At 48.8% G+C, this 62,843-nt stretch overlaps 2 protein-coding genes across 6 annotated transcripts in view; both read left to right on the top strand.

The window, feature by feature from the left end:
- The first annotated feature begins 8,078 nt into the window (after positions 1-8,078).
- Positions 8,079-45,318, top strand: spag1b (sperm associated antigen 1b). Of its 5 annotated transcripts, none has more exons than XM_060920900.1 (15): positions 8,079-8,155; positions 25,287-25,472; positions 29,478-29,637; positions 29,874-29,972; positions 31,225-31,301; positions 32,173-32,285; positions 36,970-37,075; positions 37,167-37,297; positions 37,524-37,630; positions 37,729-37,870; positions 41,170-41,376; positions 42,033-42,132; positions 43,096-43,245; positions 43,400-43,694; positions 43,779-45,318. In XM_060920900.1, the coding sequence occupies exons 2-15, from the start codon at positions 25,330-25,332 to the stop codon at positions 43,806-43,808; spliced, it is 1,860 nt and encodes a 619-aa protein (XP_060776883.1). In that variant the 5' UTR covers positions 8,079-8,155; positions 25,287-25,329; the 3' UTR covers positions 43,809-45,318. The 5 variants fall into 5 exon arrangements, with proteins under 5 accessions (XP_060776883.1, XP_060776880.1, XP_060776882.1 ...); XM_060920897.1 differs by having other exon boundaries at positions 25,283-25,472; XM_060920899.1 differs by lacking the exon at positions 8,079-8,155 and having other exon boundaries at positions 25,216-25,472; positions 43,400-43,491.
- A 7,365-nt stretch (positions 45,319-52,683) lies between these two features.
- malsu1 (mitochondrial assembly of ribosomal large subunit 1) overlaps positions 52,684-62,843 on the top strand; it is a 12,378-nt gene continuing 2,218 nt past the window's right edge. The window contains exons 1-2 of the mRNA XM_060920895.1: positions 52,684-52,969; positions 57,684-57,856. Coding sequence (XP_060776878.1) covers positions 52,747-52,969; positions 57,684-57,856 — 396 coding nt within the window. The 5' untranslated portion in view covers positions 52,684-52,746. The remainder of the gene's footprint in view (positions 52,970-57,683; positions 57,857-62,843) is intronic.

Raw genomic sequence — 62,843 nt, 5'->3', positions numbered from 1 at the left:
TCACTGTATGCACTGCCCTGTCTCACTCTGTGTGTGTGTGTGTGTCACTGCACGCGCTGCCTTGTTTCACTGTGTGTGTGTCACTGTATGCACTGCCCTGTCTCACTGTGTGTGTGTGTGTGTGTGTGTGTCGCTGCACGCGCTGCCCTGTCTCACTCTGTGTGTGTGTGTGTGTGTCGCTGCACGCGCTGCCCTGTCTCACTGTGTGTGTGTGTGTGTGTGTCACTGCACGCGCTGCCCTGTCTCACTGTGTGTGTGTGTGTGTGTGTGTGTGTGTGTCACTGCACGCGCTGCCCTGTCTCACTGTGTGTGTGTCACTGCACGCACTGCCCTGTCTCACTGTGTGTGTGTGTGTGTGTGTGTGTGTCACTTCACGCACTGCCCTGTCTCACTGTGTGTGTGTGTGTGTGTGTGTGTGTGTGTGTGTGTGTGTGTGTGTCACTGCACAGGCTGCCCTGTCTCACTCTGTGTGTGTGTGTGTGTGTGTGTCACTGCACGCGCTGCCCTGTCTCACTGTGTGTGTGTGTGTCACTGCACGCGCTGCCTTGTCTCACTGTGTGTGTGTGTGTGTCACTGCACGCGCTGCCCTGTCTCACTGTGTGTGTGTGTGTGTCACTGCACGCGCTGCCCTGTCTCACTGTGTGTGTGTGTGTCACTGCACGCGCTGCCCTGTCTCACTGTGTGTGTGTGTGTGTGTGTGTGTGTCACTGCACGCGCTGCCCTGTCTCACTGTGTGTGTGTCGCTGCACGCGCTGCCCTGTCTCACTGTGTGTGTGTCACTGCACGCACTGCCCTGTCTCACTGGGTGTGTGTTAAGATTGCGCTGCGTGCTGTTCAGATGCGTTACCAGGAGATCTCCGAGGACAAGAAGAGAGCGAACCACATGAGTTAAATCAATCTGGTTTATTCTCGGCGTGTCCTGACACATAGCTGCGTCAGGGCGTTTATATACACTTCATAGGGAGTATCAGCAGTGGAAAGTTATGGAATGTGTTTTGCACACTCAGTATCAAGGTCACACAGGAGTTATGCACAGTTCAACAAGATGTTTCACACAAAAACATAGACAAAATCAGAATATGAAACGGGAACAGAACATGTGAAAAGTACAAAATGTACAGAGCAGCGCGTATTATCTCTGGCCTAAAGTTAACCCTAAACTGCTACACTACACGACAGTCACCCTTGGGCCGCGCATTTACAAGAGTAGGTTTAGGAGTATTCAGGATTATATTCTTACAATCCCCTCTTTAATACTCTGACGCAAGCCCAGAGTATTATTCACACCCCAGTCTTGGCCGACAACCTTACCTCTGGGTCTGTATTGTCTGTCAGGAAAACCTTAGTTTGAGTATACGAGGGCCACAGGCTGAGCCATGTCATATTAACCTTAGAGTAGTTAGACGGGGCTATTCGGACCGGAAAAGGATCGCTGCTGTCATGGGGTAACAAAGAACACACATAACAAGGTATACTCATATTCATTGATGTTTTTACAGTGAAGTTTATATATTTCCAAAACTCGTTATCCCTTGGGTCCCGGTGTATTGCTTGTGCGGGTAACCCTGCCCCAAGCGTTGAGATCAGCACGATGATGAAGAAAGTCATACTGGTCACTGACTTTGTTCTCTAATGCTCACAGGGTGCAGACGGCGAAAAATATCACAGGCTCCCGTGCTTTTCAGACTCTTCAGCCCAGAACTTTGCAAGACTCACCAACCATCCCCTCTTTGTAGATCAGCCGAAACTGGATTGCTCCAGATGCTGGAAGGGGATCCCTGAAAAGGCCGTCAGCTATTGTCACAGCAACTTTCTGAAACACAAAAGTCTGTTAAGCATCAACAATATAGATTTCTATTACATTGGAGCCTTCTTTATTCTGCTGGCATGGATCCACTGTGGAAAAAGGTCCGTTAGCACAGCCGTGCGAGTTACAGCGAGTACATCGGTGGGCCCACTGTAGGGTGACTCCTCCATGGGAGCGTTTAGTTTACCGAATCTCTTTACTAAAACTCTGTCCCCTACCTCAAAGGGGTGAGTGTGTGCCTCTGGAATGGGAGGCTTTTTGGAATTTACTCTCGCCCAATACTCATCCAGCACCCGCATGAGACCCACCGCGTACTCGCTGAGATGTACTTCAAGATCACCCGTTCCTATAACCTGCATGCCTCTACGCCAAGGGACAGGAAAGGGGCGTCCCATGACGAGCTCGTACGGAGATAAATTGTCGAGAGCGACCTGAGCAGTCATGCGCATATCAGCGAGGACCAACGGTAAAACTTGGACCCAATTTTTCGTGCCTGCGTCTTGCATAGCCTTACGCAACTTACCCTTAATTGTTCTATTCGCGCGCTCCACAATGCCAGAGGACTGTGGATGGTATGGGATATGAAAACGCCAATTGATCTTGAGGTCTTTACATAGCTCCTGCGTTACCTTAGAGGTGAACGGCGTTCCCTTATCAGAGTCAATTCCTACCGGAAGACCGTAACGTGGGATAATTTCCTGTGTAAGTTTGTTCACTGCTGTTCGGGCGTTCTCTTTGCTACACGGGAAAGCCTCAATCCACCGTGAAAATTTGTCAATCATAACCAAAAGGTATTTGAACGGGCCCTGCTTTGGCATGTGAGTGAAGTCGATCTGCCATTCTTGGAAAGGCGTGTCAGGTATGGGAAGGTGCTGATGTACCGCGCCTGGTTTAGATAGATTATTCTGGGCGCACGTTAAACACTTGTCCAGAATGTTGTGTGCGTCTGTGTGCAAATTATTGATGCAGAATGTTCTGTTCATATCCTCCACTACCCCTCTTCGGCCGCGATGAGTGGGACCATGGAACTCGCGGACGAGAAAGGGAGTACAGTGACGAGGTAAACAAAGACGGCCCTGTGCGTCAAGCAAAACGCCACTCTTCTCTGTCGCGCCCTGGGCGTCCCAGAACTGTGTATCTGCCACAGAGGCCGAGGCCTGGATAGAAATGAGATCTATGTCAGGTAAGACAGCGCTAACCATGCGATCAGTAGAAACTAAAGCGCAATTAAAGCCTGGAGGCAGGACACCGGATGCGGCTGCAGCTTTAGCGACTCGATCAGCGAATGAATTGCCCTTTACTTCAAATGAGTCCCCTCTTGTGTGAGCGCGTGTCTTAACAATGGCCAACGTGCACGGAAGGAGACAGGCGGTGATTAAATCAGTAACAAGTGAAGAATGAGAAATGGGCTTACCGTCGGCTGTCGTAAACCCCCGAGACGCCCAAATGCGGCCGAAGTCGTGCGCCACGCCGAAAGCGTAGCGTGAGTCGGTGTAAATAGTAACGTCTGTGTCTTGAGCCAAAATACACGCGCGAGTCAAAGCATAGAGCTCCGCAGCCTGAGCAGAAGAAAAAGGCAAAGAATGAGCTTCAACAATTTCATCAGGGAGGCGACAAACAGAGTAACCACACAGGAACACACCATCCGCAGGGCGGGAACAGGAACCATCTACAAAAAGAGAATCGCCTGTGGAAAGAGGGGTGGAGTGTAAGTCTGGGCGGATGCTAGTCTCAAAAACGATATTAGAAAGACAGTCATGTGAGTCGAACGCAACATCGTCATCCTGTGAGTTAAGAAGACGCTGAAGAGCGTGGGCGACAGAATCAAACGACGAGGAGGGCTTAACAGTGAGATGCTCTGTGGCCAAAAGAATAAACTCATAGCCAGAGCGACGCTGAGCAGACAAATGCTGAGTGCTAAGATTCCGCAGAATGTACACGACGTCATGTGAAGTGTGTAAAATGAGCGGATGCGACAAAACAAGTTTTTCAGCGTCCGTGACCATGAGAGCACACGCAGCAACAGCCCTAAGACAGCCAGGAAGCCCTTGTGCCACAGCGTCAAGAGTTTTAGACAGAAACGCGCAAGGTCGCATGCCCCCCCCGTGCTCCTGAGCCAGCACCCCAGAGGCGGTCCCCTTCTGATTGCACACATACAGGTGAAACGGCAAACGATAGTTCGGCAGCCCGAGAGCAGGGGCGGAGCACAAAGCTTGCTTCAGAGCCTTGAAGGCCGTTAGCATGTCCTCAGTCCAGACCAGGGGCTGAGTCAAAGGATCTGAGTGACTTATAGCTGAACGCAAACACTTGTCATAGATTGAACAGTCAGGGATCCATTGACGACAGTAATTGATGAGGCCCAGAAATGCCATGAGAGCGTGCTTGGTTGCAGGTACCTGAGTGTCCATAATGACTTGAACGCGTTCCGGGCTAAGCCTCCTGGAACCCTGGGAGAGGTCATGTCCCAAGTAGCGAACAGTTGTGAGGCAAAACTGCAACTTCGTGCGGGAGACCTTGAAACCCTTCTGCGCCAGGAGTGTGAGGAGAGACAATGTGGCGGCAGCACAAGCGTCTTGATCCTCCGCCGTTACCAGAAGATCATCCGCGTACTGGAGCACCGTGGAGCCCCGGGGAAGACAGAGATCAGCCAGCGCGTCCCGCAATACGGCAGTGAAGACCGCCGGTGAGTCAATGAAACCCTGTGGCAACCGCGTCCACGTGTATTGTCTTCCCCTGTGTGTGAAAGCAAACAGGGGCTGAGTCTCATGGCCCACAGGAACACTGAAAAAGGCAGAGCACAAATCAATCACAGAGAAATAAGCATGGTCACACGGAATAGAAGACATAAGAGAAGGAACGTCAGGGACCACTGGAGCCACGGGAACGATGAGTTCATTTATTTTACGTAGATCTTGAGTGAGGCGCCATGTGCCATCCGGTTTTGGGACCGGGTTCACTGGGGTGTTATACGGGCTGACACAAGGAACCACGACACCTTGCTGCAAAAGAGATTGTAGAATATTGTCAATACCATCGAGCTTACTAGGAGACAGAGGGTATTGTTTAACATAAACAGGTGTAGAGTGTTTAATAACAGCTTCATACGGAGAGCAGCTCACAGAGCCCACATCGTCCTTATGATCCGCCCACAGGGTGTTAGGAAGAGCAGAGAGAACAGGGGAAAGAGCTTGGGACGTACAAGCAGCGTTCAGAATGTTATGTGGCAGCACAGAACTGGATAGAGCAAAAACATCAGGCGGAGCACCGTCCGGAGTATCAACAATCATGTGTGAGCCGCTAAAGGAGATCGAGAGTCCGAGAAGACTCATGAGGTCGCGACCTAAAAGATTAAAAGGGCACTCTGGCATAAAAATGAAAGAGTGTGAAAAACGCAGTGAAGGGTCCAGAGTGCAGATGACAGGTAAGGGTGGTGTACAACTAGAGTCAAAAGGAACCCCTTCTATCCCCACAGAGCTAACAAACCGTGTAGATAAAGGACCCTCATAATCCCTCCCTACTGAGGACATAGTGGCCCCAGTATCAAGTATAAACGGATACTCCCTTCCTGCCAAACACAGAGGCACAAGAGGGAGCTCCGCATTACGAGGAGAGCTAAAAGAGAGATTTAACATGGCAACGGCTGTGGATTCCGTACCCTGGGGGCAGCCCTATAGCGGGGCGTGATAGCGCTGGTCCTGTCCGTTATTCTGCCGATAGCCCTTAGGTCCGGGATTCTGGCCTTGCAACACATCCCCTAATTCTCCCGTCCTACTCTGCTCATCCCTCCGCCGCGCATAGCATTCCCTCATCCAGTGGCCCTCCTTTCCACAATAGTGGCACCTGCCTGTTTTCTTCCGGTTCCCACCCGACCATGTGTGAGGCCCGGTGCGTGTTTTGTCATTATTATGACGATACGACCCGGGGCCCTGTGGGGCCACAGATAAACATGCTTTATTAGTCTTACAATCTAACAACCCATCACTTTCCATTGTCCTCAACCGTTCACCCGCTTGGCGAAGGACCAAATGAGTCCTATCGCTCAAGTGATGTTTCAAAACGTTCTGAACCTCAGGGCGGCAGTTAGATAAAAAGGTGGACAGGAACATTGGATTGGGTTGAGTCATGTCCAATTCTAACCCACCCAGGTGCTGCCAAACTTCACCAAAACGTTTCCAAAAAGCCGACGTCACTTCTGACTTTTCCTGTTTACAGTTAGTAACCTGCGACAGATCACGGTTCGCTTGTTTCATAGCCAGTAAATACCTAGTTAACTGCTCACGCAGGAGCTGCAAAGCATTCGGTGTGTCCCTCCAAAAAAATGTCGACACGGTGCGCTGACGCGGACGGCCACCTTCCTGAGCCGGAGCTATTTCTTCCTTTATATTCATAGCGACGTCATTTCTAGGTTGCAACACATCGACTATTTCGAGCAAACGCTCCTCATCATATAATCTGTGTCAACTGATGAGGTGTTCAAGTGTGTGAGCTGATCTGAACAGAGCTGCCAGACATACACATACAGAGGGCTTTCAAACCCATACTGCACACCGCACATTTCACTTACTTCAATAGTTAGCCCATCTGGAGTGGATGTGAGATTTACTTCTAATTTGCACATTAAATCATGTGCTAACAAATTTACTGGACATGTATATGAGATGAGGAATGAGTGGGACGTAACTATTCCTCCCTCGCTTTTACATGGGAGGTTGACTGAGAAAGTTTTGGTTTTGGAATAGCCTTTAAAACAGGTCTCGGGGTGTAAACACCCTTTGATTTATCCCATACCTTCTTCATGTCAAACCATTTATCATACCCTGCGCGCATATAAGGGCGGTCCCAATCCGGATCGCCTAAGCTTTCATAAATCATACGGTGCGCTGAAGCAAGAAAGCCTGGATTAAACGTCCCATCACGGGGATACGATGGAATCTGAGGATTTGCCTCCGTCCACCCAGCCAAATTGTCCAGCCACGGCGTAACGTAATAGCCTAAACCACACTTATTCATCCATTCCGCCGGGGTGTCTGTGACCTCAGGTTTAGGATACGAGCCCCCCATCGTACAGTAAAGCAAACGGATCTGAACAGAAACAAACAGCAGATATTTATCTAAATTTCTATAGCACGCTCTTCCTGGACTCGAACCAGGGAAAACAAAGCCCTCCTTAGGGCACTACACAAATTTCTATAGCGCGCTCTTCCTGGACTCGAACCAGGGAAAACAAAGCCCTCCTTAGGGCACTACGGAGCTACTTCCAACCAGGTAGTCAATCAAACATGTCTTACCTGATTGAGAGTATCACGTCGGGGTCACCAAATTGTTAAGATTGCGCTGCGTGCTGTTCAGATGCGTTACCAGGAGATCTCCGAGGACAAGAAGAGAGCGAACCACATGAGTTAAATCAATCTGGTTTATTCTCGGCGTGTCCTGACACATAGCTGCGTCAGGGCGTTTATATACACTTCATAGGGAGTATCAGCAGTGGAAAGTTATGGAATGTGTTTTGCACACTCAGTATCAAGGTCACACAGGAGTTATGCACAGTTCAACAAGATGTTTCACACAAAAACATAGACAAAATCAGAATATGAAACGGGAACAGAACATGTGAAAAGTACAAAATGTACAGAGCAGCGCGTATTATCTCTGGCCTAAAGTTAACCCTAAACTGCTACACTACACGACAGTCACCCTTGGGCCGCGCATTTACAAGAGTAGGTTTAGGAGTATTCAGGATTATATTCTTACAGTGTGTGTGTGTGTGTGTGTGTGTGTGTGTGTGTGTGTCACTGCACGCACTGCCCTGTCTCACTGTGTGTGTGTGTCACTGCACACGCTGCCCTGTCTCACTGTGTGTGTGTGTGTGTGTGTGTGTGTGTGTGTCACTGTATGCACTGCCCTGTCTCACTGTGTGTGTGTGTCACTGCACGCGCTGCCCTGTCTCACTGTGTGTGTGTGTGTGTGTGTGTGTGTCACTGCACACGCTGCCCTGTCTCACTGTGTGTGTGTGTGTCACTGCACGCACTGCCCTGTCTCACTGTGTGTGTGTGTGTGTCACTGCACGCGCTGCCCTGTCTCACTGTGTGTGTGTGTGTGTGTGTGTTATATGAAACAGACGCTGAAACTGATCTGACCCCGCCCACCCGGAACTCCGCCTACTATGTGAGAGTCGGACACCCCGCCCGCGTGAATTGCCATGGAAACGTGCGCGTGCCCCGTGTGTTGGTGTGAGGAAAACCGGAAAAGTGAATGTGAACTTCCTGTTTGTGTTTTGCAGCGGAGTCCGGTTCCGGTGAGCGGTGTGCTGGATCTCTCTCTCTCTCTCTCTCTCTCTCTCTCCCCCCGGTGAGTTCATCAGCCACATTCATCTGTTTTTATTCCTCACACAGCAGCTTCCTGTTCACCCCGAGCTCTCTGTGTGTGTTTTAATCAGAATGCCCAGCGTTCAATACATTTTATCATCATGGGCATATTCACCAAGATTACTGCACTTATTATTATTATTATTATTATTATTATTAATTCGACCAAATAGAAAACACACACAGACGATACAGGCCTCACACAGAAGAAAACACAGTGTCCATTCCGACAGGACAGAACAGTTCTGGTTTCCACAGAGAGGGAGATCATGTGGGTCAGGGTCCACAACAGTGACGTCATTTCCTGTTGCCCTGAGGCTCCTGTTCTAGATCAGCAATAAAAACATAAACAAATCCATTCCACTGCACAAAACGAAAAATAAAATGAAACTAATCATGTGAATAACGGAACAGAGAGTTACGTGGACATTTTCCACATGAACTCCTTCAAAACAGATTGAGACCAATCCGTCGCTATAGTTACAAATTGTTTCATCAGCATCGAATAATAATAAAATTAAACAAGTTCTGAATTACTTACAGTTTACTGCATAATTATAACAAAACAATAAATTATTCTAATCCTCCATTTATTCGAAAATATTTCCATAAAAATTAATATTTCCAAAACATTAAAAAAATTGTTGTAAATTTCAACAAAACCTAAATAACATCAGGCAATCTCTATTTATAACTATATCAAACAAAAATAGGATCATAATAACAATTCAATCGGATAAAAAGCCGATGTGTGTTAAAGAAAACGAGGTGTGAGATATTAGTGTGAGCTCTGAGGAATAATCTCTTAGTTATTGAACTCTTTCAGGATCGATTCCTGTGGAATGTGAATTATGTGACCAATAAACACTGTTAAGACACGACTGAGAGAATGAAGTGCAAAAGGCAAAGAACACGAGAAAATAATCCAGTTTCAACTCCTGTCCTCAAGACAAAACCTCAAACACTGTTGTTCAGGAGGAAAATTTTACCAGTCAAGGAATGTTGTGGAACATATTTCAGTGTGTGAGCAGCAGGGGGCGCTGTGCGCTCTGTGTGTTTCAGTGTGTGAGCAGCAGGGGGCGCTGTGCGCTCTGGGTGTGTTTCAGTGTGTGAGCAGCAGGGGGCGCTGTGCACTCTTTCAGTGTGTGAGCAGCAGGGGGCGCTGTGCGCTCTGTTTCAGTGTGTGAGCAGCGGGGGCGCTGTGCGCTCAGTGTTTCAGTGTGTGAGCAGCAGGGGGTGCTGTGCGCTCTTTCAGTGTGTGAGCAGCAGGGGGCGCTGTGCGCTCTGTTTCAGTGTGTTAGCAGCAGGGGGCGCTGTGTGCTCTGTGTTTCAGTGTGTGAGCAGCAGGGGCGCTGTGCGCTCTGTGTTTCAGTGTGTGAGCCGCAGGGGGCGCTGTGCGCTCTGTGTTTCAGTGTGTGAGCAGCAGGGGGCGCTGTGTGCTCTGTGTTTCAGTGTGTGAGCAGCAGGGGGCGCTGTGCGCTCTGTTTCAGTGTGTGAGCAGCGGGGGCGCTGTGCGCTCAGTGTTTCAGTGTGTGAGCAGCAGGGGGTGCTGTGCGCTCTGTTTCAGTGTGTGAGCAGCAGGGGGCGCTGTGCGCTCTGTTTCAGTGTGTGAGCAGCAGGGGGCGCTGTGTGCTCTGTGTTTCAGTGTGTGAGCAGCAGGGGCGCTGTGCGCTCTGTGTTTCAGTGTGTGAGCAGCAGGGGGCGCTGTGCGCTCTGTGTTTCAGTGTGTGAGCAGCAGGGGGTGCTGTGCGCTCTGTGTTTCAGTGTGTGAGCAGCAGGGGGCGCTGTGTGCTCTGTGTTTGTGTGTGAGCAGCAGGGGGTGCTGTGCGCTCTGTGTTTCAGTGTGTGAGCAGCAGGGGGTGCTGTGCGCTCTGTGTTTCAGTGTTTGAGCAGCAGGGGGCGCTGTGCGCTCTGTGTGTTTGTGTGAGAGCAGCAGGGGGCGCTGTGCGCTGTGTGTGTTTCAGTGTGTGAGCAGCAGGGGGCGCTGTGCTCTCTGTGTGTTTCAGTGTGTGAGCAGCAGGGGGCGCTGTGCGCTCTGTGTGTGTTTCGGTGTGTGAGCAGCAGGGGGCGCTGTGCGCTCTGTGTGTGTTTCCGTGTGTGAGCAGCAGGGGGCGCTGTGTGCTCTGTGTGTGTTTCAGTGTGTGAGCAGCAGGGGGCGCTGTGCGCTCGGTGTGTTTCAGTGTGTGAGCAGCAGGGGGCGCTGTGCGCTCTGTGTGTGTTTCAGTGTGTGAGCAGCAGGGGGCGCTGTGTGCTCTGTGTGTGTTTCAGTGTGTGAGCAGCAGGGGGCGCTGTGCGCTCGGTGTGTTTCAGTGTGTGAGCAGCAGGGGGCGCTGTGCGCTCTGTGTGTTTCAGTGTGTGAGCAGCAGGGGGCGCTGTGCGCTCTTTCAGTGTGTGAGCAGCAGGGGGCGCTGTGCGCTCTTTCAGTGTGTGAGCAGCAGGGGGCGCTGTGCGCTCTTTCAGTGTGTGAGCAGCAGGGGGCGCTGTGCGCTCTTTCAGTGTGTGAGCAGCAGGGGGCGCTGTGCGCTCTTTCAGTGTGTGAGCAGCAGGGGGCGCTGTGCGCTCTTTCAGTGTGTGAGCAGCAGGGGGCGCTGTGCGCTCTGTTTCAGTGTATGAGCAGCAGGGGGCGCTGTGCGCTCTGTGTTTGTGTGTGAGCAGCAGTGGTCGCTGTGCGCTCTGTGTGTTTCAGTGTGTGAGCAGCAGGGGGCGCTGTGCGCTCAGTGTTTCAGTGTGTGAGCAGCAGGGGGCGCTGTGCGCTCTGTGTGTTTCAGTGTGTGAGCAGCAGGGGTTGCTGTGCGCTCTGTGTGTTTCAGTGTGTGAGCAGCAGGGGGCGCTGTGCGCTCTGTGTGTTTCAGTGTGTGAGCAGCAGTGGTCGCTGTGCGCTCTGTGTGTTTCAGTGTGTGAGCAGCAGGGGGCGCTGTGCGCTCTGTGTTTCAGTGTGTGAGCAGCAGGGGGCGCTGTGCGCTCTGTGTGTTTCAGTGTGTGAGCAGTAGGGGTCGCTGTGCGCTCTGTGTTTCAGTGTGTGAGCAGCAGGGGGCGCTGTGCGCTCTGTGTTTCAGTGTGTGAGCAGCAGGGGGCGCTGTGTGTTTCAGTGTGTGAGCAGCAGGGGGCGCTGTGCGCTCTGTGTTTCAGTGTGTGAGCAGCAGGGGGCGCTGTGCGCTCTGTGTGTTTCAGTGTGTGAGCAGCAGGGGGCGCTGCGAGCTCTGTGTTTCAGTGTGTGAGCAGTAGGGGTTGCTGTGCGCTCTGTGTTTCAGTGTGTGAGCAGCAGGGGGCGCTGCGAGCTCTGTGTTTCAGTGTGTGAGCAGTAGGGGTTGCTGTGCGCTCTGTTTCAGTGTGTGAGCAGCAGGGGGCGCTGTGCGCTCTGTGTTTGTGTGTGAGCAGCAGGGGGTGCTGCGAGCTCTGTGTGTTTCAGTGTGTGAGCAGCAGGGGGCGCTGTGCGCTCTGTTTGTGTGTGAGCAGCAGGGGGCGCTGTGCGCTCTGTGTTTCAGTGTGTGAGCAGTAGGGGTTGCTGTGCGCTCTGTGTTTGTGTGTGAGCAGCAGGGGGCGCTGCGCGCTCTGTTTCAGTGTGTGAGCAGTAGGGGTTGCTGTGCGCACTGTGTGTTTCAGTGTGTGAGCAGCAGGGGGCGCTGTGTGCTCTGTGTTTCAGTGTGTGAGCAGTAGGGGTCGCTGTGCGCTCTGTGTGTTTCAGTGTGTGAGCAGCAGGGGGCGCTGTGCGCTCTGTGTGTTTCAGTGTGTGAGCAGCAGGGGGCGCTGTGTGTTTCAGTGTGTGAGCAGTAGGGGTTGCTGTGCGCTCTGTGTTTCAGTGTGTGAGCAGTAGGGGTCGCTGCAGGCTCTGTGTTTTCAGTGTGTGAGCAGCAGGGGGCGCTGTGCGCTCTGTGTGTTTCAGTGTGTGAGCAGTAGGGGTCGCTGTGTGTTTCAGTGTGTGAGCAGTAGGGGTTGCTGTGCGCTCTGTTTCAGTGTGTGAGCAGTAGGGGTTGCTGTGCGCTCTGTGTGTTTCAGTGTGTGAGCAGCAGGGGGCGCTGTGCGCTCTGTGTTTCAGTGTGTGAGCAGCAGGGGGCGCTGTGCGCTCTGTGTTTCAGTGTGTGAGCAGCAGGGGGCGCTGTGTGTTTCAGTGTGTGAGCAGCAGGGGGCGCTGTGCGCTCTGTGTTTCAGTGTGTGAGCAGCAGGGGGCGCTGTGCGCTCTGTGTGTTTCAGTGTGTGAGCAGCAGGGGGCGCTGCGAGCTCTGTGTTTCAGTGTGTGAGCAGTAGGGGTTGCTGTGCGCTCTGTTTCAGTGTGTGAGCAGCAGGGGGCGCTGCGAGCTCTGTGTTTCAGTGTGTGAGCAGTAGGGGTTGCTGTGCGCTCTGTTTCAGTGTGTGAGCAGCAGGGGGCGCTGTGCGCTCTGTGTTTGTGTGTGAGCAGCAGGGGGTGCTGCGAGCTCTGTGTGTTTCAGTGTGTGAGCAGCAGGGGGCGCTGTGCGCTCTGTTTGTGTGTGAGCAGCAGGGGGCGCTGTGCGCTCTGTGTTTCAGTGTGTGAGCAGTAGGGGTTGCTGTGCGCTCTGTGTTTGTGTGTGAGCAGCAGGGGGCGCTGCGCGCTCTGTTTCAGTGTGTGAGCAGTAGGGGTTGCTGTGCGCTCTGTGTGTTTCAGTGTGTGAGCAGCAGGGGGCGCTGTGCGCTCTGTGTGTTTCAGTGTGTGAGCAGCAGGGGGTGCTGTGTGCTCTGTGTTTCAGTGTGTGAGCAGTAGGGGTCGCTGTGCGCTCTGTGTGTTTCAGTGTGTGAGCAGTAGGGGGCGCTGTGCGCTCTGTGTGTTTCAGTGTGTGAGCAGCAGGGGGCGCTGTGTGTTTCAGTGTGTGAGCAGTAGGGGTTGCTGTGCGCTCTGTGTTTCAGTGTGTGAGCAGTAGGGGTCGCTGCACGCTCTGTGTTTTCAGTGTGTGAGCAGCAGGGGGCGCTGTGCGCTCTGTGTGTTTCAGTGTGTGAGCAGTAGGGGTCGCTGTGTGTTTCAGTGTGTGAGCAGTAGGGGTCGCTGTGTGTTTCAGTGTGTGAGCAGTAGGGGTTGCTGTGCGCTCTGTGTGTTTCAGTGTGTGAGCAGCAGGGGGCGCTGTGAGCTCTGTTTCAGTGTGTGAGCAGTAGGGGTTGCTGTGCGCTCTGTGTGTTTCAGTGTGTGAGCAGCAGGGGGCGCTGTGAGCTCTGTTTCAGTGTGTGAGCAGCAGGGGGCGCTGTGCGCTCTGTTTCAGTGTGTGAGCAGCAGGGGGCGCTGTCTGTTTCAGTGTGTGAGCAGCAGGGGTCACTGCGCGCTCTGTGTTTCAGTGTGTGAGCAGCAGGGGGCGCTGTGAGCTCTGTTTCAGTGTGTGAGCAGCAGGGGGCGCTGTGCGCTCTGTTTCAGTGTGTGAGCAGCAGGGGGCGCTGTGTGTTTCAGTGTGTGAGCAGGCAGCAGGGGGCGCTGTGCGCTCTGTGTGTTTCAGTGTGTGAGCAGCAGGGGGCGCTGCGAGCTCTGTGTTTCAGTGTGTGAGCAGTAGGGGTTGCTGTGCGCTCTGTGTGTTTCAGTGTGTGAGCAGCAGGGGGCACTGTGCGCTCTGTGTGTTTCAGTGTATGAGCAGCAGGGGGCTCTGTGCGCTCTGTGTGTTTCAGTGTGTGAGCAGCAGGGGGCGCTGTGCGCTCTGTGTTTCAGTGTGTGAGCAGTAGGGGGCGCTGTGCGCTCTGTGTGTTTCAGTGTGTGAGCAGTAGGGGTTGCTGTGCGCTCTGTGTGTTTCAGTGTGTGAGCACCAGGGGGCTCTGTGCGCTCTGTGTGTTTCAGTGTGTGAGCAGCAGGGGGCGCTGTGTGTTTCAGTGTGTGAGCAGTAGGGGGCGCTGTGCGCTCTGTGTTTCAGTGTGTGAGCAGTAGGGGGCGCTGTGCGCTCTGTGTTTCAGTGTGTGAGCAGTAGGGGTCGCTGTGCGCTCTGTGTGTTTCAGTGTATGAGCACCAGGGGGCTCTGTGCGCTCTGTGTGTTTCAGTGTGTGAGCAGCAGGGGGCGCTGTGTGTTTCAGTGTGTGAGCAGTAGGGGGCGCTGTGCGCTCTGTGTTTCAGTGTGTGAGCAGTAGGGGGCGCTGTGTGTTTCAGTGTGTGAGCAGTAGGGGGCGCTGTGTGTTTCAGTGTGTGAGCAGCAGGGGGCGCTGTGTGCTCTGTGTTTCAGTGTTTGAGCAGCAGGGGGCGCTGCGCGCTCTGTGTTTGTGTGTGAGCAGCAGGGGGCGCTGTGCGCTCTGTTTCAGTGTGTGAGCAGTAGGGGTCGCTGTGCGCTCTGTGTGTTTCAGTGTTTGAGCAGCAGGGGGCGCTGTGCGCGCTGTGATTTTCAGTGTGTGAGCAGTAGGGGGCGCTGTGTGCTCTGTGTTTCAGTGTGTGAGCAGTAGGGGGCGCTGTGTGTTTCAGTGTGTGAGCAGTAGGGGGCGCTGTGTGCTCTGTGTTTCAGTGTTTGAGCAGCAGGGGGCGCTGCGCGCTCTGTTTCAGTGTGTGAGCAGCAGGGGGCGCTGTGCGCTCTGTGTGTTTCAGTGTGTGAGCAGCAGGGGTCACTGCGCGCTCTGTGTTTGTGTGTGAGCAGCAGGGGGCGCTGTGCGCTCTGTTTCAGTGTGTGAGCAGCAGGGGGCGCTGTGCGCGCTGTGATTTTCAGTGTGTGAGCAGTAGGGGGCGCTGTGTGCTCTGTGTTTCAGTGTGTGAGCAGTAGGGGGCGCTGTGTGCTCTGTGTGTTTCAGTGTGTGAGCAGTAGGGGTCGCTGTGTGTTTCAGTGTGTGAGCAGTAGGGGTTGCTGTGCACTCTGTTTCAGTGTGTGAGCAGTAGGGGTTGCTGTGCGCTCTGTGTGTTTCAGTGTGTGAGCAGCAGGGGGCGCTGTGAGCTCTGTTTCAGTGTGTGAGCAGCAGGGGGCGCTGTGCGCTCTGTTTCAGTGTGTGAGCAGCAGGGGGCGCTGTGTGTTTCAGTGTGTGAGCAGCAGGGGTCACTGCGCGCTCTGTGTTTCAGTGTGTGAGCAGCAGGGGGCGCTGTGCGCTCTGTTTCAGTGTGTGAGCAGCAGGGGGCGCTGTGTGTTTCAGTGTGTGAGCAGCAGGGGGCGCTGTGCGCTCTGTGTTTCAGTGTGTGAGCAGCAGGGGCGCTGTGCGCTCTGTGTTTCAGTGTGTGAGCAGCAGGGGGCGCTGCGAGCTCTGTTTCAGTGTGTGAGCAGCAGGGGGCGCTGTGCGCTCTGTTTCAGTGTGTGAGCAGCAGGGGGCGCTGTGTGCTCTGTTTCAGTGTGTGAGCAGCAGGGGGCGCTGTGCGCTCTGTTTCAGTGTGTGAGCAGCAGGGGTCGCTGCGCGCTGTGTTTCAGTGTGTGAGCAGGCAGCAGGGGGCGCTGTGCGCTCTGTGTGTTTCAGTGTGTGAGCAGCAGGGGGCGCTGCGAGCTCTGTGTTTCAGTGTGTGAGCAGTAGGGGTTGCTGTGCGCTCTGTGTGTTTCAGTGTGTGAGCAGCAGGGGGCACTGTGCGCTCTGTGTGTTTCAGTGTATGAGCAGCAGGGGGCTCTGTGCGCTCTGTGTGTTTCAGTGTGTGAGCAGCAGGGGGCGCTGTGCGCTCTGTGTGTTTCAGTGTGTGAGCAGTAGGGGTTGCTGTGCGCTCTGTGTGTTTCAGTGTGTGAGCAGCAGGGGGCACTGTGCGCTCTGTGTGTTTCAGTGTTTGAGCAGCAGGGGGCTCTGTGCGCTCTGTGTGTTTCAGTGTGTGAGCAGCAGGGGGCGCTGTGTGTTTCAGTGTGTGAGCAGTAGGGGGCGCTGTGCGCTCTGTGTGTTTCAGTGTGTGAGCAGTAGGGGGCGCTGTGTGTTTCAGTGTGTGAGCAGCAGGGGGCGCTGTGTGCTCTGTGTTTCAGTGTTTGAGCAGCAGGGGGCGCTGCGCGCTCTGTGTTTGTGTGTGAGCAGCAGGGGGCGCTGTGCGCTCTGTTTCAGTGTGTGAGCAGTAGGGGTCGCTGTGCGCTCTGTGTGTTTCAGTGTTTGAGCAGCAGGGGGCGCTGTGCGCGCTGTGATTTTCAGTGTGTGAGCAGTAGGGGGCGCTGTGTGCTCTGTGTTTCAGTGTGTGAGCAGTAGGGGGCGCTGTGTGTTTCAGTGTGTGAGCAGTAGGGGGCGCTGTGTGCTCTGTGTTTCAGTGTTTGAGCAGCAGGGGGCGCTGCGCGCTCTGTTTCAGTGTGTGAGCAGCAGGGGGCGCTGTGCGCTCTGTGTGTTTCAGTGTGTGAGCAGCAGGGGTCACTGCGCGCTCTGTGTTTGTGTGTGAGCAGCAGGGGGCGCTGTGCGCTCTGTTTCAGTGTGTGAGCAGTAGGGGTCGCTGTGCGCTCTGTGTGTTTCAGTGTTTGAGCAGCAGGGGGCGCTGTGCGCGCTGTGATTTTCAGTGTGTGAGCAGTAGGGGGCGCTGTGTGCTCTGTGTTTCAGTGTGTGAGCAGTAGGGGGCGCTGTGTGCTCTGTGTGTTTCAGTGTGTGAGCAGTAGGGGGCGCTGTGTGCTCTGTGTTTCAGTGTGTGAGCAGCAGGGGGCGCTGTGCGCTCTGTGTGTTTGTGTGAGAGCAGCAGGGGGCGCTGTGCGCTCTGTGTGTGTTTCAGTGTGTGAGCAGCAGGGGGCGCTGTGCCCTCTGTGTGTTTCAGTGTGTGAGCAGCAGGGGGCGCTGTGCGCTCTGTGTGTGTTTCGGTGTGTGAGCAGCAGGGGGCGCTGTGCGCTCTGTGTGTGTTTCCGTGTGTGAGCAGCAGGGGGCGCTGTGTGCTCTGTGTGTGTTTCAGTGTGTGAGCAGCAGGGGGCGCTGTGCGCTCGGTGTGTTTCAGTGTGTGAGCAGCAGGGGGCGCTGTGCGCTCTGTGTGTGTTTCAGTGTGTGAGCAGCAGGGGGCGCTGTGTGCTCTGTGTGTGTTTCAGTGTGTGAGCAGCAGGGGGCGCTGTGCGCTCGGTGTGTTTCAGTGTGTGAGCAGCAGGGGGCGCTGTGCGCTCTGTGTGTTTCAGTGTGTGAGCAGCAGGGGGCGCTGTGCGCTCTTTCAGTGTGTGAGCAGCAGGGGGCGCTGTGCGCTCTTTCAGTGTGTGAGCAGCAGGGGGCGCTGTGCGCTCTTTCAGTGTGTGAGCAGCAGGGGGCGCTGTGCGCTCTTTCAGTGTGTGAGCAGCAGGGGGCGCTGTGCGCTCTTTCAGTGTTTGAGCAGCAGGGGGCGCTGCGCGCTCTGTGTTTGTGTGTGAGCAGCAGGGGGCGCTGTGCGCTCTGTTTCAGTGTGTGAGCAGTAGGGGTCGCTGTGCGCTCTGTGTGTTTCAGTGTTTGAGCAGCAGGGGGCGCTGTGCGCGCTGTGATTTTCAGTGTGTGAGCAGTAGGGGGTGCTGTGTGCTCTGTGTTTCAGTGTGTGAGCAGTAGGGGGCGCTGTGTGTTTCAGTGTGTGAGCAGTAGGGGGCGCTGTGTGCTCTGTGTTTCAGTGTTTGAGCAGCAGGGGGCGCTGCGCGCTCTGTTTCAGTGTGTGAGCAGCAGGGGGCGCTGTGCGCTCTGTGTGTTTCAGTGTGTGAGCAGCAGGGGTCACTGCGCGCTCTGTGTTTGTGTGTGAGCAGCAGGGGGCGCTGTGCGCTCTGTTTCAGTGTGTGAGCAGTAGGGGTCGCTGTGCGCTCTGTGTGTTTCAGTGTTTGAGCAGCAGGGGGCGCTGTGCGCGCTGTGATTTTCAGTGTGTGAGCAGTAGGGGGCGCTGTGTGCTCTGTGTTTCAGTGTGTGAGCAGTAGGGGGCGCTGTGTGCTCTGTGTGTTTCAGTGTGTGAGCAGTAGGGGGCGCTGTGTGCTCTGTGTTTCAGTGTGTGAGCAGCAGGGGGCGCTGTGCGCTCTGTGTGTTTGTGTGAGAGCAGCAGGGGGCGCTGTGCGCTCTGTGTGTGTTTCAGTGTGTGAGCAGCAGGGGGCGCTGTGCCCTCTGTGTGTTTCAGTGTGTGAGCAGCAGGGGGCGCTGTGCGCTCTGTGTGTGTTTCGGTGTGTGAGCAGCAGGGGGCGCTGTGCGCTCTGTGTGTGTTTCCGTGTGTGAGCAGCAGGGGGCGCTGTGTGCTCTGTGTGTGTTTCAGTGTGTGAGCAGCAGGGGGCGCTGTGCGCTCGGTGTGTTTCAGTGTGTGAGCAGCAGGGGGCGCTGTGTGCTCTGTGTGTGTTTCAGTGTGTGAGCAGCAGGGGGCGCTGTGCGCTCGGTGTGTTTCAGTGTGTGAGCAGCAGGGGGCGCTGTGCGCTCTGTGTGTTTCAGTGTGTGAGCAGCAGGGGGCGCTGTGCGCTCTTTCAGTGTGTGAGCAGCAGGGGGCGCTGTGCGCTCTTTCAGTGTGTGAGCAGCAGGGGGCGCTGTGCGCTCTTTCAGTGTGTGAGCAGCAGGGGGCGCTGTGCGCTCTTTCAGTGTGTGAGCAGCAGGGGGCGCTGTGCGCTCTTTCAGTGTGTGAGCAGCAGGGGGCGCTGTGCGCTCTTTCAGTGTGTGAGCAGCAGGGGGCGCTGTGCGCTCTTTCAGTGTGTGAGCAGCAGGGGGCGCTGTGCGCTCTGTTTCAGTGTGTGAGCAGCAGGGGGCGCTGTGCGCTCTGTTTCAGTGTATGAGCAGCAGGGGGCGCTGTGCGCTCTGTGTTTGTGTGTGAGCAGCAGGGGGCGCTGTGCGCTCTGTGTGTTTCAGTGTGTGAGCAGCAGGGGGCGCTGTGCGCTCTGTGTGTTTCAGTGTGTGAGCAGCAGGGGGCGCTGTGCGCTCTGTGTGTTTCAGTGTGTGAGCAGCAGTGGTCGCTGTGCGCTCTGTGTTTCAGTGTGTGAGCAGCAGGGGGCGCTGTGCGCTCTGTGTTTCAGTGTGTGAGCAGCAGGGGGCGCTGTGCGCTCTGTGTGTTTCAGTGTGTGAGCAGTAGGGGTCGCTGTGCGCTCTGTGTTTCAGTGTGTGAGCAGCAGGGGGCGCTGTGCGCTCTGTGTTTCAGTGTGTGAGCAGCAGGGGGCGCTGTGTGTTTCAGTGTGTGAGCAGCAGGGGGTGCTGTGCGCTCTGTGTTTCAGTGTGTGAGCAGCAGGGGGCGCTGTGCGCTCTGTGTGTTTCAGTGTGTGAGCAGCAGGGGGCGCTGCGAGCTCTGTGTTTCAGTGTGTGAGCAGTAGGGGTTGCTGTGCGCTCTGTGTTTCAGTGTGTGAGCAGCAGGGGGCGCTGCGAGCTCTGTGTTTCAGTGTGTGAGCAGTAGGGGTTGCTGTGCGCTCTGTTTCAGTGTGTGAGCAGCAGGGGGCGCTGTGCGCTCTGTGTTTGTGTGTGAGCAGCAGGGGGTGCTGCGAGCTCTGTGTGTTTCAGTGTGTGAGCAGCAGGGGGCGCTGTGCGCTCTGTTTGTGTGTGAGCAGCAGGGGGCGCTGTGCGCTCTGTGTTTCAGTGTGTGAGCAGTAGGGGTTGCTGTGCGCTCTGTGTTTGTGTGTGAGCAGCAGGGGGCGCTGCGCGCTCTGTTTCAGTGTGTGAGCAGTAGGGGTTGCTGTGCGCACTGTGTGTTTCAGTGTGTGAGCAGCAGGGGGCGCTGTGTGCTCTGTGTTTCAGTGTGTGAGCAGTAGGGGTCGCTGTGCGCTCTGTGTGTTTCAGTGTGTGAGCAGCAGGGGGCGCTGTGCGCTCTGTGTGTTTCAGTGTGTGAGCAGCAGGGGGCGCTGTGTGTTTCAGTGTGTGAGCAGTAGGGGTTGCTGTGCGCTCTGTGTTTCAGTGTGTGAGCAGTAGGGGTCGCTGCACGCTCTGTGTTTTCAGTGTGTGAGCAGCAGGGGGCGCTGCGCGCTCTGTGTGTTTCAGTGTGTGAGCAGTAGGGGTCGCTGTGTGTTTCAGTGTGTGAGCAGTAGGGGTTGCTGTGCGCTCTGTTTCAGTGTGTGAGCAGTAGGGGTTGCTGTGCGCTCTGTGTGTTTCAGTGTGTGAGCAGCAGGGGGCGCTGTGCGCTCTGTGTTTCAGTGTGTGAGCAGCAGGGGGCGCTGTGCGCTCTGTGTTTCAGTGTGTGAGCAGCAGGGGGCGCTGTGTGTTTCAGTGTGTGAGCAGCAGGGGGCGCTGTGCGCTCTGTGTTTCAGTGTGTGAGCAGCAGGGGGCGCTGTGCGCTCTGTGTGTTTCAGTGTGTGAGCAGCAGGGGGCGCTGCGAGCTCTGTGTTTCAGTGTGTGAGCAGTAGGGGTTGCTGTGTGCTCTGTTTCAGTGTGTGAGCAGCAGGGGGCGCTGCGAGCTCTGTGTTTCAGTGTGTGAGCAGTAGGGGTTGCTGTGCGCTCTGTTTCAGTGTGTGAGCAGCAGGGGGCGCTGTGCGCTCTGTGTTTGTGTGTGAGCAGCAGGGGGTGCTGCGAGCTCTGTGTGTTTCAGTGTGTGAGCAGCAGGGGGCGCTGTGCGCTCTGTTTGTGTGTGAGCAGCAGGGGGCGCTGTGCGCTCTGTGTTTCAGTGTGTGAGCAGTAGGGGTTGCTGTGCGCTCTGTGTTTGTGTGTGAGCAGCAGGGGGCGCTGCGCGCTCTGTTTCAGTGTGTGAGCAGTAGGGGTTGCTGTGCGCTCTGTGTGTTTCAGTGTGTGAGCAGCAGGGGGCGCTGTGCGCTCTGTGTGTTTCAGTGTGTGAGCAGCAGGGGGTGCTGTGTGCTCTGTGTTTCAGTGTGTGAGCAGTAGGGGTCGCTGTGGGCTCTGTGTGTTTCAGTGTGTGAGCAGTAGGGGGCGCTGTGCGCTCTGTGTGTTTCAGTGTGTGAGCAGCAGGGGGCGCTGTGTGTTTCAGTGTGTGAGCAGTAGGGGTTGCTGTGCGCTCTGTGTTTCAGTGTGTGAGCAGTAGGGGTTGCTGCACGCTCTGTGTTTTCAGTGTGTGAGCAGCAGGGGGCGCTGTGCGCTCTGTGTGTTTCAGTGTGTGAGCAGTAGGGGTCGCTGTGTGTTTCAGTGTGTGAGCAGTAGGGGTTGCTGTGCACTCTGTTTCAGTGTGTGAGCAGTAGGGGTTGCTGTGCGCTCTGTGTGTTTCAGTGTGTGAGCAGCAGGGGGCGCTGTGAGCTCTGTTTCAGTGTGTGAGCAGCAGGGGGCGCTGTGCGCTCTGTTTCAGTGTGTGAGCAGCAGGGGGCGCTGTGTGTTTCAGTGTGTGAGCAGCAGGGGTCACTGCGCGCTCTGTGTTTCAGTGTGTGAGCAGCAGGGGGCGCTGTGAGCTTTGTTTCAGTGTGTGAGCAGCAGGGGGCGCTGTGCGCTCTGTTTCAGTGTGTGAGCAGCAGGGGGCGCTGTGTGTTTCAGTGTGTGAGCAGCAGGGGGCGCTGTGCGCTCTGTGTTTCAGTGTGTGAGCAGCAGGGGGCGCTGCGAGCTCTGTTTCAGTGTGTGAGCAGCAGGGGGCGCTGTGCGCTCTGTTTCAGTGTGTGAGCAGCAGGGGGCGCTGTGCGCTCTGTTTCAGTGTGTGAGCAGCAGGGGGCGCTGTGCGCTCTGTGTGTTTCAGTGTGTGAGCAGCAGGGGGCGCTGCGAGCTTTGTGTTTCAGTGTGTGAGCAGTAGGGGTTGCTGTGCGCTCTGTGTGTTTCAGTGTGTGAGCAGCAGGGGGCTCTGTGCGCTCTGTGTGTTTCAGTGTGTGAGCAGCAGGGGGCGCTGTGCGCTCTGTGTTTCAGTGTGTGAGCAGTAGGGGTTGCTGTGCGCTCTGTGTGTTTCAGTGTGTGAGCAGCAGGGGGCACTGTGCGCTCTGTGTGTTTCAGTGTATGAGCAGCAGGGGGCTCTGTGCGCTCTGTGTGTTTCAGTGTGTGAGCAGCAGGGGGCGCTGTGTGTTTCAGTGTGTGAGCAGTAGGGGGCGCTGTGCGCTCTGTGTGTTTCAGTGTGTGAGCAGTAGGGGGCGCTGTGTGTTTCAGTGTGTGAGCAGCAGGGGGCGCTGTGTGCTCTGTGTTTCAGTGTGAGCAGCAGGGGGCGCTGCGCGCTCTGTGTTTGTGTGTGAGCAGCAGGGGGCGCTGTGCGCTCTGTTTCAGTGTGTGAGCAGTAGGGGTCGCTGTGCGCTCTGTGTGTTTCAGTGTTTGAGCAGCAGGGGGCGCTGTGCGCGCTGTGATTTTCAGTGTGTGAGCAGTAGGGGGCGCTGTGTGCTCTGTGTTTCAGTGTGTGAGCAGTAGGGGGCGCTGTGTGTTTCAGTGTGTGAGCAGTAGGGGGCGCTGTGTGTTTCAGTGTGTGAGCAGTAGGGGTTGCTGTGCACTCTGTTTCAGTGTGTGAGCAGTAGGGGTTGCTGTGCGCTCTGTGTGTTTCAGTGTGTGAGCAGCAGGGGGCGCTGTCAGCTCTGTTTCAGTGTGTGAGCAGCAGGGGGCGCTGTGCGCTCTGTTTCAGTGTGTGAGCAGCAGGGGGCGCTGTGTGTTTCAGTGTGTGAGCAGCAGGGGTCACTGCGCGCTCTGTGTTTCAGTGTGTGAGCAGCAGGGGGCGCTGTGAGCTCTGTTTCAGTGTGTGAGCAGCAGGGGGCGCTGTGCGCTCTGTTTCAGTGTGTGAGCAGCAGGGGGCGCTGTGTGTTTCAGTGTGTGAGCAGCAGGGGGCGCTGTGCGCTCTGTGTTTCAGTGTGTGAGCAGCAGGGGCGCTGTGCGCTCTGTGTTTCAGTGTGTGAGCAGCAGGGGGCGCTGCGAGCTCTGTTTCAGTGTGTGAGCAGCAGGGGGCGCTGTGCGCTCTGTTTCAGTGTGTGAGCAGCAGGGGGCGCTGTGTGCTCTGTTTCAGTGTGTGAGCAGCAGGGGGCGCTGTGCGCTCTGTTTCAGTGTGTGAGCAGCAGGGGTCGCTGCGCGCTGTGTTTCAGTGTGTGAGCAGGCAGCAGGGGGCGCTGTGCGCTCTGTGTGTTTCAGTGTGTGAGCAGCAGGGGGCGCTGCGAGCTCTGTGTTTCAGTGTGTGAGCAGTAGGGGTTGCTGTGCGCTCTGTGTGTTTCAGTGTGTGAGCAGCAGGGGGCACTGTGCGCTCTGTGTGTTTCAGTGTATGAGCAGCAGGGGGCTCTGTGCGCTCTGTGTGTTTCAGTGTGTGAGCAGCAGGGGGCGCTGTGCGCTCTGTGTGTTTCAGTGTGTGAGCAGCAGGGGGCGCTGTGCGCTCTGTGTGTTTCAGTGTGTGAGCAGCAGGGGGCGCTGTGCGCTCTGTGTGTTTCAGTGTGTGAGCAGCAGGGGGCGCTGTGGGCTCTGTGTTTCAGTGTGTGAGCAGTAGGGGGCGCTGTGCGCTCTGTGTGTTTCAGTGTGTGAGCAGCAGGGGTTGCTGTGCGCTCTGTGTTTCAGTGTGTGAGCAGCAGGGGGCGCTGTGCGCTCTGTGTGTTTCAGTGTGTGAGCAGCAGGGGGCGCTGTGTGTTTCAGTGTGTGAGCAGTAGGGGGCGCTGTGCGCTCTGTGTGTTTCAGTGTGTGAGCAGCAGGGGTTGCTGTGCGCTCTGTGTGTTTCAGTGTGTGAGCAGCAGGGGGCGCTGTGCGCTCTGTGTGTTTCAGTGTGTGAGCAGCAGGGGGCGCTGTGTGCGCAGGGGGTTTCACTGTTCCAGGCCGTGACTCAGGGTCGGAGCAGCGCTTTAAAATCCCCGAGGTCTGTGATGCACAAAGCGCGCGCTGAACACTGTTGGCCATATTTAAATGAGAGGGTGAATTACACATCACACAAGAGATCTATTCCTGAAATTACTTTAATGGTGTTTGAACTGAATATCATCAGTTTTGAAAAAAAAAAATCATGTATGTGGTAAGAGTAGGAATAGTTTAAGCGTGTTTAATGGTTTGATCTGGCCCAAGCAATGAGGACAAAAGATCCCCGAACCATGCAGCCTATGGAACTGAGATACATTTAACAATCTGGCATCCGTTACACCGACACACACACACACACACACACACACACACACACACACACACACATACTGGGAAAAATCAGTCTACACCACCATGTTTGAATAAAGAGTAGGGGTAACTTTAAACTTGTTGAACAGTTTGCCTTCTAAACGGTGTACGTGGGGCGGCACGGTGGTGTAGTGGTTAGCGCTGTCGCCTCACAGCAAGAAGGTCCTGGATTCGAGCCCCGTGGCCGGCGAGGGCCTTTCTGTGCGGAGTTTGCATGTTCTCCCCGTGTCCGCGTGGGTTTCCTCCGGGTGCTCCGGTTTCCCCCACAGTCCAAAGACATGCAGGTTAGGTTAACTGGTGACTCTAAATTGAGCGTAGGTGTGAATGTGAGTGTGAATGGTTGTCTGTGTCTATGTGTCAGCCCTGTGATGACCTGGCGACTTGTCCAGGGTGAACCCCGCCTTTCACCCGTAGTCAGCTGGGATAGGCTCCAGCTTGCCTGCGACCCTGTAGAAGGATAAAGCGGCTACAGATAATGAGATGAGATGAGACGGTGTACGTGTGTGTGTGTGTGTGTGTGTGTCATATTCCCAGATTCCTGGTTTCTTCAGCTCCACATACTGAAATGACAAAATAAAAAGAATATTCAGGCAGAAATAAGTGATTATTTGTGCAAATGGCACCACAGAAAATTGGTTTATAAATCTCAACAACAACCTCTTTCATCAAAGGCGAGCTGAATCCTCCTGTGAGGCTGCAACTGCGCTGCTTCGAAAATGTAAATTGAACAGCTTGATGAAAGTGCGCTGATGGTTCTCATGAAAAACCCCATGTCTCCTGCACTGCGTTCCTCCCCGAGTCGCGCGCTCATTCACGTTTGTGTTCCTGGTCTCAGAGCCGCACGAAACACACACAGAAGACAGAATCAACGTTTAACATAATTAATGCACTTTTTACGGAGACTTTTTAATGTTATTCTTTATTTTTTTTTATCCAGTTGAATATTTAGCCTACAAATGTATTTTCAGCTCTTAAAAATGGCCAAGGTCCGGACCGCAGGGGCCTCAGAGCTGGCTGCGGCCATGCCCAGGGTGTTTATTCCAGCTGCAGCATGTCTTCACCTTCCTTCCTGTTCTGGAACGGACTGTTCAGCTCAGACTTCGAAACAACCTGCACACATTAAACATGTCCACTTTTGAAATTTAAATGTTTTTTTAGATTTTTCTTAATTTTTATTTTTTGCATTTGTATTTTTGTCCTTGTTAAAAATTAATTTATCTTAACTATTAGTCACTAATCACCAAAGCACATTCCTTGTTTGTGACAACAGACTTGGCAATAAACTCGGTTCTGATTCTGATTCTGATTCTTTCTGATCCGGTATTATGTTCCAGATGTTTGAAAGTGTGATGTCATGTTGAGAGAAAAGTGTGAACGCGACCACACCCCACCTGTTCACTGTGATATTCCTGTTTAGACAGAGAGCTCTGTTCTTCCATATACTGTACACTGAAAAGAGGAATAATGAGTGTGGAGGGTGTGTCCTCTCTACTGATGACATCATCACCAGGTGGATCACGCACCCTACCTGTGGAGCACCTGGACTATGCCTACATCCAGCAGTGTGGAGATTTGAAATACCTTGAAAAGATCCTGCATGTGCTCAGGTACACATTATTTTTATTGATTTCACGACAGTCTTTAATCAGGCGCTCTAGTTCGGCTCCAGTTCGGCTCACGCTGGTGTAAACGGCGGCCTGTAATCAAACTAAATAACATACAAACGCATAAAAAAAGTAAATATGTGAATATATATGAACAAAAAACTATCGACGATGAACACACAGATATCCAAACTCACTGCACAAATGAAGTCCGAGATGCTTCTTGAGTTTTGGGAAAACGCTTCCTTTGTCAAACTCCTCGGAAGTGCAGTCCACACTGTCGCCCCATTTTAGTGAAAAGAACTCTGATACTTAGCAGTTTTAGTCAGGGGTGAGCGGAGAAGATCTTTATTTCGGGTATTATATACGTGTGGAAATTGTGCGAGAAAGTTCAGCAGGAGCAAAGCCGTGTAGACACTTGAAAATTTGTAGGCAAATCTGATATTTGTACCATCTTGTCTGAAATCAGCCACCATCATCCCCATGCCAAAGAAGCCAGCTCCAGAGGACCTTAACAACTACAGACCAGTTGCATTGACACCTGTTGCCATGAAATGCCTGGAGAAACTGGTGCTATGGTACATAAAATCTAGCCTCCCAGCCTCTTTCGATCCCCATCGGTTTGCATACCGGTCAAACAGGTCCACGGAGGATGCTATCTCCATAGCGATGCATGCGGCGCTAAACCATCTGGAACACCTATGTGAGAATGCTCTTTGTGGACTACAGCTCGGCATTCAACACTATCATCCCGGACATCCTCATCAACAAGCTGCTCCACCTGGGCCTCTCCACCCCCATCTGCACCTGGATAAGCGATTTCCTCACCAACCGCTCACAAGATGTCCGGCTGGGCCCCCACCTCTCCTCCACTATCACACTCGGTACAGGTGCACCGCAAGGGTGTGTTCTCAGCCCTTTGCTATACTCCCTGTACACCAGTGACTGTTCCTCAGCTCATCCCTCCAACACCATCATCAAATTTGCAGATGACACCACAGTCGTCGGTCACATAGTAGAGGAAGATGATGAGACGCACTACAGGGCTGAGATCGAGAGACTGACAGCATGGTACCATAACAACAATCTCGAGCTCAACATATCAAAGACCAAAGAGCTGGTCCTGGATTTCAGGAGGAAGTGGCATATGGACCCACCGCCACTATTCATAGAAGGTGCCAGTGTCGAGAGGGTCCACACCTTCAAATTCCTGGGAGTCCAAATCGCCACCGACGTCTCCTGGACAGCTAACACCACCACCATCATCAAAAGGGCACAGCAGCATCTCTACTTCCTGAGACTGCTAAAGAGAAATAACCTAAGGGAGATGCTGCTGGTGACCTTTTATCGCTCTGCTCTAGAGAGCATACTGACGTACTGCATCACAGTGTGGTATGCAAGCTGCACTGTGGCACAGAAAAAAATCACTGCAAAGGGTCATCAGGTCTGCAGAAAAGATCATTGGCTGCTCCCTGCCCACACTTGACAGCATCACCTCATTCCGTTACCTCAGCAGAGCAAAAAACATAATCAAGGACTCCTCTCACCCAGGCCATGAACACTTTCAGTTACCGTACTCCCCTCAGGAAGGCGTTACAGGTCTGCCAGAACCCGCACAACCAGATTCAGAGACAGCTTTTTCCCCACAGCCATCACAACTCTAAACATTCACTTACAGAAATAGGACTTCATCATGCTGAATGATTATCTTGCCTGGTTGCACTGCATTTGCACTTTCCAGTACTGTGATCCTTTTTTTTTTAAAAGAAGGAAAAGAGGGGAAAAGGAGAAAAAAAGAAAAAAAATCTATTTTTATACTGTTTATGTGACCTGTCCTATGATGTGTATGTATCAGTATGAGTTTGGTATGAGTGTATGGCGTGAGTGAGTGTTATGAATGTATACTTCTATGCACCAGAAGAAGTCGCACTTTAAATTTCGTTGTGACAATGTCTTACAATGTTTTACAATGACAAAATAAATGATTCTGATTTCCTGCGAGATTCGAACGATGACCAACTCAGAATGCGACTGATTTCTTGCTGTTGGATTTTGCGACCCTCAGTAATACTGACCGCATGCCTTTGAAGTTTTCCCAAGTAGTCGCGATGAGTTTTTCCACGATCGTCCCAGACAGCTGAGCAGTAATCGAACAGGGGACGGATCACAGCGTGATACAAAGTGATACAAGCCACACGAGGGATAAAGTTACGGGCTTTCTGGAACACGCCCAACCGAGAGGAGGTTTTGGTGGAAATGTGGTCAATATGGTCATTCCAAGAGAGGGTTGGATCAAGCATAACACCAAGATACTTGAACTAATAAACTCTCCTGAAGGTCTTATTGTGTGTCGTAACACAAAAATTGTTCACCCTGGCAAGGCTTTGAGGTGTGCCTATAAACACGGTTTTGGAGTAGTTCAGGAATAAAAACTTGTCATGCCAGTTTATAATATGATCGAGGTCCCTAAATAAGAGAGGGTCAGTTTCTGCAATGAAGCTACTCATGAAAAAAAAAGCAAAGTATCTTCAATGTCACCGTTCTGGACTACAGATGCCAGTTCATTGATCTACACCATGAGAAGTAGCAAGCCAAGTACGGAACCCTGTGGAACGCCAAAGTGAATAAACTGTGGGTCAGAAACAACACCATTAACATTGACACTTTGAGTTCTATTAGTCAGGTAGGCTTTAAACCAGCAGACATCGGAGTCCATAAATCCAAAGGAAGGCAGTTTGTCCAGCGTGATGATGTGGTCGAGGCCGTCAAAGGTCTCGGAAAGGTCTAAAAAGACCATCCCAGTGAATCGACCTTTGTCCATATTGTGGAGCAGTTTGTTCGTGACATCCGTGAGACAGGTGCTGGTCGAATGCAGCAGTCGATCGCCAGATTGATAAATAGAAAGATAGGAGCTTGTTTTCCTGGAGGTGGGAGTAGACCAGAGTTGACACAGGCCTGGAGTAGGCAGTATCGGTTTCTGAACCAGCCTTGTGGATGGGAGTCACAAAAGCATGTTTGCAGTCAGATGGGACGGGACCTTCAGCAAGGGATCGATTAATCAGAACAGGAAGTGGCTTTGCAAGTGCAGGAGCTCCGCCTTCGAGGAGACGAGCAGGGAAGTTTACGAGACCAGTAGGCTTTGATGTCTTGATTTTCTTCAACTCCTTACAGACGTCAAGTCAAAGTCCCTCTCACGCCAGGATCTGGTTCTTCCCAGGCAGTCTCCTGTCCCAGTACTAACCAGCTGTTTGAGGCGTATGGGTGCGGCGCCGATCTCCGTTTCGATAGCCCTCGGCCTCTCGCCTATACAGCTAGGGTTACAGTGGGGGCGGGTCCTCTGGTAACCGTGAGAGTTTGACTCCCCACTCTCATCTGTATTGCAGCGTGCCTTGCCAGATGGTAGTAGGTACCATTTTTATGATGGTCTTTGGTACGACCCGACCACGAGTAGAACTCGCGATCTCCCAGTCGAGAGGCGGACACGCTAACCGCGAGGCCAACTCCTGGTCCTTACAGACGTAATCGTCATTAATTCTGGATAACCTGAAAACGTTCTGAGTTTGAGGTGACGGTGCAGGTGGGGAAAACGAAAGCAGCATATTTTGTCTTATTTTCATAAAGGCTGTTAAAAACTCCTCAGTAAACCCATTCGCGATCTCGCACGGCTCCTCCGTCAACCCAGAGGCAGCTTCCACAGATCCTACACTGAGGGCTTTGAAATCACAGATTTAAGGATTGTCCACAGGTTTGCAGAGTCTTTTTGTTCTCACTGATGACATTCGAGTCATAGTCGTGCTTTGAATCTCTAACGAGGTGCGTTGTTTTGTTTCCTCTGTAGGTTATCTGTTTATGACCGGCTTTTGTATTTTGAGCTCTTTTGTGATGAAAATCATATCTACACATCAGAGCTCTAATATCACGAGTTAGCCGTGGTAGACTGACTGCATGGGCTGCACGCACACCCCTCACTGTTGACTGGTTATTATATTGACTCCACCCACCCTTCAGGTCAGGCACAGAGGGGGCGTATCCACACCTGATAGAGTTCTGCGAGAAGCGCATTGAGACACTGGACCCGAGACATCGCGCTCTGAGGAAGGACATGTGTCCAGCAACCCCGGCCTCCTTCTCTGCAGACGAATGGAAACACATCACTGATGACTTACAGGTAGGACAGGTGCATCGTTACCGTTAAATCCTGACATTTGCTCTGTTACTTTCACAGTTTTACAATTAAATCGTTTCATCCTGATTGTATTGTGGTGGAATTACATGGTCATGATGTCTGTAAAAGACGAAACTGGTGCTCAACCGCATGTGAAATGGGAACGCCAATGTGATGTGTGCATAGTCTGAGAGGTGTGTGTGTGTGTGTGTGTGTGTGTGTGTGTGTGTGGTCCCCAGGCCTGGCAGAGAGAGATCACGGAGAGTGAGCAACAGCTCACACAGTCACCTGTTCTCAACACCGACACACACACACCTGTACACAACCGCACACCCCAGGTACACACACACACCCACACACCCACACACACACCCCGGTAGTGTGAGCCTTTCACTACAGCAGCAGCTTCTCCTTTCATGTTGTCGGCTGTTTGTTGATTTCAGCGCTGATACAGTCTCCTCTGTTCATTATTACCGTTTTCTTCTGAAGATCATCTCAGTTCATCCTGAGGATTTACAGGTGGACATCAGCACTGAGGGAGTCTCAGTGACGTAAACACCGCCACATGCTGTGTGTGTGTGTGTGTGTTATTGACAGGTTGTGTATGGTCATAAAAACCTGAGGCAAATCTTTAAACTGTTGTGTGGTAAATTGCTGTCAGGCGCTTCAGCTGTGCTAACACTGGAGCTAACACTAGGTGTGTAATGATAGATCATGATGTTGTTATATCATCGATGTTGATCGTGACCCATGGTGCTCTGAGCTGAATGTTCTCTGTCAGTGTTTGCAATGTTGCAGTAATGGACGTTTGTCCAGACAAATGGAAACATTCGTCTGGACAAACGAATTGAACATCATGGACGATGCCAGTCACCCTCTGCACACCGTCACCAGCAACCAGAGGAGCCTGTTCAGTGACAGAATGCTCCTTCCCAAGTGCAGGACGAACAGACTCAAAAACTCCTTTGTCCCTCACGCCATCAGACTGTACAACTCCTCTCTGGGGGGGAGGGGTAACAGGAGATCAGAGGACGGGAAGGAGCAGTAGTCTAGACTAACAATAAGCAATACCAGACAATGTGTAATATAAATGTGCAATATCTCTCCTGCTGGACTTTTTTCTTTTTTTTGTTTGTGTAAATACTTAATTTATCTAGAAGTTTTCTCTATTTTCTTTGTTTATCTGTAATGATGCTGCTGGAATTTTAATTTCCCTGAGGGAACCCTCCCAAAGGGATCAATAAAGTTCAATCTAATCTAATCTAATCTAATCTAATCTAAGTAGCACCTGTTAGTGTTGCGACTGAACCGCATGACCTCAGGCTGTACTCTGGTAGCGTGTCCCTGCTCACATGAACACGCGCGTGTGAGTGAATTACTGTTGATCTTCACACAGAATAGTTTTAAGAATAAATGTGAGCCGGACTGTGACCCCGTCCTGATGGGGTTCAGGTTCATTCTGCCCCCAGTGTCTTTGTCCATGGTGATGAAATCTAACTTATGTCGGCCTGACTTTATGCCCTGTGCGTGTGTGTGTGTGTGTGTGTGTGTGTGTGTGTGTGTGTAATATAAATTTTGAATCATCCACAGAGACCAACAATCCCCAAAGCTAAGACAACACACAGTAAACGACGTGCTGTTCCCCGTGCATACAGTGACTGGGACAGGTGTGTGTGTGTGATGAGTATGATGTGATTTGTGTGTGTGTGAGATGCGTATAATGTGTATGGTGGCGTGTGTGTGTGTGATGTGTATTCTGTGTATGGTGATGCGTGTGTTTGTGTGTGTGTGAGAGATGTGTATGGTGTGTGTGTGTGTGTGTGTGTGGTATGATTGTGTGTGTGGGTGTGTGTGTGTGGTATGATGTGTGTGTGTGTGTGTGGTATGATTGTGTGTGTGGGTGTGTGTGTGTGGTATGATGTGTGTGTGTGTGTGTGTGTGTGTGGTATTATGTATGTGTGTGTGTGTGTGTGTGTGTGTGTATGGTGTGTGTGTGTGTGTGTGTGTGTGTGTGTGGTATGATGTATGTATGTGTGTGTGTGTGTGTGTGTGTGTGTGTGTGTGTGGTATGGTGTGTGTGTGTGTGTGGTATGGTGTGTGTGTGTGTGTGTGGTATGATGTGTGTGTGTGTGTGTGTGTGTGTGTGTGTGTGTGTGTGTGTGTGTGTGTGTGTGTGGTATGGTGTGTGTGTGTGTGTGTGTGTGGTATGGTGTGTGTGTGTGTGTGTGTGTGTGTGTGTGTGTGTGTGTGTGTGGTATGGTGTGTGTGTGTGTGTGTGTGTGGTATGATGTGTGTGTGTGTGTGTGTGTGTGTGTGGTATTATGTATGTGTGTGTGTGTGTGGTATGGTGTGTGTGGGTGTGTGTGTGTGGTATGGTGTGTGTGTGTGTGTGTGTGTGTGTGTGTGTGTGTGTGTGTGTGGTATTATGTATGTATGTATGTATGTATGTATGTATGTGTGTGTGTGTGTGTGTGTGTGTGTGTATGGTGTGCGTGTGTGTGTGTGATGTCCTGATGATGTGTTGTTCCTGTGCTGTAGGTTTGATGTTGATGGAGAATGTGCTCAGATCGATGAGGATGTCAGTAAGAATGATGCTCCTGCTGTGATGAACTCCACCCACACACACATCACACAGCACATTGACACCTCAGGTGAGTTCTGTTTCTCACTCTCACACACACACGCACGCACGCACACACACATATATATCAAACACACACACACATCATACGCACCATACACACATGCATATTATACACACAATCACACATATCATACACACACACACCACATTGACACCTGAAGCCCTTTTTACACAGATAATGTGCTGTAAGATCCCTCAGTACTCTGGGTTTAGTGAATTACACTGAACCACATGAAGCCGCATCAGTGTGTGTGTGTGCTTTTACACAGCCTTGCAGCGTGATGTGGCACAACGGAGCTTCAGGGTCTAGGGTGACGTGTGTGTGTGTGTGTGTGTGTGTGTGTGTGTGTGTGCGTGCGCACGCGCGCTGTGTGTGTGTGTGTATATATATATATATAATTCTATCCACATTCACTGGATATGAACAATCGGATGCTCTGATTGGCTACTCTATGACTAGGATATCAGCTCATAGACTCTGAGTAGAGAAAAACAAAATGGTGGAGTGCATCAAGTCACCTATATCACTTTATCAAGTATTTAAAAGAAACAGAAATGGTGAAAAGAATGTAGTCCTCCCCCCAATATCTCCTGTTCCACACCAGCCCAGTTGGTAGCAGTAATGCACCTTTAAGTTAATTTGTCAACCACCAGAAAAACCCTACAGAAGAAAAACAAAATGGCCGATCATGCTACTGAACCAACCAAGTATGAAATAAAAACTTGACTTGAAAACAAAACCCCAAAAATACAAAAGCAGCAACAAAATATGGAATAAAACTATTTGATGGGAAGAACAGATCTTTTTTTGTTTTTCAAGAATTATCACATTTTTCACAAATTGCTCCGGTCATTTCGCCGGTTTGTTTACATTCTAAGTGATTTTGTTGGATGTTTTGTATAAAGTTTTTATTTATCAGATTTGCAAAAATTCAAATAAAAATGCTCTGTTCCTCAAAATCCAGTGAATGTGGAGAGAATAAAACATTTATTCCATTCAGTCTCACCATCCACAGATTATAGACAACTCAGTGCTACGCGATCAGCTCATGTCCGACTCGATTTCTGGAATAACTGTTGAAATATACGGTTGTGTGAAGATATGAAGTTTATCTTCGAGAAGTGAATGTATATATCACGACTGAGTAAAGTGAACGAAGAGAATATTTTCAACATGAGGAGATCAACTTCATCTCTTCACCCCACTGTGTAATGTTCTTTATTATTTGGAGACATCCATAAAAAATATGCAAGTTAATTTAAAGAATTTTAATTTTGACCCGGTTCACCATTTTGACAACGCACGTCCAGTCAGCAGGAAAACACTGGGAGTGACATCATCATAGTGAAATATCGGGAAATATTATACATACAGGACACTTTTTTGATGGAATAAAAACGTGCTCTATTCCCTCCTAGCAGGTTTCATTCATTTGGTTCGATAGCATGCAATATTGTTCGCATATCGCTTATCCTATGTGTATGATGTCACTCTACCCAATGGAGAATGAGTGTTGAATATGGTTTACAATATCGCACGGTTGTCAAGACAACATGATGTCACATGTCGGAGCTGATGTGAATATCCAATGAGAGTTTTCTGCTGTGAATGCGTCGAAGCGTTTCTTTGTTCACCAGTGGCGCCCGCAGTAAACTGTCGCAGTGAATTGAAAATGCAGTAAGATACATGTTACACATAAAACTTCCACACTAGTGAGTGACTGTGGCAATTTGTAAACCCTGTACTTAACTTTTTGTAAAATCTATAATTGTTCCATCAAATGTGTATGTCTAATAATAATAATAATAATAATATTGCCTGGCTTTTTTCCGTGGTCTATCAAATATATTCCATTCAGCGACTCGTCTTCGACTCGTTCAGTATCATGCTCACTGAATGGAATATATCTGATAGACCACAGAAAAAAGCCAGACAATATTATTTATTTAAATGTGTCCCTCAGATCTGTGATGGATTTCGTCTGAAAAATGAGTTTTTCAGTATGAGAAGATAAACTTCATATCTTCAAGCCAAAGTGTCTCATTTCATCTCATTATCTGTAGCTGCTTTATCCTGTTCTACAGGGTCGCAGGCAAGCTGGATCCTATCCCAGCTGACTACGGGTGAAAGGCGGGGTTCACCCTGGACAAGTCGCCAGGTCATCACAGGGCTGACACATATGCCGCTTTTCCACTACAAACGCGGCTGAGCCGTGCCGTGCTGAGTCGTGCTGAGTCGAGCTGAGCGGGGCTGTTGGAGTTGCATTTCGACTACAACCGCGCTGAACTGTGCTGGCTGGAAGTGGGTGGACACATTGGGTGGAGTTAGCGAAAGTGGGTGGACGTCAGGTGATGTCGTTAAGCAGCGCAAACAGTGACATCAGTGATCTTTTAAGCGGTAGTCTCACGACCCGGATAGTAAACAATAAACATGGAGGACATGGTGTCGTTAGTGTTGCTGGTCTTGGTGCTGTGGCTTGTTGTCACCGACAACGCAGACAGATACTGGCAAGAGCGTATAGATGAGGCGAGGCGCATAAGGCTTCAGAAATTCTCATAATTCGTAATTCTCCTTCTTCCGGGTTTACGGTGTTTACAGATCCCAGCGTGCTCGCGGGGCGTGTGTGGGCATGTGAGGACACTCCTCCTCACCAATCAGTGCACAGGGGAGTGTCTGCTCACGCCCCCAGCCTCACTCGGCACGGTTTGGCTCGCTTCAGCCCCACTCCAAAACGGTGCGAGTTTTAGGGGCTAATCAGGGCTGAAGCGAGCTGAGTCGTGCTGGTTTTTGGTAGTTGAAACGCGAGCCGTGTCGGGCTGAAGTGAGCTGAAGCGAGCTGAAAAAGGGTAGTGGAAAAGGGCCATTAGACACAGACAACCGTTCACACTCACATTCACACCTACGCTCAATTTAGAGTCACCAGTTAACCTAACCTGCATGTCTTTGGACTGTGGGGGAAACCGGAGCACCCGGAGGAAACCCACGCGGACACGGGGAGAACATGCAAACTCCGCACAGAAAGGCCCTCGCCGGCCACGGGGCTCGAACCCAGGACCTTCTTGCTGTGAGGCGACAGCACTAACCACTACACCACCGTGCCACCCCAGCCAAAGTGTGTGTGATTTTCTTTTTATTATATCGACACATTCACAAACAAAAAGTCCCCAAATTTATCAAAACAACTCATCGATTTCCTCACGAGTGATACTGAGAGATTTATGTCCCAGTTTTGGTTCTCCATGTCCCAGATGGAGCTCAGATTAAAAATACTAGTGGTGTATTTCACACTAAAGCACTCGTGTCTCTGTAATAAATAAATAAATATATAAATATTTATCTGTAAACACTACACATTGGAAATATGAATACTCGGAGCAAACCAATGCTGTATTCAAAACAGTCACGGCGGGGGAACTGAGTGTTGAGGTGACTTTGTTTGCTGTGCACGTTTATACCCCTCTTCAAACACGAGCAGGGTTACTGTGGGATCAGAGACGCGTTGGAAGAAAAAGTGAAGCAGGAAGTGATCTGAAGCAGAAAGCCATGCGGACCTTCTACAGAGACGTCCGAATTCATGCTGGTTTTGGAAAGAAGAATGCCAAAAATGTCCCACCCCGGTCCCAGCGTTCCGGATTTTTCTCGGACACAGACATCGATGTGCCTCCGTTACTGTCAATCATTCAACGCACCATTCTGTCACACAGTCAGCTGTTTTACACAGAACCACACTGCACTGCAAAAAATGATGTCTTAGCAAGTGAAAATCTCTTGAAACTAGTTGAAATGATCCAGCATTTCCTATTAGAAGAAGACCAGACACCAGTTCTGAGATTATTAAACCGAGTTCTAGATTGCAACTGACTTATTTTTGCTCGTTAAAACATCTGAGAATATCTGTCCATGCAGAAAGATCATTTCACTAGTATTAAGTAATTTTCTCCTCAAATTCAGTTTTCAATTTTTTACATTGTGGGGCGGCATGGTGGTGTAGTGGTTAGCGCTGTCGCCTCACAGCAAGAAGGTCCGGGGTCAAGCCCCGTAGCCGGCGAGGGCCTTTCTGTGTGGAGTTTGCATGTTCTCCCCGTGTCCGCGTGGGTTTCCTCCGGGTGCTCCGGTTTCCCCCACAGTCCAAAGACATGCAGGTTAGGTTAACTGGTGACTCTAAATTGAGCGTAGGTGTGAATGTGAGTGTGAATGGTTGTCTGTGTCTATGTGTCAGCCCTGTGATGACCTGGCGACTTGTCCAGGGTGAACCCCGCCTTTCACCCGTAGTCAGCTGGGATAGGATCCAGCTCGCCTGCGACCCTGTAGAACAGGATAAAGTGGCTAGAGATAATGAGATGAGATGAGAATTTTTTGCATTGTGTACACCACATGCACACCTCAGATGCATTCTCTCTCTCTCACACACACACACACACACACACACACACACTGTACTGATGTCTCAGATAACACACTGTTCTGTTGATTTTGTTGTCATGTTTCAGTGCAGTGTGAATAATGAAATGAGGAAATCACATGTGTGTGTTTCAGCGCTCTGCACCTCGTTACCTCATAAAAGATTCAAGTCCCGAGCTCCCATCATGCACTGCAGTGTGTTCAGGGAATGGGGAGGTGGAAACAGGGCACCATTTCAGATTGGATGTCTGATCATGGCCTGATTTGTTTTATTTATTTTTTACTTCAGCTCTGACACACCAGGAGAAATGTGTGTTAGCCACTCGGGAGAGGGAGAAAGGAAATGAGGCCTTCAGAGTGAAGGATTGGGATGAGGCCGTAGCCTATTACACCAGGTCTGATCTCACACACACACACTGCGCAACCATTGCACGTGTGTTGTTTGTGTGTATATATTTGTATTTGTGTGTGTGTGTGTGTGTGCAGGAGTCTGTGTTTCTTGCCCACAGTAGCTGGGTTTAATAATCGAGCTCAGGCGGAGATTAAACTGCAGCGCTGGACTGATGCACTGAGAGACTGTGACGCTGTGCTGCACATCGAAACACACAACTGTAAAGGTGAGAGTTCTTTACCTCATCTCACCTCATCTCAGCTGATCTGATCTAATCTCATCTCAGCTGATTTCACTTCACCTGAACTCATCTCATCTCACATGATCTCATTTCAGGTCACCTGATCTAACCACACCCCTCACCATACACTGTCAGCATCTCCTGAACCACCATCACTGCTGTTCAGGAGCGTCACCTCAGTCTCTGATTTCACTCTGTGTGTGTTTTGTAGCTCTGCTGCGTCGTGCAACTGTCTACACACACCTGGGGAAGCTACAGGCAGCTCACGATGACCTCATAACTGTTCTTCAGTCTGAACCTCACAACATCACAGCTCAGGTTAGAAAACACACACAGAGCGTCTAGTCATTTCAGCACAGCTGAGCATGCTTTTCACCACTTCATTTACCTGAACAACACTGTGTGTGTGTGAACAGAACCTCCTGCAGGAACTGAATAAGAAAATAAATGCAGAGCTGCAGCATAAACCACGCCCAACAGACCAGCCAATTAGAGGCAAGAAGCTTCTGATACAGGAAGTGGATGAGGAAAAGGAGGAAGAGACAGGTGGTGCAGGAGGTGGTGATGATGTTATCATAACACACTCATCACCAGTGTTGGGGAGTAACGAATTACATGTAACGACGTTACGTAATTTAATTACAAAAAAAGTGTAACTGTAATTCGTTACAGTTACAACAGGAAAATATGTAATTCAGTTACAGTTACTTATGGAAATATTGAGAATTACAATTTTAGTTACATTTGAAAAACAAAAACCTTTGCGACATGAGCAAGGATATTTTTATTGCTTTGCGCATAATTTTGCCGTTTCCCGCCACGGCTCCTTGTCTGTCCTGGGTTTTCCTATCATGTTTGCCAGCAGCAGCGCCACTCTGTTTCTGTGCTTGAGCACTAGAGCAGCAAGAAGCGCGCGGTTCAGTTCAGCTCAAGCAGCAGTCAGGGCCGTAACCACCATTGAGGACACCGAGCTCATGTCCTCGGCATTTTTTTCCCACGGTATTTTTTTTTCACTCAGAAATGTGAAATTAATATATGATGAAAATTGTTCTGACTTTGATCGGTGGAAAATTCTAAATTCAGCTTGCATCCCCCTGTTCTCATTTGTTTGTCTAAAAATAAAGTCCACATAATCATTTTTAAACGAAGCTGAAATATCCGACATTGGAAACATTTCATATCCGGCAGCCTCGCGATAGTCAGCTCAGCACCGCGGGATACACAAGAGCTGAGAAGTGTTCTCATCAAGGTCCGACTCCGCAGCCAGCCAGTTTGTCAATTAGTCGTGGAATCTGAAAATTGGCATAAGATGAAGAAGTCTACTCCACTAAAACAAACCAAACTCAGCTCTGGAAAGTCAGCAAGTGAGAGAAAAAGAAAGAGGGAAGAAGGGGAGTTAATTTTGCCAGTCACTGACAGTTATGTGCCGGAATGCTTATGATCATTAACAGTGCAATTTTAATTAGCATTTCAAGCAACAACAGTCGAAGCCACTTAGCTAGATAGGATTTTGGTTTTCCAGGCGGCACAAACTCTTTTATTCTCTCTCTCGATGTGATTTGGTGCGTTTCAGATCAGAAAAGGCTGGACAGTCGGGACCTGTTGTTTATGAAGTTATTGGTGCTGACGAGACTTGAGCTATTTTGCTAACTTACCAGACTATAGGCTAACGGGAACAAGACACTATTGTTTTGATCATTGGTTGTATTTTCGAACGGAAATGAAAACGGGTAGCAAACTTATTATGTTCACATTTTATTTACAGCATGATGTACCGCCTCTGACTGCTTTCTGTCAATCATGAGCAGCCCAGCCGCGTTCACAGCTCCTCCTCCAATCAGCAGCTGGAGATGAGCCTCCTCTCGGGAAGTCTTGTCCCGCCCCTCTTATTGACTCCCATCCCCAGTGAGGCTCAGTCTCCCAATGGAGCGGTTTAGTCGGTTTTGTCCAATAACCGTCTAGTATTTTGCTATTGAAAAGGGCAGATATTTTTTAAAAAGCAATTGAAGTCCATTCAGGCTCGGCTAGATTGCGTTGTCACTCTCACCCACTCACACTCACTCACTCTTACACACTCACACTCCATCACTCACTCAAACTCTCACTCACTCACTCTCACACACTCACTCACTCACCCACGCACGCACACACATACACACAAAATACTTTTGTGATCGTGCAGTTTTGAAATTGTTAAAATAAACATGTTCACCTATGTACATGTTCATCTTGTTGGGCTTGTGATTTTGACTCGTTTCCAAAATGTATGAAAAGTCACCATATTAGGACATTTTTTTTTTGGCAAATAAGATGTATCGCAATGTTTGACCTCGGTATTTGAAAAATCCTGGTTACGGCCCTGGCAGCAGTCATGTCAGACGCCTTCAAGCATTGGAAATTTAAGAAGCATTTCATCTACATCACTGAAAATGGCTCAAATTTAACTGTCCAATGCAAGCAGTGTTTGCCGGCCATCAAGAAGTTGTCCACGTCGAAGCAGTCTATGTCAAACCTAAGGAAACATTTAGAGGTAAGTGCAACTCACTGGTTTATTTCCGATCAGAAGGCATTCATTTTGAGGTTGTAAGCACATTAACAGCAAGGTAGGCTATGCTGACGAAATATGTTGAACTACCAGCTCTAGAACAACTGACACCCACCTACATACCATCGTTGTTATTAATCCCAGTGGGCAACATAATATAATGATGTACGATTGATTCACTGTCATATATCACAACAACAGTTAAGCACACATGTCGTTTCCCTAGTTAGCTACGTGCTAGGCTACTACCATTCACTTGAATGTGTTTATTGTTTATTGTATTTTTTTGTAATCAACATTCCATTGACTCTTAAATGTTCAATGACTGACTACCCATCGTCAGTCTTAATTCTTGATGGGCTGTATTGTGCCATGTTTCATTTTACAAGCAAAGAGAAAAACAAGAAAAATAAAATGTGATGTAAAAGTCTCACTTTGGTTATTTATTACTAGATTAAAGTAGAACACTTCATTGTCATTGCACATGTATGAAGTAATGAAATGCAGTTTGGCATCTAATCAAGTGCAACACGTGCAGACTGCACATAATGCAGTATTTAGAGACAAAATGCCGTTATTTACAGCTAGTGTAAGTAAAGATGGTTATATGTGCAGAGCATGTACAATGTAGTTATGGCAGTACAATGCACAGGGCAATGAAAAATAGCATGGTATAAATAAATGTGATGAATACAGATGGAATCATTATACAGGTAATCCTATACCACTGTAGATAGGGCTATACAGATGTGAATTGAAGAGGAACACTATATGGATGGTAAGGTGTGGATAGAGGGGAACGAAAGACTGGTCTTTGGGAAGAGTTCAATAAGGTGACCGCTGTGGGAAAGAAGTGGTTTCTGAACCTGCTTGTGTAGTCTGCAAACTGTGAAAACAGTAGAGCCTAGGGGAGGAACAGAAGAGTATGGCCCCTATGACAGGAATCTGAGAATCACATGCACGGTGCAAGCATCTCTTATGGACCTCCTGTGATTGCTTGTCAGCAATTCCCTCTCAGCTTAGTACTGCTTTAAGGTTCACACTGTCGGTTTTCAAAAATTAAATGGTGAACATGGGTCAATATTCATTAAAACCTTAAAGTAATTAAAAAGTAATCCAAAAGTAACTAGTTACATTACTTTTTAAAAGTAATTGAAAAAGTTACACTACAATTACATTTTAAACAAGGTAACTTGTAACTGTAACGAATTACATTTTTAAAGTAACTTACCCAACACTGCTCATCACCCTCGTGGCTAATCACAGACCATCTCATCTGCACTGTGTGTGTGTGTGTGTCTTTTTCTCGCAGGTATTGAAAGTTTGGAAGTGGACAAACAGACTCAGAGGAATGCAGAGAGACAGACAGATCTCTATCTGGAGAGACAGACAGATGGAGTGAGACAGGGTGTGGAAGCTGCAGTAGTGAGGAGTGAGGGAAATGAGCTGTACAAGAATGGACAATACGGAGATGCAGCTGAGAAATACACACACGGCATCACAGCACTTACTCAATCAGGTACACACACACACACAGTGTATTACCCCGAGCCCTGAGACTGTGCCTGTGTCTGAAATCACTCCCTACTCACTATATAGTGAGGACGCCATTTTGTAGTGCTGTCTGAAATGATAGGATTATTTACACCCTATATAGTGCACTCAAAGTATCCCACAATGCATCACGAAAAGTAGTGTACAACTGATGGTCACGAACCAAGCAATATATCCCATCATGCATTGTGGTCGCGGTGAAAGAAATCAAATTAAAAGTCTCAAATGTGATTTAATAAAAGGCAGCGGCGAAGAAGAAAGAAAGGATTCAGCCTTGATTTAAAAGAACTGAAAGCCGCAGGTACTCTGTACTGATTAATGTGGGAAATGCGCTCAGTATAATATGGATTTATCACAGAAACATGCGTGTGTTTATTATTTTGAAAGCCTGATCTGGTACGTTTTAATCGTGCGACAGTAATGACGTAAATACCAGCGTGACGGACTAGTGTCCGAAAGAGTTTTTACATTTTACCAATGAGCTCACTATATAGTCCTCTATACAGTAATTCCCTAGATTGGGAGTAGGGTGTGGTGAATGAGTGAGCGATTTTGGACACAGGGGGTGTGTGTGTGTGTGTGTGTGTGTGTGTGTGTGTGTGTGTGTGTGTGTGACTGCAGGTGTGTACAGTGAGGAGGACGTGTTTTTTCTGTACTGTAACAGAGCTGCATGCTTCCTGAAGATGGGACAGTGTTCTGAGTGTGTGTCAGACTGCAGCCGGTGAGCACTACACCCTGCTCCCTACACCCTGCTGCCTATACCCTAAACACTACACCCTGCTGCCTATACCCTAAACACTACACCCTGCTGCCTATACCCTAAACACTACACCCTGCTGCCTATACCCTAAACACTACACCCTGCTGCCTATACCCTAAACACTACACCCTGCTGCCTATACCCTAAACACTACACCCTGCTGCCTATACCCTAAACACTATACCCTGCTGCCTATACCCTAAACACTATACCCTGCTGCCTATACCCTAAACACTATACCCTGCTGCCTATACCCTAAACACTACACCCTGCTGCCTATACCCTAAACACTACACCCTGCTGCCTATACCCTAAACACTACACCCTGCTGCCTATACCCTAAACACTACACCCTGCTGCCTATACCCTAAACACTACACCCTGCTGCCTATACCCTAAACACTATACCCTGCTGCCTATACCCTAAACACGATACCCTGCTGCCTATACCCTAAACACTATACCCTGCTGCCTATACCCTAAACACTACACCCTGCTGCCTATACCCTAAACACTACACCCTGCTGCCTATACCCTAAACACTACACCCTGCTGCCTATACCCTAAACACTACACCCTGCTGCCTATACCCTAAACACTACACCCTGCTGCCTATACCCTAAACACTACACCCTGCTGCCTATACCCTAAACACTACACCCTGCTGCCTATACCCTAAACACTACACCCTGCTGCCTATACCCTAAACACTACACCCTGCTGCCTATACCCTAAACACTACACCCTGCTGCCTATACCCTAAACACTATACCCTGCTGCCTATACCCTAAACACTATACCCTGCTGCCTATACCCTAAACACTATACCCTGCTGCCTATACCCTAAACACTACACCCTGCTGCCTATACCCGAAACACTATATACTCTACCGAATACCCTGTTTGTGTGTGTGTGTGTGTCAGAGCTCTGCAGCTGAAGCCGTTCAGTGTGAAACCTCTGATGAGGCGAGCGATGGCGTTTGAGACTCTGGAAAAGTTTCAACTCGCTTATGTGGATTACAGAACTGTACAACAAATACACAACACACCCAGTGTACAGCAGCATGTCAACAGGTAACACACAGACACGCATCACTGGAACGCTAATTATGGCATGGTCTAAATGAAGATGTTGCTCCACATAGTTAATGATGTTGATGAGATGTTTAGTGAGGAGCTGTGTGTGTGTGTGTGTGTGTGTGTGTGTGTGTGTGTGTGTGGTGTAAAGGCTCAGTAAGGTGCTGATGGAGCTGGATGGCTTTGATTGGAGAACAAAACTGCCAGAGGTTCCAGTTGTCTCAGTATCAGCTCGACATAACGGTACAGAGACTCTGTCCACATCACAAACCCCACCCATCACACACACTGTGCCCACGGTCAGAACCCTCCCTCAGACAGAGACTCCGCCTACTGTGAAGACTCCACCCACCACACAGTATCCACCTTCAATGGAAATACTGCACACTGAGGCTCTGCCCATCAGTGGTTCATCTCAAACACGCAGATGCATCAACATAGTCGAGGTGTGTGTGTGTGTGTGTGTGTGTGTGTGTGTAAATGTAGTTGTTTAATCAAGTTGAATAGTATACTCATACCTGTGTGTGTAGGTGGAGAGTGATGAAGATGATGAGGAATGAAGATCCTGCTGATGATGATGGTGATGAAGATGATGAATGTGAAGATGATGGTTGTCTGAAAGTCACACTGAGAAAACACTCTGGACTCTTACAGTAATACAGCTGTGTCTGAGGACTTCAATCATCATGAGAACTTTAGGACTGCAGTTGTCATGAACAGTTTATAACTTCAGCAGACTTCCTGTTAAACTAATGAATTTCCTGTAAACACAGTTGTACTTTGTGACTCTATAGGACACAGTGATTGAAGTGAGTTATTGATAATCACGCTGTCTGTTATCATCCAGATGGGGATGGGTTCCCTTTAGAGTCTGGTTCCTCTCGAGGTTTCTTCTCATGATGTCTCAGGGAGTTTTTCCTCGCCACCGTCACCTCAGGCTTCATAATGAGGGATAAATACATTTATTAGAGATAAAATTAGCTCATGTTTAAGCCTTTAAATTTCTATAAAGCTTCTTTGCAACAGTCTGTTATTAAAAACACTGGACAGATAAACTTGACTTGATGGTGATGATGATCCTGCTGATGGTGGTGATGGTGATGAAGATGGTGGTGATGATTGTGATGATGATTGTGATGAAGATGATGGTGATGATCAAGGTGATGGTGATGATGATGGTGATGGTTATGGTGTTGATAATGATGGTGAGAATGGTAATGAAGATGATAATGATAAACATGATGGTGATGATGATGGTGATGCTGATGATGGCGATGAAGATGATGAAAATGATAAACATGATGATGATGGTGATGATATCAAGACCTACAGTCCAGCAAATACTTTTGAGTTTGGCCAGGCACTGAAAGCGGCCTGTTGCCATGGTGATGTAGCAGCGTGTGCTTGGCTCCTCAGAAGTGTGTCACCTCACGTACTCCCTCAGCACACAGCTGGACACACACTCCGCCTCATCTCACACACACATCCTACCCACTGATCCCTCACACACCTGCACACTGCTCCCGGGTTCACGGTGTGAACACACACACACACCCCTCACTGGACACTACTGTACCATGTTTCGACTGTTTATTACTTAACAGTGCCTTGGTGTGTGTGTGTGTGTGTGTGTGTGTGTGTGTGTGTGTAGGTGGTTCTGATGTTGATAGACTCAGACGAGAGAAGACAGCTCGCACAGTTGTTTGAGTGTTTGTGGATGGTGGAGTGTGATGAGTTCACACAGGAGAACATTAACAGCCTGGCTAATAAATTCATATAACGCACGCGCGTGCGCACACACACACACACACACACACACATTTGTGGCTTTAATATGATTTTTTTCCCCCCAAAACACCCAGTCAGAGGTGTGGTCAGAACTTGGGAGGGGCTAATGATGAGTAGTGTGGAATTTGATGGGCGGAGCCAGCACTTTGACCTGCTTATGGTTACAAGTGTTCATCATGAAAAAGGAGATGGGGGAAAGCTCCGCCCTGTCCAGTGCTGTGGCTCCGCCCTTCTAGCCTGTGGGGGAGAGAGCTGATATGATCGTGAAATTTGCTTCATTTCTTACACAGTGTTTCCACAGCACCATGGCCACACACACACACACACACACACACAGGAATGAGTAAGAAGTGTGTGTGTGTGTGTGTGTGTGTGTGCTCATGCTGTGGTTCTCACACTGGGCTCCACTGAGTTCCTTCACTTCCAGTCTGATTTCCTGTCGACACTGAGCGCAGTCTGATGATGCTCGCAGTCTGATTCTCCAGAGGAAAAGAAAATTAGAAAAGAGTTCTCAAATACGTTTCCTTTATTTCTCCTCGACAGCTCTGAGGTCTGTGTGAAACCAAAATGAGACTATGCCTTATTTCTCCTGTCTCTCATTTTTTTTCCCTCCAGAGCACAAAGATGCACAAAATCTCAAATTAGATTCCTTTTAAGTTCTAAAATAATTCTCAGATTTTCTCACCTTTTTGCACCTTTTTTTTTTTAATCTGAGGCAGAGAAATCTGAGAGCGCTCTCTCTCTCTCTCTCTCTCTGAACTCAATCTGTTCTCCTCCCAGCCTCATTCCTCCGTCTCATGCTGAGCTCAGACAGAGCAAGTAAAGAGCTCTCTGCAAGCACTCACTCAGGCCCTGTCCACACGGCAACGGATTCAGGTGAATCTGATAAAATGTGACCCCTCACCGAATCCAGGGACGCATGTCGGCCGAAACGAATCCGAGATAATCGCAAAAGAAGCATTTTTTTTTCGAAATTTGTGATTTTTGTTTTTTTCCATCATGTGCAAGTTGAGATCTTGAAGAATGCAATCAGTATTTCAGATAATAGATTGTTTTGTTGGAAAAGCATACATTTTTTGTTGCAAATTGTCTCGTTTTTGTCAGGACTGTAGCCTGCTGGGGGGTGTGGGTAAATTACCATATGGGCCATTCACATGATGATTTAAGTCATTTGTTTTTTTTTTCCGCGAATCAGCTGTATGATCCGAGCTGAGCGCATGGCTACTTAACCTGCATACAGGCGTGTGATTTCACTATGGAATGAGTTACTAAACAGAGCGCAGAGGAGCTGAAACACCGCGAAGCAAACAGACACTCGGTATTTACATCGGAGATAACCATTTCTAGCAAAAAAACCCCGCAACCTCGTTTTCCAGATTGAATGGAATACTTGAATGATCGGATGATACACGGACCGTTCTAGGATTACATTCCATCGGAGGCATTGGTGTGTGCAAGGTGATGTTTCTCTTTCTGATGGGGTGAGTTTATTAATCTAAGGCTGTGTGGTTATTTTTGCATGTAACGGAGAGTGTTGTGGTTTGGTTAAGCCTAGGTCACAACGGGACGTACAATTTTTTGGCCGTGTGATTTTTGGCGTTTCCCAAATCGCTGCGGGGTTTTTTTTGTTCATGGAGAAAGACGCGCGTTGGCCGTAAGTTTGTCTTGCAACCTGAAAAAAATGTAAGCGCCCGTAGAGTTTGTTTGACATGACAAAGAACCTCTGCGGCCGGTCTGCGGCTCGAAAATCAGCACATCACACGCGCGCTCTCGTGCTTTTCACACGTGCGCTCTCGTGCGTTTCACGCGCGCTTTCCGTGTGTTTCTTGCGTTTTTTGCGTGTAGACCGGCTGTAGGAGCGCGTACTGTACGGCCGGTTGTGACCGAGGCTTTACATGAAACTAGTGTTGTGTTAGTTGTGTCATCATCGTGCTATCTTTCTTTCTTACGGTGTGAGTAATTTTTCAACCACAAAACGTTAAAGTATACTTTAGGACTTATTTTTGTACTTCATAATTGTGTTGGGCATACTTTGCATGGAAGGAAAATTGACGTGGTGATCTTTGTTTACATGAAAGTAGCATCGTGCTAGCTAGTAGGGGGTAGAGCTTTCCTTAATGTCATGCAGATGAGCAGCATTATGTGCCCGCCCTGCACCCAGAGTAGCTGAGATGGAAAACTTTGAGGGCGATTTTCTCCCTTTCCTGTTTTAAGAAGTATACACTTTCAAAAGGCCACACATTCTTCAAATATTGTCAGATCTCCACATGGAAGGCATCATTGGAAAGCTTAGAAACTGTACTTTCTGAATCTGTCAATAACTCAAAATGCCCCCGGGCCGACATGTGTCCCTGGATTCTGTGATCTGCCACATTGTTTATTGTTTCGGCCTGGCGTCCACACGGCACCGGCGTTTTGGGTGCCCCAAAACGAACTCTTTTGAGAACGGGTTCCAGAGTGGAAAAATCTGGCAACAGAGCCATTGCGAAGTCGTCTGGATGAGTAGAACAGATTTGTTTACGATGACGTCACAACCACATGTGCTTCACGCCGGGTAGAAGTGTAACGAACTCGATGCGAGTTGTCAACAAATCCTATAACTTAGTTCATGAAACACGCTTACAAAATATTTTCACTGTGAATATTTATTGTGTAATGGTGCAAAGTGAGAGAGAGAGAGAGAGAGAGAGAATAGCCCTTAGGGCAGAGTCAAGCCCGCCAGCAAAAATAGGGAAAAAAAAGGAGCGATCTCACCTCTTCAGATGTTTATTCCGGACCATTAAAGAATTCTGGAGGATATCAGAATGTTGGCGTACCGGCTTCCATCTACCCCCGTTCATTCCTCTTTCCACGTCTCCATTCAAAAAAACGAGCACGTGATTTAAAGGGACTATAGCCATAGGATAGGGAGTGAGAAAGTGTGTGCGAGTGACAGGGATAGTCACTGTGTGCATGCGTCTACTTCTATTGTTCTGGTGTCTCCGATGGGACCGTCTTACAGCGCACGTAGAGGTGTGGCATGTGTATTGCATTGTTTTCAGCAAGCGTTGCGTTGCCATATGAACCTGATATTTTACTGATCCGTTGCCCATGTGGACGCGATATTTAAAAAAAAAAAAATCTCGTTGTCGTGTGGATGTAGCCTCAGTTCTCATCCACACTTCATGGGCTTTATCTCAGCCCTTCATGGTGACTTTATTATTATCCACACAATTATTTTTAATGATTAATATTCTCTGATTGCAGGTTGAATGAATTGAAAGTGACTGTTTATGGGCTGGAGAGCTGGTATTACCCAAATGATCTTTTGTGTGAGGAACTTTGAGTGAGTGTTCCACTGAACATAATGCAGTGTTGGTTCATGGAGCACCTCATAGAACACGCTTTACTCAACATTCATTCATCAGTGTGGTAAAGTGATGAGTTCAATGCAATGCAATATCAAAATAAAACCCTTAGATTTTTTAAATCTGCTGGTTGGCTGTCATTTAAATATAATTTTCTGTTTGAAAATGTCTTCCGTGTTGCATCTTCAATGTTCACACAACAGCGGTCTGTTAGTCAATCATTAACAATAATAATTTGGAAGAAGATATTTTCATTTTTCAAATTGCTTTAACTTTTTGAGAACTTTCTTGAGCCTGCTGCCCCGTGGCCTTGTGGGTAATATGAATTTTAAGGCCCACAGTCTTCAGCTCGGGGCTCATGCAGTACTGGGCGAGCAGTGACTGCTGTAGGAGGCACACCCTGCGGGGGAGTAGAATTATAAAAATGAGCCAAAACTATAATAAATTCTCAGAAAACTTTAGGAAAATATCGAGTGAGATGTCATTGTAACGGGATAAGGTTATTCACTTCACCTGTCACATGTTCTGGCTGAGCAGTGTGTGTGTGTGTGTGTGTGTGTGTATAGACTCAAATCTTTCTCCGTTGCTCTAGTGATGCTCATTGTCTTTTTTCCTATTAGGAGAAAAAAATGAGTCACAAATCACACTGAGCGGAGTTCACACAGGCATGACCCTTCAGTCTCGAACATGGCTCCTGCTGCTAATTGTCCTGTCTCCTGTCCTGTCTCACCTGTTTCTCCAAGTGAACTTTCGGAGAAAAAGATCAGAACCAGATCATGCAAAACAGAAACTCAGCTGAGGCTGAAACGAGAACCTCGGTTTTGTCTCCTGAGCTGGAGAAGATCAAGCTTTGTGCAGTAAAACTGGTTCCTCTGGTTCGTTCTTCACGTCGTCTCTCAACAGACTGGTGTTGGCTCTTATAGTTCAGATTAAACTCAGTCAGGTGAAGAAGGGTCAGAACTTTACTAAGTGTTGGGATTTTTCCTGCTGGAGTTCTTCAGAGAACCCACTGTGAGAACCATGGTTCTAATGGACCTCACATGTTGGATGAAATAAATCTGTGCTGTGATCAGGGAAGGGTTTTACAGTGAAACAGCTATTATTATTATTATTATTATTATGATGCCCGGGATGGAGTCCACCAGGGGGTGAGGTATTGTTTTCAGTTGGGTTTCTTTGTTTGTTTCTTAGGGGTTTTTTGTGTAAACGATATTACGGGAAAACAGCTGGATCAATCTTCATGAAAATTTCAGGATAGATGGGCATTGGTCTCAAATAGAACCTCCAATATTTTGGGGGTCATCCAGTCAAGGTTTTTGTGGCTCCTGCTTCATATAGAGGCGGGAGCCACGATGTCATCATGCTGTAAGTGTAACAATCGTGCAGTACAGTGTGTTCTGATTGGCTGAGAGCAGCAGAGAATCAGAATCAGAACCATGTTTATTGGCCAAGTATGTTCACACACAAGGTCGAAGTCAAGGTCACCAAAAAGGTCAAAATTGTTTTTTCACGATATTTTCCCTCATATTCATCATAAGTGATACTGGGCGAGGTTTGTTTGGCCTGGAAACACTTATTATTATTATTATTATTATTATTATTGCAGGGGCGGCACGGTGGTGTAGTGGTTCGCACTGTCGCCTCACAGCAAGAAGGTCCGGGTTCGAGCCCCGGGGCCAGCGAGGGCCTTTCTGTGTGGAGTTTGCATGTTCTCCCCGTGTCCGCGTGGGTTTCCTCCGGGTGCTCCGGTTTCCCCCACAGTCCAAAGAAACTAATTGGTGGCTCTAAATTGACCGTAGGTGTGAATGTGAATGGTTGTTTGTCTCTGCATCAGCCCTGCGATGACCTGGCAACTTGTCCAGGGTGTACCCCACCTTTCGCCCATAGTCCCACAGGGCGTGTCATTGGATTCTGGATTTTTTGTTTGATAAAAAGATACAGGTAAGGGTAGGTGTGGAATATTCCAAGGTATATTCAGTAGAGAATGGAACTCCACACGGTAGTGAGTGTGTAGCCCATTATTATTTAACATTATGATCACTGATATCTTATCAACAGTTGAACAAGCTATCGGTAAATCTCTCGATGCAGATGATGGGGCCTTATGGATTAGAGACTGTAATATATGTCAAAACAAAAACGCAAGCCGTAATAAATGAAGTAGAAAAATGGGCAAATAAATGGGGATTTAGATCATCAGTTTCCAAAACACAAGTAATATGTTTTACAAGAAGGCATAAAATCACACCTATCTATAAAATTACATGGTCACCGTCGAGAGCAAGTCAAGGCAGGTAGATTTTTCGGAGTTTGGTTTGATGAAAAGTTATCGTGGAAGATTCACTTGGATAAGGTCAAAAATAAATGTAAAAAGATTCTCATTATTCTCCGGTGTTTGACAGGACAAACTTGGGGAGCAAGCAGAGCGTCCTTAAAAAACATATACTGGGTTCTGATGAGATCTGTGCTCGATGATGGATGTTTAGCTGATACATCTGCAGCAGAATCAAACATTTAAAACATTAGCTGTACTACAAGCTCAGGTCTTGAGGATTTGCCTTGGGTCTTTAAAAACATCCCCAGTGTCTTCAATGCAGGTGGAAATGGGGGAAATGCCTTTAAGGATCAGAAGGTTACAGTTGATGATGACATATTGGGTCAATCTTCAGTGGCATTATGACGACCATCCTGCTAAAAGTATAACAAAAGATTGCAGAGAACATCATGAATCTAATTTCCAAAGTTGTGGATGGATAAGTGATGCTAAAGCAGAGAGTATTGGTCTACATCAGCCACAGTACGGCCCAACACTCCCATTATCACCAGTCCCATCATGGTTATTCCCATTACCAGTTGAAGATTTAAATATTCATCAGGAAATAAGAAAGAACTCAAAGGATCGACAAGTGAGAGAAATCGTACAAAATTATTTGGATTTTTATTTTTCTAATCAGAGGGCGGCACGGTGGTGTAGTGGTTAGCGCTGTCGCCTCACAGCAAGAAGGTCCGGGTTCGAGCCCCGTGGCCGGCGAGGGCCTTTCTGTGCGGAGTTTGCATGTTCTCCCCGTGTCCGCGTGGGTTTCCTCCGGGTGCTCCGGTTTCCCCCACAGTCCAAAGACATGCAGGTTAGGTTAACTGGTGACTCTAAATTGAGCGTAGGTGTGAATGTGAGTGTGAATGGTTGTCTGTGTCTATGTGTCAGCCCTGTGATGACCTGGCGACTTGTCCAGGGTGAACCCCACCTTTCGCCCGTAGTCAGCTGGGATAGGATCCAGCTCGCCTGCGACCCTGTGGAACGGGATAAAGCGGCTAGAGATAAGATTTTTCTAATCATACGTGTATATTTACAGATGGTTCTTAAGACCCAAAAAGGATGCTCTGGATCAGCAGTACATATTCCAAAGAAAGGAATGAGTCTGAAGAAAAGAGTGACCGACGATGTGACGGTACATATATACTACAGAACTGGTGGCAATATTATTGGCCCTGGAACGGGTTAAAGAAAATGCAATAAACAAAACAGTCACAATCTCAGATAGTTACTCAGCACTGGAAAGTATTCAATCAGGTAAATCATTTAGAACAGATAGAATCAATGAAATCTTTATAATTTTGCTTAAAATAGATTCCAAGGGCTTTACAACGAGTTTTCTTTGGGTACCTGCGCATGTTGGTGTGGAGGGAAATGAACAGGTCGATAAGCCAGCTCAGCAAACACTAAATAATACAGAAACAGAATTGCGAATCCCAATCAGTCAGGCGGAAGCTCAGATTTACATCAAGTCCCACGCAAAGTCAGTCTGGCAGGAGGATTGGGATGGAAATGAGACAGGGAGACAGCTACAGAACACTGACAAACAGGTGAATAGTGGGAGTGGGGACGGGAGTCCGAGAGAAGACATCATGATCACCTGTTTAACTGGAAACTGTGAATCCAGAATCAGTACAGCTGGCAATACTTCACTGGAAGAAATATAAATGTGAAAGAAACGAGCTTTATAAATCTCTTGGAATGGTTAATCATCATAATTTCACTTTACCTGGTTTATTAAGGAGAGCATCAAGCCAGCTGTATTACACGATCACATTTCTGAAAGATTCAGAAATAGCGAAAAGAATAGAAGTGGGTGGGGTTTGTTTTGTCTTAATGTTTTGCACCTTTAGGACCAGAACAAAAGAAATTGCGTTGTGCCTCAACTTTTCCCCTCCCTTCTCTCTGCTGGGCCACACTGCACTCCACTCCCTCCACTCCACTGGGGGCGCTACAGCACCGTGCAGGCGGGCTCAGCACCGCCAGAAAACCTTCAAGGAGAAGAAGAGGAGGAGGAGAGGAAGAGGAGGAGGACAGAGACAGGTCCCAGTGATGGCGCTGCTGGGGTGCGGTAGAGAGTTCCTCACGCGGTTCTTCCACACGGCTGTGAGTTCCGGAGCCGCTGCATTACACACACTCACTCACACACACAACGCCGCGCGCTGCTTCCGGCACCTCAGCAAGTCCCGCCCCCTGGCCTGTGCGCTGTTTCGCCACACTGACGGAAGTGACGTAGCTCCCGCAGCGCGAGCGCCGTCCGCGCAGCAGCAGCATGGTGAGGAACCCCGAGCGGAAGTTCTCTTCACTGCCGCAAACTGATTGATTTACCCGCAGTGTCTCTCCTCAGAGCTCAACTTTCTGGGAGAGCAGAGTAATCACAGGAAATCAGGCTTCAAGAGCAATAGGTGTGAAAGAGGCACTGTGTTTATAACTGATTTAATGGAATCATTAAGTTACACAGACTTTACAGAGAAATCTAACTTCAGCTGGACTCAGAGAGAAGAGAACAGAATAGGCAATGGGATTCCTTTACTTTTGACCCAGTTGATTCACAGTTATTTAGTTTGCAGTAACCCTTTAACAGCACTGCCACATCTACTGATTGGAGAATAATCTGACTGATAAAAAATGTAGTAATAAGTTCATTAGTAATGTTTTGAAATCCAAAATGTTTAATGATTATTGCAGAGGGAATCTGGCAGGGTTCTAATTTGGTAACTCCGGCTGCTTTAAACAAAGCGATTCAAATTTTTATTAATTTAATTTATTATTGTATTAAATGGCCGATTTTGCCTAAAGTTAAAGAAACACGTTTCAGAATCATGAATAAGGTTTATTCTGTGCAGAGCTTCTAAAAAAAGATTGAATGTTGAGGTGGGTCAGTGTTCCTTCTGCGGAACGACGATGAAACGCTGGAGCATTTCTTTTATTTCTGTCCTGTTTCTCACTGTTTTTGGTCAGAGATTAAAAAAAAACCTGGGTATCACTTAAAATTAATGATGTTCCATCCTTTGAATTATATCACATTATTTTCTACATGGATAATTTGCCCTCTTCTGTTTCGGACATTATTAACAATTTTATTAAGGGGTAAATATCATTATGCAAAATGGAGAAACTGTAAGCCCTCCTTCCCTGGATTTATTCACAACTTTAAAATGTTTTTCTTGTCTCTCAAAAAAATAGACTGAAAAACAAGTATAGACATTGCTCGTTATTTATTGTAATTTATGAATCCTTTTCCTTTTGTGTCTCTGCTCCGTTATATGTTCATTCAATTGCCTAATTTAAAATGTAATTTACATGCACCATATTTTTTTTTTCTCGGACATGTATCCCCTAATCATTAATTTTAATCCATATCCTCCCGGAGAGTTTGTATATTTTCCTTTGTTTAATAAATAAAAAAATTAAAAATGGGGAGTAAACACACACACACACACTCTCTCTCTCTCTCTCTCGTCGGCGTGGTGTGATGAACTCGGGCTGTGTATATCCGGTGCGTGCACATCAGAACCGGATCATCACGGGAAACAAGTCCTTTAGTTCAGTTCACTCACATTTCAGTTCTTATTTGTAATATTTTTATAGAAGAAAAGTCACTGTGTTTATTTACTCAGTGAGTAAGATCTGGGCCCTGTACTACGAAGCGGGTTTTCTGGCTTACCAGGGTAACTTCGAGAGTAACTTGATCACGTGCAGCGTAACTTCCCGATTAACCCGTACTACGAAAGTTGGCTATGTTCAAACCGAGGTATGCTGCCATGGCAACTTACGCTGCATCTCAAACCTGCTCGTCTCAGGTTATGTTCTTGGTTAACCCGAGGTTTCCGATTAACCACACCCTTTTTAAACACCACCTCTCCACCCACATTTCCTCTAGAGACAATGCCAGCGTACCTGGATGACCCGTGCGATATCGGAGCGCAGATTAGAGATGGGATTTATGGCTCTTTGATGGGATCCGCATCTTTGTGATCCGTTCTTTGAAAAGAGCCGTTCAAAAGACTGGCTCATTCGGCTCTTTTTAAATATTTATTCAGTTTTAAGAAGACAGCGTCTAAAGAAGCCAGATCCCTCTGCTTAGACAGTGACATCAATATTTCTGGACATACCTTTTATATAAAGCAACCTAGACTTACATTACTGTAACCCCTAAACGCTCATAAATAACCATTAAAAAACAATGAGGGCTTCAATGAATGTCCAGCAGAACGGCTTTTCTGTAAAAAAAAAAAAGAACCCACTCAAGAACATAGTTATCAAGAACGCAAGAATATTTTATAGAAAAACACTTGTTTTACAAAAATATTTAAGTCTGAGATATAAAATAGATACAACTACAATAAATATAACAAGAACATTTTAATAGAAAAAAAAACTTATATTAAAAATATTGAAATTGTAACAAAAATAGATACAACTAAACAGTCAGATAAATAGATAAAGTTATAACAAGAACACAAGATTATTTTAATAGGAAAAAACAATTAATGCAAAAAATATATTATTATTAGAAAAATAGATACAACTAGACAAACAGATAAATAAATAAAATACACAAAAATAGAACAAACAAAATGACGATAGAATAAATTAAATGAACGTCCGTGCAAAGTAGTTTTCCCGCAATATTATCATTAATATCACACAACTACATTATAAACTATATACAAAACAATTTGAACTATTAGGCAAACAGATAAAACTTGAATAAATAAAAGGCAAATGCTGTTTAGCCTACTTCTTGTCCTTGGGCAAAAGCTTTTTCATCTGAAACACAGTACAGAAAAAGAACGACACACACACACACACACCCCATTATGAATGATGTTTTTATATTTCATTTTCACCTGTTGCCAGGTGCGTTTGGCTGCTGTTGCCTCTGAAATGTTCACAGGACCGACACCAACTTAGTCAAAGGGACTGAACAGTCAGTCATCCTAATTCATGTGACTCTGTGCACAGATCAGCTTAAGTAGCGACTCCATGAATTTACCATACCACATTTTATTCAGGATTTTTCGGACATTAAACAAGCTATATATGACTGGGGCCACGTCGAAGGACCATTTTCTGTGACTTGTGATTGATCATGAAGCTTCTCTCCTCCTATCCTTCTGTTCTGGAACATGTAGAAGGGAGAATGTACTCGCGCATTTACCCGATCGGCAATTCGTTGCCAACATGCTTGCCGCTCCTTATTGGCAGCCGCTGTGTTAGATTTTGCTCTTAACGTTGTTTTGAACTCCTCGTAGCTTTGCATTATGACAGCGCATTCTTCCTCCGTGAAGTGCGGCGACCGTGCCATTGTGAACAGTGGGGATTTGCGCTGATAACCTCCCCTTTAACGTGAACGCGCATTAACCCTGATTAGGTTAAACCAGGTTCAACAAATCAACTTCATAACTGGCGTCGTAGTTCCGTTTAACCCCAAACAAGATAACCAGGTTTTGTCAACCCCGGTTTAGCGGGGGAACCCTGGGTTACTGCTGGGTAGGTTAACCTCTGTTCGTAGTACAGGGCCCTGAGCTCCTGATGAGTTTATGAGCAAAATATTTACAAGACCACAAAATCCCCCTGAATAGAATCAGAACATTCCAGCTCCATGACTCATCGAATCAACACCAGCACATTTATTATGGTGTGAGTGTGCTGGGGCCCCCGGGGGCCAGCAGTGAACCAGCACTTTCACTTTACACGACTACTGTAGAGTTGCTGTCCAATATCTCCGCACATAAGAACTAATGGATCTGGATCTGCGGGACGGTTCGTTTATCGAACACTGAGGGAAGATGATCAGAATTGCGATGGAACCGTACAGGACTGATGTTTACGAGGACCGAGCCAGAAATCGTTCAGGTAAAAAATCAGACAGTGTAAAGATCCGCTGCCCGTGAGGAAAAAAAAAGTATTTTTTAAATCAATGTTTTCTGTAAAATGTGTGAGTAAATAATCCCACATTTATTTTTCAAAAGCAAATTAAAAATAAGTGCCGGATAAAAAACCCATGTCTCTGACGTCAATAAAGATACAAACATCGTTGTCTGGTTGTGAAGTGTTTGAGTGACGTTGCCGTGTCCTTCCAGTCAGGTTCCTGTGGTGCGACATGGGCGTCGTTTGTACTGACAGATGTTATACGGTCACAAACGCTGTCAATTATAAGGTTGATGTATTTCCCATTCACACCTACGCTCAATTTAGAGTCACCAGTTAACCTAACCTGCATGTCTTTGGACTGTGGGGGAAACCGGAGCACCCGGAGGAAACCCACGCGGACACGGGGAGAACATGCAAACTCCGCACAGAAAGGCCCTCGCCGGCTACGGGGCTCGAACCCGGACCTTCTTGCTGTGAGGCGACAGCGCTAACCACTACACCACTGTACCGTGCCGCCCCTGGCATGTTCTAGTCAAATCATAAAAAAACACAAATCTGATCAGTCCGATCTGAACTGATGGGTTCCTGGTCCACTTTTTCACTAAATTGTCTCAGTCCTGGGGCGTGGCACGGTGGTGCAGGGGTTCTGGGTTTGAACCTTGTGGCCCAGTGGGGTCTGTCTGTGTGAAGTTTGTGTGTGTGTGTGTGTGTTTTCCCCCTCCGGGTCTCTGGTTTCCTCCCACAGTCCAAACACAGGTGGGTTCAGTCAGCTGGCTCCTCTGAACCCCCAGAGGGTGGGTGGGTGTGATAAATTGGTGACCCACCCAGGGTGAACCCTGCCCTTCACCTGAAGTCCCCTGGGATTGGCTGCAGCTCCCCCATGACCCTGAGAGGTTCGCGGTGGGGTTGGGTGAAATCATTGAACAAATCATCCCAGTAAAAATGTTCATTTCGGTCAGGACTGATGATTATTGATCACTTTAATGATTTTTTTTATTAATTCAGTAAAGTTCATTTAACATCAATCAGGATAAAAGAATTTCACCTTGATAAACGTTAAATAAACAAAAGGAGTAAAATTGGCCATTATTTAAACTCTGTGTGTGTAGGTGGAGCTGTGTTTAACCTCGATGTGTTGGTGTCTCTCCTGCGGGAGGAGAACGCAGTGGATATCTGTGTGATCAGAGTCCCAGATGAGCTCAAATACACCGAGTACTTCATCATCGTCAGCGGCTCGTCAACCCGACACCTGAGGGCCATGACACAGTACACCAATAAAATGGTGAATACACACACACACACACACACACACACACAAAACCCGACACCTGACGGCCATGACACACTACACCAATAAAGTGGTGAATACACACACACACACACACACACAAAACCCGACACCTGACGGCCATGACACACTACACCAATAAAGTGGTGAATACACACACACACAACCCGACACCTGACGGCCATGACACACTACACCAATAAAGTGGTGAATACACACACACACACACACACACACACAACCCGACACCTGACGGCCATGACACAGTACACCAATAAAGTGGTGAATACACACACACACAACCCGACACCTGACGGCCATGACACACTACACCAATAAAGTGGTGAATACACACACACAACCCGACACCTGACGGCCATGACACACTACACCAATAAAGTGGTGAATACACACACACACAACCCGACACCTGACGGCCATGACACACTACACCAATAAAGTGGTGAATACACACACACACAACCCGACACCTGACGGCCATGACACACTACACCAATAAAGTGGTGAATACACACACACACAACCCGACACCTGACGGCCATGACACACTACACCAATAAAGTGGTGAATACACACACACACAACCCGACACCTGACGGCCATGACACACTACACCAATAAAGTGGTGAATACACACACACAACCCGACACCTGACGGCCATGACACACTACACCAATAAAGTGGTGAATACACACACACACAACCCGACACCTGACGGCCATGACACACTACACCAATAAAGTGGTGAATACACACACACACAACCTGACACCTGACGGCCATGACACACTACACCAATAAAGTCGTGAATACACACACACATGGCATTCTCTCTCACTCGTGCTCTCACTGTCAGTCTCTTGCTCTGTTGCATGCTGGGAGCTGGGTGTGTGAGGCGTGTCACACGTGGAGGTGTTTGCGGGAGTTTGGCGGAGAGCGTGAAATTTTTTTTTCTCTTTCGTTCTTTCTCTTCTTTTTGCTTTCATTTCTTCCTTTTTTGAATGCGTGATCAGGTGAGTCGTTTTTTCTTGTTTATTGCTGAGTGCTAAGTCGGGAAAAGTTTGCGGATTGTTTCGGGAGGAATGTTGTCCTTTGGGACGCCTCCTCCGTCCATCTGTCACGGTGTGTGGATAGCACCGCCGGATCCCGGTGTGACGCTGGAGGAGGTTTTACTGGCTGTCGGTGAGAAAATAGGACCTGAGAATGTACTCTGTGCTTCTCGGATGAACAGGGCGGCGGTTGTGTTTCTCAAGGAGGAGAAACATGTCAGTAACTTAGGCTACATTTACATTAGACCGTATCTGTCTCGTTTTCTTCGCGGATGCACTGTCCGTTTACATTAAACTGCCTGGAAACGCCGGGAAACGGGAATCCGCCAGGGTCCACGTATTCAATCCAGATCGTGTCTGGTCCGGTGCTGTGTAAACATTGAGAATACGCGGATACGCTCTGCTGAGCTCTAGCTGGCGTCGTCATTGGACAACGTCACTGTGACATCCACCTTCCTGATTCGCTGGCGTTGGTCATGTGACACGACTGCTGAAAAACGGCGCGGACTTCCGCCTTGTATCACCTTTCATTAAAGAGTATAAAAGTATGAAAATACTGCAAATACTGATGCAAATACTGCCCATTGTGTAGTTATGATTGTCTTTAGGCTTGCCATCCTTCCACTTGCAAGTGGTAAGTGACGCACATGCCCGACATGCACTGGGATCACACACACAGCGGCTCAGTCCCAAATCACTGCTCATGCACTTCACTCGCGCGTTCTGTGAGCTGCGCAGGGCCGGAGTGCGCACCCTCCAGAGGGCACTCGCTGTTCAGGGCGGAGTGATTTGGAGCGCAGGATGCCTGCGGAGCCGAGCGTATCCGTGTATTGGCGTTGCTGTGTGCACACTAATCGTTTTAAAAACGTTAATCTGATGATCCGCTGATACGGTCTAATGTAAACCCCACCTTAGTCAGACAGAACTGAAGAAGCCTTTCGGATGAGAGGTGAAACGTCTTCAAAAAGGAGCTTATTTTTTTTTGTCTCAATTTTTAAGTAAAGTTGGTTTTGAAAATTCCAGAAAGTTCCCCAAAATTCCCGTTAATTCCCAAAATTTCCATGGAAATTTTCCACTCTGAAAATTCTCGGGAATTTCGCAACCCTATTCCAGGGAGAACTATATTGGAGAATCTGTTTTTGATTTGGGATTTAATTAATGTTTGTAATGTTTATGATTTGAACCTTGGTATAATTTCTTTGGACCAGGAAAAAGCTTTTGATAGGGTGGATCACAATTATTTGTTTTCTACACAGTGTGCATTTGGGTTTGGTGATTCTTTTGTGTCATGGGTGGGTTTATTGTACGGTGGGGCAGAGTGCTTAGTTAAAGTGGGGGGCGGGTTGAGTCGGCCTTTTCCTGTTAGGAGGGGGATTAGACAGGGCTGTCACATCTCGGGGCCTCTATACAGTCTGGCCATCGAGCCCTTACTGGACAGGGTGAGGAATCACCTTCATGGTTTCCTACTACCAGGGTCATGGCGTGTTTCTGCTTTTAGAGTCTCTGCATATGCTGATGATGTACATGGTTTTGTAAGAGACCAGAGAGACATGGAAGCCTTGAAAGCTAGTTTGAGGCTATATTCAAAGATTCTTTTATTGTCAATTCACTATATATCCAGGACATATAGGAGAATCGAAATGCCGTTTCTCTCTCACCTTACTTGTAAAAACACTCTAAAATCAATGTACAGAATAGCAGTAGTGCAATACAGTACAATAACGGAGAAGGTGCTAGAAGAGCAGCTTATGAGGTGTATATGAACAGTAGTGCAAATGAGCAATAGCAGCAGATACAGCAGTAATGCTAATGTTTGTGGTGTGATGTGCAAACGGATGAGGTAGTTTTCTCGTGTGAATGAAAAGTTCAGCATCCTGACAGCCTGGTGGATGAAGCTGTTCAGTAATCTTGTGGAGTCGGCCCGGAAGCTCCGGTACCTTTTCCTTGAGGGCAGGAGGCTGAAGAGTGAGTGTGAAGGGTGGGAGGTGTCACCGGCTCTGCAGGTGAGACGGGAATGATAGGTGTCCGTAAGGGAGGGCTGAGGGGTACTGATGATCTTGCTGGCCGTGTTCACTACGCGTTGCAGAGTCTTCTGGCAGGAAGCACTGCAGCCTCCATACCATACAGTGATGCAGCCGGTGAGGGCACTTTCAGTGGTGCCCCTGAGAGACCGCTTCCTCAGCCAAAGTGAACTGGAGTAAGAGCAAGGCTTTTCAGATGGGCCAGTGGGAAGAGGGAACATTGCCGGCTCTGTCTGGAGGATAGTGGGGAAGTAGGGGGTTAAAGGTCTTGGGGGTATACTTGGCCACAGAAGGTTATCAACAGCAGAACTGGGAGGGTGTGAGGGAGGAGGTGTGTGCGAGGTTGTCTAAATGGAAATGGTTGCTACCCCAGCGGTCGTATAGGGGTCAAGTTCTGGTTGTCAGTAACTTGGTTGCTTCAACACTGTGGCACAGACTGACTGTTCTCTCCCCACCTAGAGGTCTGATTGAGGACATCCAGCGAACCATCGTGGACTACTTCTGGACAGGACAACATTGGGTATGGGTTTCAGCTTTGTACCTGTCAGTGGAGGAGAGAGGACAAGGCCTCATAGACATTGCTGCCTGGGTGATGACCTTCAGGCTGCAGACTGCCCAGAGATGCTGTTGTATCAGGTTGGTGTGAGGTGGATGGAAACGGCCAGCGCTCTCCTGCAGACGTCTGGGCTACAGTAAGCAGTTGTTCTTGCTGAGGCAGGAGGAAGCTGACCTGACTCAACTTACCCCTTTCTACTCTTCGGTTTTAGAGTGTTGGAGAGTACTGAAGGTAACCAGAGATCCTGCTCCTGCAGTGGGCCTGTGGCTGTTGGAGCCTTTGTTCTTGAACAGTCTCATTAGAGCAGAGGTTCTGATATCAGCCAGTCTGAGATCTTCTCTGAGAGGCTGGATGTGTAAAGCTTGGCCACCTGCTGATGCCCGTGGAGGTTCTGGAGCAGACCATAAATGTCAGACCGAGGCTGCTGTCCAGAGTGGTGGAGGTGGTGTTAGGACTGTTACTAGAAGGTCTGAAGGCCTTTATCACGGAGGATGCTTCCCTTCCTGATCACTGGGACGAAGCTGCTGAGTACGCCTTTCCTCTCCTGGATGTCAGTGCCAATGTCCCTGAATGGCAAGAGGGAGAAGATCGTCTCTTCTCCTTCAGAACGCCACAGCTGGGGAAGTTTGAAGGCTTGGGGAAGAAAGTGCTGCATTACACGTGTGTAAAAGCCCGGAACTTTCAGTCACTTGGGGACATAAGTGTCGAGGTGGGCTGAGGTTTTTTTGGCCCAGGCTCGTCCCTGAAAGGCTGCTGGCGGTCCCTGTATAAACGTCCCGTTGAAAAACGGGCAGCTGACCTCCAGTGGAGGGTTGTGCATGGGGCAATAGCCACAAACGGACACACGGCACACCTGGATCCTGGTCATGGGGAGGGTTGTGTTTTCTGTTCGCAGCCAGAGACTTTAGCACATTTATTTGTTCAGTGTTCATGTTTAGTTGCACTTTTTGATCTGTTGAGGGTTCAGGGTTTGAGGGAGCACTTTTCAGTTGTTTATTTATGGTCCAAAGTATTCAGCAAAGAAAGGGAAGATTGATTCACTGATTAGTTTTTTGTTTGCCACTGCAAAGCTGTTGATTTGGTTGAGTCGTAAGAACGGGCCCTGTGGGTGCGGGCCCTGTGGGTGCGGGCCCTGTGGGTGCGGGCCCTGTGGGTGCGGGCCCTGTGGGTGCGGGCCCTGAGGACACTAAGCAGATCTGCAGAGGACTTCTTAAGGCCTCTGCATGCTCTTGCGACAAGGCTTTCGCAGATAGCTTTTCGCAGACAGTTGTAATTTATCGTTGAGCGGGGAGTATAGGCGTGCGCGATGTTATTCACCGCCACAATGCAAGGG

The sequence above is a fragment of the Neoarius graeffei genome, chromosome 5, assembly GCF_027579695.1.
Source record: "Neoarius graeffei isolate fNeoGra1 chromosome 5, fNeoGra1.pri, whole genome shotgun sequence".
Lineage (NCBI taxonomy): Eukaryota > Metazoa > Chordata > Actinopteri > Siluriformes > Ariidae > Neoarius > Neoarius graeffei.
Note: the sequence above shows the minus strand (reverse complement) of the source record. Positions and strands in the feature narration are given on the sequence as shown.

Bases quoted from the DNA above. Each gene is read 5' to 3' on its own strand.
- spag1b (XM_060920900.1), top strand. From the start codon at position 25,330: ATGAGTGTGGAGGGTGTGTCCTCTCTACTGATGACATCATCACCAGGT. The intron at 29,638-29,873 runs GTAGGACAGGTG...TGTGGTCCCCAG, and splicing joins ACATCACTGATGACTTACAG to GCCTGGCAGAGAGAGATCAC. The intron at 32,286-36,969 runs GTGAGTTCTGTT...TTTTTACTTCAG, and splicing joins ACAGCACATTGACACCTCAG to CTCTGACACACCAGGAGAAA.